Here is a 72,089-nt window from a genome sequence, read left to right as displayed (position 1 = left end):
AATCTATTGGTTATGAACTGTAGATTAAAGCTGAAGAAATTGCAAAAAAGTGGGAATTTATGGAGATGGGACTAGGATAAACTGACTAAACCAGAGGTTGTACATAGTTTCAGGGACAGCATAAGGGAACAAGTGACAGGAATGGGGGAAAGAAATACAGTAGAAGACAAATGGGTAGCTTTGAGAGATGAAGTAGTGAAGGCAGCAGCGGATCAAGTAGGTAAAAAGATGAGGGCTAGTAGAAACTGTTGGGTAACAGAAGAAATATTGAATTTAATTGATGAAAGGAGAAAATACAAAAATGCAGTAAATGAAGCAGGCAAAAAGGAATACAAACGTCTCAAAAATGAGATCGACAGGAAGTGCAAAATGGCTAAGCAGGGATGGCTAGAGGACAAATGTAAGGATGTAGAGGCTTATCTCACTAGGGGTAAGATAGATACTGCCTACAGGAAAATTAAAGAGACCTTTGGAGAAAAGAGAGCCACTTGCATGAATATCAAGAGCTCAGATGGAAACCCAGTTCTAAGCAAAGAAAGGAAAGCAGAAAGGTGGAAGGAGTATGTAGAGGGCCTATACAAGGGCGATGTACTTGAGGACAATATTATGGAAATTGAAGAGGATGAAGATGGAATGGGAGATACGATACTGCGTGAAGAGTTTGACAGAGCACTGAAAGACCTGAGTCGAAACAAGGCCCCGGGAATAGACAACATTCCATTAGAACTACTGACGGCCTTGGGAGAGCCAGTCCTGAAAAAAACTCTACCATCTGGTGAGCAAGATGTACGAGACAGGCGAAATACCCACAGACTTAAAGAAGAATAGATTAATTCTACTCCCAAAGAAAGCAGGTGTTGACAGATGTGAAAATTACCGAACTATCAGTTTAATAAGCCACAGCTGCAAAATACTAATGTGAATTATTTACAGACGAATGGAAAAACTGGTAGAAGCCGACCTCGGGGAAGATCAGTTTGGATTCTGTAGAAACGTAGGAACACGTGAAGCAATACTGACCTTACGACTTATCTTAGAAGAAAGATTAAGGAAAGGCAAACCTACGCTTCTAGCATTTGTAGACTTAGAGAAAGCTTTTGACAATGTTGACTGGAATACTCTCTTTCAAATTCTAAAGGTGGAAGGGGTAAAATACAGGGAGCGACAGGCTATTTACAATTTGTACAGAAACCAGATGGCAGTTACAAGAGTCGAGGGACATGAAAGGGAAGCAGTGGTTGGCAAGGGAATGAGACAGGGTTGTAGCCTCTCCCCGATGTTATTCAATCTGTATATTGAGCAAGCAGTAAAGGAAACAAAAGAAAAATTTGGAGTAGGTATTAAAATCCAGGGAGAAGAAATAAAAACTTTGAGGTTCGCCGATGACATTGTAATTCTCTCAGAGACAGCAAAGGACTTGGAAGAGCGGTTGAACAGAATGGACAGTGTCTTGAAAGGAGGATATAAGATGAACATCAACAAAAGTAAAACGAGGATAATGGAATCTAGTCGAATTAAGTTGGGTGGTGCTGAGGGAATTAGATTAGGAAATGAGTCACTTAAAGTAGTAAAGGAGTTTTGCTATTTGGGGAGCAAAATAACTGATGATGGTCGAAGTAGAGAGGATAAAATGTAGACTAGCAATGGCAAGGAAAGCGTTTCTGAAGAAGAGAAATCTGTTAACATCGAGTATAGATATAAGTGTGAGGAAGTCATTTCTGAGAGTATTTAAATGGAGTGAAATATGGACAATAAATAGTTTGGACAAGAAGAGAATAGAAGCTTTCGAAATGGTGTGCTACAGAAGAATGTTGGAGGTTAGATGGGTAGATCACGTAACTAATGAGGAGGTATTGAATAGGATTGGGGAGAAGAGAAGTTTGTGGCACAACTTGACTAGAAGAAGGGATCGGTTGGTAGGACATGTCCTGAGGCATCAAGGGATCACAAATTTAGCATTGGAGGGTAGCGTGGAGGGTAAAAATCGTAGAGGGACACCAAGACATGAATACACTAAGCAGATTCAGAAGGATGTAGGTTGCAGTAGGTACTGGGAGATGAAGGAGATTGCACAGGATAGATCAGCATGGAGAGCTGCATCAAACCAGTCTCAGTACTGAAGACCACAACAACACACACAAGATAACACTGAGCAAGTATTATCCGCTCTCTAATAATTATTATAAGCAAGGTGCTTCTGTGAAGCAATATTTTTGGAGAAGTAATGGCTAGAGACCACTATTCCAAATTACTATGAATGCTGCATTTCAACCATGATGTCGGTTCTACCAATGATTGTTATACAAAATACAGAACATCATCACTGATTTATTGCAAAAAAAAAATTAGTCGTTTCAGCCATTCCAAAAGCTGTGCATAGATGAAAGTTTACTTTTTTTTTTATAAAGGGTGGCTGTCTTTCAAACAATACATCCCGTCAAAAAGAAACAGATTTGGAATAAAATCTTTTTTTCTCTGTGACTGTGAGGCAGGATTTGTGCAAGATTTAATTGTTTACATGGGATCATCTGCCCTGGTGGATACCAAAAATAAGGATACTGGAAAGTCAGGAGCGATAGTTGAAGTGCTTGTAAAGCCCTATTTAGGAAAGGGCCATACCGTTCACATAGATAATTGGTATTTCAGTGCAGCTTTATTTAGAAAGCTACACAATAATTACACAAATGTGTGCGTGACCATAAGAAAGAGAAGGAAAGGAATGCCTAAAACTGGTGAACGATTAAAATGAGGACAGGCAACGTGTCAATCATGCAAAAATTTAATATTCAAAAAGTGGATGGATAAAAAAGAAGTTTATATGCTTTCTACCATGCACTCAGATGAATTTGATATAGTAAAAGTTATCCAAATACCTGTATGCATATTGAATTATAATAATTCAATGGGTGCAGTTGATAAAGCTGACACGGTTATAAGCACTGTGGAATCAACACTCAAATCTCTGCAATGGCATCGCAAACATTTCTTTCACTTGCTGGACATCTGTGTGTGAAATGCCTATTGTCTTTATAAACACGAAAGGAAAGAACTGATATCCATGGCAAAACTTCAATTGCAGTTAATTAGGGAGATACTGGAAGAGTATCATTGAAGCATAAAATATCAACACCGAACAGGCAATAATCATCCACTGAGCTTAACAGAAAGACACTTTTCTTCGGTTTACAAACAAGTAGGAAGAAACCGAAATATAAGGTTTTTTTTCTTTTTTTTTGGTGGGGCTTAAGGGCGCTCAACTACTGAGGTCATTAGCGCCCAGTGACTGTTGTTAGAGCACATGGAATCTAGTAAAACTCAAGGGGAGGGGGGGGGACACCAGAAAGACCTGACAAAGATGCAGATAAAATAAGTAAAAAGGTTAGATGTCTTTGGACAAGCCAGTCAAAGTTATAAAACGAAGAACATGAGCAGCTGCTTGAGCGTCATCAGCTAAAATATCCGGTAAAGTAGATGGCAGGGACAGGACAACACGAGATTGACTAAAGCGGGGACATGACAATAAAACATGGCGCACTGTTAATGCCTGACCACAAGGGCACTGCGGGGCTGGGTCACCGGAGAGCAGGTAGCGATGGCTAAACCAGCAATGCCCAATCCGCAACCTGGTCAGAAGGACCTCCTCTCGCCAAGATGGTCGGGAGGAGGTTGTCCAAGCAGTTGGGAGTGGTTTTACTGCCCGGAGCTTGTTTCCTTGGAGGGATGACCAAGCATCCCACCACAACGACACAATCCTCTTACAAACATCCCCACGAACGTCAGATGACGGGACACAATGGGAGGCTGGCCGAGGCAGGAGGACTGCAGCCTTGCCTGCAGCATCTGCAGCCTCATTCCCAGGCACTCCTACATGTCCGGGAACCCACAGAAAGCTGACAGGAGAACCATTATCAGTGAAAGAATGGAGGGACTGCTGTATCCGTTGAATCAAGGGATGGACCGGATAGGGAGCTCCAAGGCTCTAAAGAGCACTGAGTGAGTCAGAGCAGAGTACATACGATGAATGGCGGTGGCGGCGGGCATACTGAACGGCCTGATGGAGAGCAAAAAGCTTGGCCGTAAAGCTCGAACATTGGTCGAGGTGCCGGTATTTAAAGGTGGCGGCCCTGACGACAAAGGCACAGCCGACACCATCGTCAGTTTTGGAGCCATCGGCGTAAATAAAGGTGTGACAGGCAAGTCGAGCATGAAGTTCGACAAACCATGAGCAATACACTGCAGCCGGAGTACCCTCCTTTGGGAGTGAGCTGAGGTCGATATAAATATGAACCGGAGCCTGGAGCCAAGGTGGTGTCGGGATCTCACGCTCTCTGAAGGTGGTAGGGAGGGCAAAATCCAATTGTCAAAGCAGGCGACGGAAGCGGACTCTGGGGGGAAGCAGGGCAGACACATACAACCCGTACTGATGGTCGAGAGAATCGGCGAAGAAGGACTGGTAAGAGGGGTGGTCGGGCATAGACAACAGCCAGCAGGCATACCGACACAGCAGTACGTCGCGCCGGTAGGTCAATGGTAATTCGGTAGCTTCAGCATAAAGACTCTCGACAGGACTAGTGTAGAAGGCTCCGGTCGCAAGACGTAACCCCTGATGGTGGATAGAGTTGAGACGGCGTAAGAGGGATGGCCGAGCAGACGAGTAGACGAAGTTCCCATAATCCAGCTTCAATCGGACTATGGACCGATACAAGCGAAGCAGGACAGTGCGATCTGCTCCCCAAGATGAACCACTAAGAACTCTGAGGACATTAAGGGAACGTGTACAATGGGCCGCCAAATAAGAGACATGCGGAGACCAACACAGTTTCCTGTCCAACGTGAGCCCCAGAAACTTTGTTGTTTCCACGAATGGGAGAACAATGGGACCGAGATGTAAGGATGGCGGAAGGAACGCTTTATATCGCCAAAAGTTGATACAAACCGTCTTCTCTTCAGAGAACCGGAAGCCATTTGTCACGCTCCATGAGTATAGGCTGTCTAGACAACGCTGAAGGCAGCGCTCCAGGAGGCATGTTCTCTGGGCACTGCAGTAGATCGCAAAGTCATCGACAAAGAGAGAGCCTGAGACATTAGGTGGAATGCAATCCATAATTGGATTGATCGCGATGGCAAAAAGGGCTACGCTCAAGAGGGAGCCCTGAGGCACTCCGTTCTCCTGGAGGAAGACGTCAGACAATACAGAACCCACACGTACCCTAAACTTTCGATCCATTAAAAAGGAATCAATAAAAAGGGGCAGGCGACCGCGTAGGCCCCACCTGTGCATAGTGCGGAGGATACCTCCTCTCCAACAGGTATCATAAGCCTTCTCCAAATCGAAGAACACGGCTACCGTTTGGCGCCTTCGCAAAAAGTTGTTCATGATGAATGTCGACAAGGTCACAAGGTGGTCAACAGCGGAGAGGTGACGACGAAAGCCGCATTGGACATTGGTAAGTAGCCGTCGAGATTCAAGAATCCAGACTAACCGAGCATGAACCATGCACTCCATCACCTTACAGACACAGCTTGTAAGAGAAATGGGGCGGTAACTAGAAGGAAGGTGCCTATCCTTCCCGGGTTTGGGTATAGGAACAATGACGGCGTCACCCCAACGCATGGGGACCTGACCTTTGGTCCAGACGCGATTGTAGGTACGAAGAAGAAAGCTTTTGCCCGCCGGAGAAAGGTGTGCCAGCATCTGAACTTGAATGGCATCTGGCCCCGGAGCAGAGGACCGGGACAGTGCAAGTGCACGTTCGAGTTCCCGCATAGTAAAGGGGGCATTATAAGTTTCCAGATTCAGCAAGTGGAAGGAAGGTCGCCGAGCCTCTTCTGCCTCTTTCCTGGGAAGGAAGGCAGGGTGGTAATGGGCGGAGCTTGAAACCTCCGTGAAAAACCGGCCGAAGGCGTTGGAGACAGCCACAGGATCAACGAGGACCTCATTACCTGAGGTCAGGCCAGGTACCGAAGAGTGGGCCTTAATGCCCGACAGCCGGCGCAGGCCACCCCATACGACAGAAGAGGGAGTAAAACTGTTAAAGGAGCTGGTGAAAGAGGACCAACAAGCTTTTTTGCTGTCTTTGATGACTCTACGGAATTTCGCTCGGAGTCGTTTCTATCCAATACAATTCGCCAACGTAGGATGGCGGCGAAAGGTGCGTAAAGCACGTCGTCGAGCACGGATAGCGTCTCTACAAGCCTCGTTCCACCAGGGGACGGACACGCGACGAGAAGAAGAGGTAGTACGAGGAATGGAACGTTCGGCAGCATTGATGATAACAGCCGTGAGGTATTCGACCTGACTGTCACAACTGAGAAAATCGTGGTCCGGAAAGGTCGTCAGGGAGGAGTAAAGTCCCCAGTCAGCTTTCGGTATGTTCCAGCTCGAAGGATGTGGGGATGGGGTGTGGTGCAGGAGACGAACGACGCAGGAGAAGTGGTAGCTCGAATAGGTGTCAGAAAGGACATACCACTCGAACCGACGGGCAAGAGTGGTACAACAGATCGAGAGGTCCAAGTGGGAGTAGGTATGAGTAGAGTCGGAGAGGAAAGTCGGGGCGCCAGTATTGAGGCAGACAAGATTGAGATTGTTGAAGACATCCGCCAAGAGTGAGCCTCTTTGACAGGATGCAGGAGAGCCCCAAAGGGGATGATGGGCATTGAAGTCGCCAAACAATAAAAACGGCGGGGGAAGCTGAACGATCAGGTGCATCATGTCAGCCCGACTAACAGCAGATGACGATGGAGTGTAGATGGTACAGGCCGGCCGGAGTGGCTGTGCGGTTCTAGGCGCTGCAGTCTGGAGCCGAGCGACCGCTACGGTCGCAGGTTCGAATCCTGCCTCAGGCATGGATGTGTGTGATGTCCTTAGGTTAGTTAGGTTTAATTAGTTCTAAGTTCTAGGCGACTGATGACCTCAGAAGTTAAGTCGCATAGTGCTCAGAGCCATTTGCAGATGGTACAAACTGAAAAAGTAAAAGCAGAAAGAGTAATACGGACAGCTATCAATGAAACAACGCCATCGCTACTACTCAAAAAAGAGGGGGAACGAGATGGGGGGAAGAGCTGGTCACCTCGACGGCCGCGGAGGGCCAGGTTTCGAGGGAACAACGCTACAACCGGCGGGAGGCGGATCCTGTTCCATCGAGTCGTCGCCAGCTGCAGCCGCTGTCCCTGGTTGTGTAGGAGGGGCAGCATCATTTGCCGACGAGAGGCCAGCTGAGCGCCTGGCAGCAGAGCGTCCCGGCGAAACTGAGGACGGCAGGGAGCAGCGACTCACGGATGGAGCGTCAGACGAAACGCGCCGGGGTGGAGAGGGGGATAGAGACTTCTTCTTGGAGGCCTTCTTGGAAGTCCAAGGAGGCACAGGGATGGTGGGCTGGACCCGAAGAAGTTCCTCACGCGTGGGGTCCGTTTTGGAACGCCGGACCTCGGAAGCTGGGGTCCGGAACGTTTCCCCGATGGACGCCTGAGAAGAAGATCGCTTCTCAGGCTGTGGGGGGGAGGAGGAGGAGGAAGAGTGGCCCCTGGGGCAGAGGGGGCAGGGGCCATGGGGGAGGAGGATTTGGAAGGGAGGGATTTGGGAGGCAGAGGCAGAGACCTCGGATGGGGGGAGGAGGCAGAGGGGGGACAGGATAGGGGTGAGGATACAGCGGAAGGAGTGGACGCAACTGAGGCAAATGAAGTGGTCAACAGCATGGGATGGAGGCGGTCATACTTCTTCCTGGACTCAGAATAAGAGAGCCGATCCAAAGTTTTGAGTTCTTGTATCTTCTTCTCCTTCTGATATGCGGGGCAGTCTGAGGATCTAGGCGAGTGGATTCCAGGACAATTAACGCACCGAGCAGGTGGGGTGCATGTATGTTCCTCATGAAGAGGACGTCCACAATCACCACAAAGGGGCTCTGCCTCACACTGTGATGACATGTGCCCAAAGCGCAAACACCGAAAACAGCGCATAGGAGGCGGGACGTAAGGTCGCACATCGCACCAGTAGCACATCATCTTTACCTTCTCCGGGAGAACGTCCCCCTCATAGGCGAGGATAAAGGCCCCGGTGTCGATGCGACGGTCTTTGGGGCCGTGCTGAAAACGCCGGACGAAATGCCCGCCTCGGCGCTCCAGGTTGGCCCTTAGCTCCTCATCAGATTGCAGCAGGAGGTCCTGATGAAAAATAACCCCCTGCGTCCTATTTAGTGCCAGATGCGGGACAATGGACACTGGGATGTACCCTAGGCGGTCGCACGCCTGGAGCGCCGCCGACTGTGTGGCGGAGGTCGTCTTTATATGAATGGACCCCCAACGCATCTTACTGAGAGCCTCGATTTCCCTGAAGATGTCCTCAGTGTGCTGAACAAAGAGGTGGCGAACGTCCCCCCATCAGTTCGAGAACAGACCAAATAGCGGGGGAAGTACTTCGCCCCAAACCGGCGGGCCTGTCCCTCCTCCCAGGGAGTGGCCAAGGGGAAAGGGCAGGAGAACCAGAACTAGAAACAGTACCTTTCCTTTTGAAAGACTCGGCCGCAGAGCGACCTGATACGTGTTTATGTTTCATCTGCGTAACGTCCGCCCCGATACCACCCACTCCGACCAGGGGCTCTCCCCATGGGCGCCACGCAGCCTCAGCAAGGGCCACCTGGCAGGATGACCGTTGCCGGGAGTCCTGATGCCCCAAGGAGACGGGCATTTACTCCTTGGCCGACGTGGGGAGGGTGCAGCTCAGGTATCGGCAGTATGATCCCTGTGTTGTCAGGGGGCTACAACCTAGAGGGTACATGACGACCCCACCACAATGAGCTGACTACCGTGCTGGATTTCTGGTGCCATGGAAAGTCCATCATGATCGTAGGTGCAGATGGGGACGCACTATGGGCGTAACTTGTACAACCCATCAGGCGTTTAGGCCCAATTTGAGGAATAGTGGGTATGGTTACAACGCCGGTACAATGCTGAGTGCCAAGGTCTTAGTGCACTGAGGACCAGTGGTACACCACGTAAGGCATCCTTCCCCAAAAGGCTCGTACTTCTGTAGAATTTTGAAAAATGGAGGTCAAACCCAAAGGGGGACCATCACATGGAAGGCCGAAACGGTTGAAACTCCTTTTCGTCGCCTCTTACGACAGGCAGGAATACATCCGGCCTATTCTTACCTCGGACCCGCAGGGGGGGGGGGGGGGAATAGAAGGTGTGTTGTTTGAAGTGCAAATGACAGAAAATGAGAATCTAAGTTGTTGTGGTCTTCAGTCCTGAGACTGGTTTGATGCAGCTCTCCATGCTACTCTATCCTGTGCAAGTTTCTTCATCTCCCAGTACCTACTGCAACCTACATCCTTCTGAACCTGCTTAGTGTATTCGTCTCTTGGTCTCCCTCTACGATTTTTACCCTCCACGCTTCCCTCCAATGCTAAATTTGTGATCCCTTGATGCCTCAAAACATGTCCTACCAACCGATCCCTTCTTCTAGTCAAGTTGTGCCACAAACTTCTCTTCTCACCAATCCTATTCAATACCTCCTCATTAGTTACGTGATCTACCCACCTTATCTTCAGCATTCTTCTGTAGCACCACATTTCGAAAGCTTCTATTCTCTTCTTGTCCAAACTAGTTATCGTCCACGTTTCACTTCCATACATGGCTACACTCCATACAAATTCTTTCAGGAACGACTTCCTGACACTTAAATCTATACTCGATGTTAACAAATTTCTCTTCTTCAGAAACGATTTCCTTACCATTGCCAGTCTACATTTTATATCCTCTCTACTTCGACCATCATCAGTTATTTTACTCCCTAAATAGCAAAACTCCTTTACTACTTTAAGTGTCTCATTTCCTAATCTAATTCCCTCAGCATCACACGATTTAATTTGACTACATTCCATTATCCTTGTTTTGCTTTTGTTGATGTTCATCTTATACCCTCCTTTCAAGACACTGTTCATTCCGTTCAACTGCTCTTCCAAGTCCTTTGCTGTCTCTGACAGAATTACAATGTCATCGGCGAACCTCAAAGTTTTTACTTCTTCTCCATGAATTTTAATACCTACTTCGAATTTTTCTTTTGTTTCCTTTACTGCTTGCTCAATATACAGATTGAATAACATCGGGGAGCGGCTACAACCCTGTCTCACTCCTTTCCCAACGACTGCTTTCCTTTCATGCCCCTCGACTCTCATAACTGCCATCTGGTTTCTGTACAAATTGTAAATAGCCTTTCGCTCCCTGTATTTTACCCCTGCCACCTTCAGAATTTGAAAGAGAGTATTCCAATCAACATTATCAAAAGCTTTCTCTAAGTCTACAAATGCCAGAAACATAGGTTTGCTTTTTCTTAATCTTTCTTCTAAAATAAGTCTTAAGGTTAGTATTGCCTCACGTGTCCCAACATTTCTACGGAATCCAAAATGATCTTCCCCGAGATCGGCCTCTACCATTTTTTCCATTCGTCTGTAAAGAATTCGCGTTAGAATTTTGCAGCTGTGACTTATTAAACTGATAGTTCGGTAATTTTCACATCTGTCAACACCTGCTTTCTTTGGGATTAGAATTATTATATTCTTCTTGAAGTCTGAGGGTATTTCGCCTGTCTCATACATCTTGCTTACCAGATGGTAGAGTTTTGTCATGACTGGCTCTCCCAAGGCCATCAGCAGTTCTAATGGAATGTTGTCTACTCCCGGGGCCTTGTTTCAACTCAGGTCTTTCAGTGCTCTGTCAAACTCTTCACGCAGTATCTTATCTCCCATTTCGTCTTCATCTACATCCTCTTCCATTTCCATAATATTGTCCTCAAGTACATCGCCCTTGTATAAACCCTCTATATACTCCTTCCACCTTTCTGCCTTCCATTCTTTGCTTAGAACTGGGTTGCCATCTGAGCTCTTGATATTCGTACAAGTGGTTCTCTTCTCTCCAAAGGTCTCTTTAATTTTCCTGTAGGCAGTATCTATCTTACACCTAGTAAGACAAGCCTCTACATCCCTACATTTGTCCTCTAGCCAGCCCTGCTTAGCCATTTTGCACTTCCTGTCGATCTCATTTTTGAGATGTTTGTATTCCTTTTCGCCTGCTTCATTTACTGCATTTTTATATTTTGTCCTTTCATCAATTAAATTCAATATTTCTTCTGTTACCCAAGGATTTCTATTAGCCCTCGTCTTTTTACCCACTTGATCGTCTGCTGCCTTCACTACTTCATCCCTCAGAGCTACCCATTCTTCTTCTACTGTATTTCTTTCTCCCATTCCTGTCAATTGTTCCCTTATGCTCTCCCTCAAACTCTCTACAACCTCTGGTTCTTTCGGTTTATCCAGGTCCCATCTCCTTAAGGGGCTCCGGAACGCCCTATACTTGCAATGTTAAAATAACGCTTATAAATTACATCTTTCCTCACAAAGTATTTGAGGTAGGAAGTTGAACTTTTTACAGATTATTTATTGGAATAAGGGCTACAACTTAACACAGGGATTTTACAAAATTTTAGTTCAGTTATTAAAGATGATTTTTTTTCAATTGTAATGAAAATTCACAACATTTTTTTGCAGTTTTTTATTTATATATTCAAAAATATACAGTTTTTTGGAAAAAGGCTGTGTTAAATTATGCAGAAGGTACTGTGTAACATTTACTGAAAGTTTGAAACAAATATGTTTGGAAGATCCTTAGAAAACATGTAATTAGTATGAGAAAATAAAAGTTTTGGGAATCGAGCGACAAAGATTGGATTAACTTTTTAGTGCATTCCAGGTCCATAGGATTCATTATCTTCATCCTCTGCAAACTCCTCCTCCAGCTTCCTCTTGTTCCTCCTCCTGTTTACTCTTGCTTGTATTTCTAGACTCTTTACAGACCTGTCTGCAGCCCGAAGGCATTCCTCGCCTAAAGCAAGCATCGCTCGTTGTTGTGTTCGTAGATTTTGCTACCATTTTCTTCAGTTGCAGTTACTGCAACACTGTTCCAAAAGGTGGTCATGTATGAACACTTATCACATTTCAGTTGTATTTCACTAGCAAGTCCGATGTGCTTTATTATGGAGAGTTCCAGACCAACTTCACTACAATGAATACATCTTACACAGTTTGAAAAAATTCCTTTGAGAACAGACATATCAAATATTTCATTCACATCTGATTCGCCCATAAAACATTCATAGTTTTCACTCATTGAACCAAGCTTCTTCTGTGAAGTATTTTCTTTCCCACGTTGACTGCTATGGGCAGGTGTACTTGAGAGGTTAGGTTCACTCACTTGGTTATCATCTTTATTGTTTACAGTAATAACACATACCTTTGGCTTTCCAACATTTCTCCTTTTCTTAAAAGCCTTCAGAGGATTTCTAATAACTATACTTTTACTCATTATTATACTTCAACAAAACAGAGACTCAAGAAACAGAATTAATTACGAATATTTTCGAGATAACGACAAAGTAAATAAACATGAAACAATCGACAATCACATCAGCGATATATATTGAACCATCACAGATTAGCCACAACATTTACTTTATCTCACATCACTAAAATGTACCTGAAGAACACGGACGTTAATAATAACACCATTTGACAGCAGTTTAACAGCGCCACAGTGGGTCACGCCCATGTAGAACACATTTCAAAAAAATTTAAAAATAGTTGTAGTCTTCGGAATTGAATAAATTATATATCTATTAAAAGGTAATAGTCTGCAGATTCAGAAAACGCAAAAAAGTAAAAATTGAACTTTTCATGATTTTGAGCCTTTCCGGAGCCCCTTAAATTCCCACCTTTTTGCAGTTTCTTCAGTTTCAATCTGCAGTTCATAACCAATAAATTGTGGTCAGAATCCACATATGCCCCTGGAAATGTCTCACAATTTAAAACCTGGTTCCTAAATCTCTGTCTTACCATTATATAATCTATCTGATACCTTTTAGTATCTCCAAGATTCTTCCAGGTATACAACCTTCTTTTATGATTCTTGAACCAAGTGTTAGCTATGATTAAGTTATGCTCTGTGCAAAATTCTACAAGGTGGCTTCCTCTTTCATTTCTTCCCCCCAATCCATATTCACCTACTACGTTTCCTTCTCTCCCTTTTCCTACTGACGAATTCCAGTCACCCATGACTATTAAATTTTCGTCTCCCTTCACTACCTGAATAATTTCTTTTATCTCATCATACATTTCATCAATTTCTTCGTCATCTGCAGAGCTAGTTGGCATATAAACTTGTACTACTGTAGTAGGCATGGGCTTTGTGTCTATCTTGGCCACAATAATGCGTTCACTATGATGTTTGTAGTAGCTTACCCGCACTCCTATTTTTTATTCATTATTAAAACTACTCCTGCATTACCCCTATTTGATTTTGTATTTATAACCCTGTAATCACCTGACCAAATGTCTTGTTCCTCCTGCAACCGAACTTCACTAATTCCCACTATATCTCACTATAACCTATCCATTTTCCTTTTTAAGTTTTCTAATCTACCTGCCCAATTAAGGGATCAGACATTCCACGTTCCGATCCATAGAACGCCAGTTTTCTTTCTCCTGATAACGACCTCCTCTTGAGTAGTCCCCCCCCCGGAGATCCGAATGGGAGACTATTTTACCTCCGGAATATTTTACCCAAGAGGACGCCATCATCATTTACTCATACAGTAAAGCTGCATGTCCTCGGGAAAAATTACAGCTGTAGTTTCCCCTTGCTTTCAGCCGTTCACAGTACCAAAACAGCAAGGCTGTTTTGGTTAATGTTACAAGGCCAGATCAGTCAATCATCCAGACTGTTGCCCCTGCAACTACTGAAAAGGCTGCTGCCCCTCTTCAGGAACCACACGTTTGTCTGGCCTCTCAACAGATACCCCTCCATTGTGGTTGCACCTACGGTATGGTCATCTGTATCGCTGCGACACGCAAGCCTCCCCACCAACGGCAAGGTCCATGGTTCATGGGGGGGAACTAAGTACAAGTGTAAAAATTGTAATGTGGGTTGTGTGTTGAAACTTGTTTTCAAATTTATCATACTGAATTACATTATTAAGAATCTTTCAAATGATCCTAAATGGCTTTTCTTATAATACTTATAAAATCTCCAAATATATTGTTATGTAACACTTAAATACAGTAACCTGCACATCATCTTTCTGACGTGCAATGTGCACAATTCGCGGCACGCTGCACCGATCAGTGGCACCAGCTCAGCGAAGCAGACTGCTGTAATAAAACGGTTAATCGAACAACATGTAACAACCCAAATTATGCTATTGTGAGTTAGCACTTTCTTCCACCAGTCCCTTCAATTACAAGTGATGCTGGCCCAGACGGAACCACACTCAGTTTTTCTTATAACATGGAAATTAATGAAGCTAAAAAAAAGATCTTTGTGGTGAGTAAGCAAAATATCACTGCTCAAAGCTCAGTGAGCAACTGTAAACCACCGAATCCTTCACCTACTGATGGAGTAAAATTACATCAAATGGAAGATCAAAGAAGAATATTGCAAGCCAAATCTATCACACAAAGACTGATTTTAACAAGAGAAGAAACTTTCTAATATTGTCCATTTTAAGCACCAAAGGTAGCTATTTTTAAGGCAATCTTTATACATATTTTAGCATACAACCACTAATTTTAGGAACATAATCCACAGTAACATGTTTTTGGGGTCAAGCTGCCATCATCCGGCTTCAAAATTAATCCTACATAAAATGCACTTCAAAAACATTCAAGGTAAAAATAGAAAAACAAATAAAATCACTAAGCTACGAAGTCCTTGTCTTACTTGAAAAGTGGTAGCATCAGATTCCCTGCTTCCTTATCCATGTTAACACACATCCTTCGAAGTGCTGCTTTTAAGGCACCACTTATTTATAAACACGTGTGCAGCTCTGACGTGCACTGAGAGGCAGCTGGTGTGACTGATGTTTACTGCCTTACATAAACAATGTTTTGAATAATATGCAGATAAGGATGCAGGGAATCTAGTGCTTCCAGTTTTAAAGTAAGATGATAGTCTCCATGTCTGAATAATCTTATATTTTGACCTCCAGTGCTTCTGAAGTGCATTTTATGTAGGGTTAACTTAGACAGCCTGATGATGAGAGCTCGACTCTCGAAACACATTGCTCTCGACTTATTCCTAATATTAGTGACTGTATGCTAAAATATTTATAAACTGCGGAACCTTTTCACACCCAGCTGCATAGACAGACATTTCAGGAAAGACCTCATAAAGGCATTTGTTTGGAATGTTTCGCTGTACAGAATGAGATAAGAACACAAGCGGCAGACCGAGACTGGAATACTTTGCCTAGATCATGGACAGTAACGACTGCACCACATACCACTCTCAAGATGAAGGCCCAAGAAAGAAAAGCTTTGTGCCCTGCCGACAACCAACCTGACGATTGAAGAACTAAGAAGAAGAAGACAAACAACAGAACCACAATTTCATTGAGAAAATGAGTTGCAGTCAGGCCTTCTTACTGAGCTTATTGCAACTTGTATTCTAGTCGTAAGTACTGAAATATTATAAAACTCAGTGACTCACCAGATTTATTAGCAATGGGTGACTGCCAACTTCAAAGTCCTCCGGCGATTCATCAAGCTGGAAAAATTTACAATAGATGTCAGATTTATAATGTTTTCATGGTGTATGAAATTTACATGACGGAAATTATGTTTAAAAGGTTTAATTCTCTGTTTCCTTGTGGTACATTAGTGAATACTTTTGACACTTCACTTTTCACTTCAAGTAATCATAACAAGGGCCCACATTTTTATGACAAGTCATATTTTTTCCTGAACTTCATGGTGAATTTAATAACAATTTTTGCATAAATTCAGATGTTATAGTATAGATAAATGTACTTCTATTATGCATTCAAAGTCATATTTACATCTTTTTTTTCAGTAACAGGTTATATTTCCGCCAACGTTTGCAAAACTTTATATATTTGTTGTATCTTATATGGACACATGAATAAAAACATGAAAATGTTGCTCACATGACAATGTTTCAGATTATAATGCCACAAATAAACACAACAATTACTACAAAGCTTTATTTATCACAACTTTAGTAGACTGGTAGAAGCCGACCTTGGGGAGAATCAGTTTGGATTCTGTAGAAATGTTGGAACATGTGAGGCATACTGACCTACGACTTACGACTTATCTTAACATAGATTACCGTATTTACTCGAATCTAAGCCGCACTTTTTTTCCGGTTTTTGTAATCCAAAAAACCGCCTGCGGCTTAGAATCGAGTGCAAAGTAAACGGAAATTCTGAAAAATGTTGGTAGGTGCCGCCACAACTAACTTCTGTCGTCGAATATATGTAACGCTACGCAGGCATGCTTCGCAGGCACAAAGACAAATACTAGCACCAAAACCTCTGCGTCAGTAAATAAATAAAAAAAGAAGGTGGAAGACGAGCTTTTTTTTTCTCCGCCCCGAGTTTCGACCACTGCATTTTCATACATTATCCAACGAAGTAAATACAAATTCCGTATTGTTCCTCTTCGAACGTAGCAGCATTTCAATGTACTACGAAAATCCGACTGGCAAGACTGTTTGGGATATTTGCCAATATGGCCAGCTCTGCTTTATGAATTTTTTCCTAACTGTGAGAAGAAATGGTTACTAATAGGAACTTTTAGAATTGTGCATCACATGCAGTATTCTCTTCACCATAAGAATAATACGAATATAAACATTTTGCCATGTATTCTTTCGTGTTTGCTGCTATCTCATTTAAATCCTGTCCGCCTAATAAACTACGAAACTAGAGTGAGACAACAGCAGACGCGGAAGAATATACATACCATGTCATGTTTATATTCGTATTATTCTTATGCCTAATAGTGATACAGTCAGAAATGAAGCACGGCAATTGATTAGATTTTTAAATCTAAGATGACTCTAATTTCTGTGCATAATGTAATGTACTAAAGAGGCGTCTGCAAAGATTTTCAAACGGAAAAAATTTTCACTAAATTCTCGTTCAGAACATCTTCTATCATACGCAGTCTATTATTTGGTTCTTGTTGATCATTATCAAAGAAAGCAGCAGTGTAAGTAGCAACGAATAGCAGTCTCTTGCCATTGTTTCGCTAATGAGATGATTCCTCTCTTTGTTTTTTTTTTAATTGTAAGCGGCGGTAGCGTGCACAAAAGCAAGCCATGCCGCGAGCGGCGACAGGCCGTAAACCCTCGTTTTCAGAATGCGACAAACAATGCATGACACAGTACAGTAATACATTTTCAGCTCTGAGTGACGGAAACACCTATAACAAAGAGAACGGCACTTGTCAGATCAAAGAAAAATAAGCAATCAATTCAAACCAGATGAAGCACGTGAAAAAGGAAGGGTACCCGTATAAATACGGACTGAGCGCCTGTCGCATAACAACGGCTACCTGGTAAAGCTTAACTGGTAAGCTTACGACTTGAACCAAACTACTACAGCTGTATCGTCATTCATTTAACCTAAATTGTGTCTCATATTACAATGGACCAACTTTGTTTCGATTTGGAAGTGTGGCCTAAAACTTTTCTCTCCCCTTGAATTTCGAGTCTCAGATTTCAGGTGCGGCTTAGATTCGGGAAATTTTTTTTTCCTCGATTTCGAGTCTCATTTTTCAGGTGCGGCTTAGATTCGAGTGCGGCTTAAATTCGAGTAAATACGGTAAGGAAAGGTAAACTTATGTTTCTAGCATCTGTAGACTTAGAGAAGGCTTCTGACAATGTTGACTGGAATAGTCTCTTTCAAATTCTGTAGGTGCCAGGGGCCAAATGGCTATTTACAATTTTTACAGAAACCAGACGGCAGTTATACGAGTCAAGGAACATGAAAGAGAAGCAGTGGTTGGAAAGGGAGTGAGACAGGGTTGTAGCCTATCCTCAATGTTATTCAGTCTGTATACTGAGCAAGCAGTAAAGGAAACAAAAGAAAGATTTGGAGAAGGAATTAAAATACACAGAGAAGAAATAAAAACTTTGAGGTTTACCGATGACATACCAGTTCTGTCAGAGACAGCAAAGGACCTGGAAGAGAAGTTGAATTGAATAAACAGTGTCTTGAAAGGGGGATGTAAGATGAACATCGACAAAAGCAAAACAAGAGGATAATGGAAAGTAGTCGAATTAAATCAGGTGATGCTGAGGGAATTAGATTAGGAAATGAGACACTTAAAGTAGTAAAGGAGTTTAACTATTTGGGGATAAAAATAACTGATGATGGTCGGGGCTATAAAATGTAGACTGGAAATGGTAAGTAAAGTGTTTCTGAAGCAGAGAACTTTGTTAACATTAAGTATGAGTTTAAGGGTCAGAAAGTCTTTTCTGAAACTATTCGTATGGAGTGTAGCCACGTATGGAAGTGAAACAAGTACGATAATTAGTTTAGACAAGAAGAGAATAGAAGCTTTTGAAATGTGGTGCTACAGAAGAATGCTGAAGATCAGATGGGTAAATCATGTAACTAATGAGGAGGTACTGAGTAGAATTGAGGAGAAGAGGAATTTGTGGCACAACTTGACAAGAAGAAGGGATCGGTTGGTAGGACATGTTCTGAGGCATCAACAGATCACCAATTTAATATCGGAGGGCAGTGTGGAGGGTAAAAATCGTAGAGGGAGACCAAGAGATGAATACACTAAGCAGATTCAGAAGGATTTAAGTTGCAGTAGTTACTTGGAGATGAAGAAGCTTGCGCAGGATGGAGTAGCATGGAGGGCAGCGTCAAACCAGTCTCTGTACCGAAGATCACAACAACAGTAGACAAGTAGCATTACACACTAGTCAGTTTGCTGATGTAAGACACTGTTGGGTGGGGCAAACAAAACATTCTCAAAACTAACAAATGCACCTCCCGACATGATAAACAGCGCACACGTGGTCACACTATTCAGTCAGAATATAAACGCAAGTGGTTCAACAAAAGCCGTCCATCAGCATGGAGTTGCAAGGTTTCGTTTGTGAGTTTGATGATAAGTTCTTCAGCACTGGTGGGGAAATGTTATTTTGTTAATTAAGTGAAGTCAAAGTTAGTGCAGAACAGCACTTTAATGTGCAACAGCACTGTAATACCACCAAATACAGCAGCTGTCTGAAGAGAAATGCTGAAAATGGCAGCAGACAAATGCTGTTAGTTGAGCAGACAGGTTCATCTTCAATTGTACAAACATTTAAAGACAGGTGAAATGATGGTGTCTTGCAACATCCCATCTGAGAAGCTGAAGAATCCACATTTCAGACAGTTCTTGAGAAGTACACAAAACATCCTGTTCCAGGTTAATCTATATTGAGTAAGAACTATTTATCAGTGTGCTATGAAGAGAAGCTCAAAAAAAAAAAATAAATAAATAAAATAAAAAAAAAATTGTGTTGCTGAACTAAAGATCAACGTCCCTATACAAAGGTACCAATGTGGGTGGACATTATGTTGCAGATGTTATGGGGTGTTCTGAAAGTTGACAGGCCTGGAAAAATGTTCCTCCTAATGCGTGAAGCTCTTGAGAGAGAGTACAAACAGTTGCCATTTTGTTTCACAACTCTGTGAAGCTACTGTGACAAGATGTTGTGAGCAGAGAAAATGTTTTGCTTCTAGCAACAGATGGTGCTTCATACACGGCTAAAGCAGCTGAGGGCTTCAAATTCTCTACCGCAGTATGGTTTATGTCATTTGACTCGTGCATGCGTTACGCAGAGTCGCAGAAGAGGTGTGATCAAATTGCTCCGATGTAGGAAAATTAATTACACACACACACACCTTGTCTGGAAACTTGACATCACCAATGCCAACTTTCCAGTGGTAACAAAAGCCATCACAAGACTGGCAGCTGCAGGTATTCAACTACATTTTGGAAAATGATGTCAACAATGAAACAGGTCAGCAGTTATTGACCTCTCCTATCACCTTACTTAAAGAGGAGTTTAACAATGGTGTATTTCAGTTTCTTTGGAAAAATGTCTTGACTCAGTTGATGCATTACATATTTCCAATAATACGAGGCTTATTTTATGAGAATAAATCTTTAGTACTCTACTGGAACACCATCAAAACCAGATAAGTTTCTATTGATGAATAAGTTCAAAATGGAATGAAATTTTAATCACGAAATAACTGTTACATGATAAACATCACCGTGAAGGTTGACAAGTATCAGACTGGTGCTTCACGATATGACACTTGCTGTTTCTGTGAGTGCATTTAGTTGATTACACTGTCAGTTTTAAAAGAAAACAGCTGCAGATCCTAAGAACAAAATCTGTAACTGTGTGCTACCGGCCGTTCTGCCAAGTTGTCAGTTACATTTTATGCACAATATTTCGACATCTCACGCAGCCGTCTTCCACGGATGCTATGAGTTTTGCTGTTACTCACTTCCCAGACTCCAAACAGACTGTGTGGAGTGGAGTCCACCCAGCAAGTGCACAAAACAGTAAAACTCACAGCACCTAAAGAAGAAGGCTCGTCCAGTTGTTGAAATATTGTGCACGAGATGGAAACGACAACTCAGCAAAACACCAGAGTGTACACCTATGATCAGTCACCCTGAGATAACCAGAGAGGTCACAACAGTGCTGTTTAAAACACAAAATTGTTTGTCATGCAGCATTCCATACTCCTAGATTTCTGTAAAGCATCTGACACGGCACCACACTGCCGACTGTTAAAGAAGGTACGAGCATACGGAATAGGTCCCCAGATTTTGTGAGTGGTTCACAGACTTCTTGAGTAACAGAACCCAGTACATTGTGCCTGATGATGTGTGTTCATCAGAGACAGGAGTGCCCCGGGAAAGTGTGACAGGAAAGTTGTTGTTTTCCTACATATGTAAATGATTTGGTGGACAGTAGTCTGCGGTTGTTAGCTAATGTTGCTGTGGTGTACAGTAAGTTGCCATCGTTGAGTGACTGTAGGAGGATAGTTGATGACTCAGACAAAATTTCTAGTTGGTGTGGTGAATGGCTGCTACCTCTAAATGTAGAAAAATGTAAGTTAATGCAGATGAGTAGGAAAAACAAACCCACAGTTTACAAATAATGAGATGCTTGACACATTCATGTCAGTTAAATATCTAGGCGTAATGCAAAGCGATATGAAATTGAATGAGCATATAAGGACTGCAGTGGGGAAGGCGAATGGTCCACTTTGGTTTATTTTAGGAAAGTGAGGTTCATCTGTAAAGGAGACTACATGTAGGACACTAGTGCAACCTCTTCTCGAGCTCTGCTCGAATGTTTGGGATCCGCAATAGGTCGGACTAAACGAAGACATCGAAGGAATTCAGAAGCAGGCTGCTAGATTTGTTACTAATATGTTTCAACAATAATCAAGTATTATGGAGATGCATCAAGAACTCAAATGGAATCACCGGAGGGAAGACAGCATTCTTTTTGAGGAGCACTATCCATAAAATTTAGAGAGCCACCATTTGTGGCAGACTGCAGAGCGATTCTACTGCCGCCAATGTACAATTCTTGTAACGACCACAAAGATAAGCTCAGAGAGATTAGCGGCCACATGGAGCCATATAGACAGTTGTTTTTCCCTCGCTCTATTTGCAGCTAGAACAGGAAAGGAAATGACTAGTAGTAGTAGAGCATGCCTTCCAACATGCACCATACAGTGGCTTGCGGAATCTGGATGTAGATGTAGATTCCTATGAACATTGTTATTTGTAATGTAGCTAATATGAATTTTCAATTCTTAAATCTACAGATTCAGATAATTTTAGAAGGAATGGCCAACAAGGAATGTTTTCTATTTTCTTATCAACTGCCAAATGTTCCTGCCCAAATATCTTTGCTTTCTGTTTGTAGTATATGTTGAAATCCTTTGCATCAGAGTACGTAACTTAACTCCGAATACTAGACCCACAGGAACCTGTGCAAATCACTTTTCAGTTGAAGGAAATTTTTATTATAAGCAACAAAAATTGTTGTAACATAAATGTACCAAGAAGTGAGTGTAAGAATTTCGAGATCCGTAAAGCAGCCTCTGCAAGGGGCACCACCATCTCTCTACTTTACATAATATTCTTGCTGCTCATTTCTCCTGAATAAAAACATTATTTATTTTAACAATATTGTGAAAAGCCATACAGAGGACTAGAGGATGGACGGACAGATGGACGGACTGACTCTCTCTCTCTCTCTCTCTCTCTCTCTCTCTCTCTCTCTCTCTCTCCCTCTCTCTCTCTCTCTGCCACCTGTGGCCACTGTGGCTGAGCTGAGTCGTATATGTGCCCGACAGGAGCAGCTATCCTGTTGTGATGGTAAGGAGGCAGCATGGGGTGCAGAGTGGGGTGGGGGAAGGTGTCGTGCTGCTTGTGGGAGCTTGCAAGGGCGCATTGGGGATAGGGTAGGGCATTTAGGTTTGGGAGGTTTGTAAGTGTGGGGAGTGGGGGGGGGAGGATGGGAGGGGAGGCGATTGGGAAAGGAGGAGAGAAGAAGAGATGGGGAAAAAGACTAGTGACTAATGGGTATGTTAGTCGAATAGAAGACCGTGTATTGCTGGAGTGAGAGCAGGGAAGGGGATAGGTAAGTGGAGGACAGGGACTAATGAAGGCTGAGGCCAGGGGGGTTACGGTAATAGGATTGATTGCAGGCAGAGTTCCCACCTGTGCAGTTCAGAAAAACTGCTTCCGCAGGTAGTCCTACCTCTGATGGGGTAGAAGATGTCTGACTGGAGTATGTGGTTGGGAGAATGTACGAGATAGGTCTTACCTCCAGGTCTATTTCAGGGCACACTGAGAGGTAGTGAAAACCGTTGCTCCAGTCGTACGTGGTGCTGAGGCACGAGATGAATGCTGCTCTGTAGCCAGATGCTGAGTAAGTAGGAGGTGGTAGATGGCTGGAGAGACAAGGTATGCGAGATCTGCTTCTGTAAAAGGTTGGGACGGTAATTTCGGTCTACGAAGGTCTCGGTGGGATACTCGGTATATTTGCTCTGGCACTGCTCGTCCCTGCAGATGGGATGACCACGGGTGGTTAGTCTGTATGCAGGCCATTTCTCGGTACGGAATGGGTGGCAGCTGTCAAAGTGGAGGTACTGTCAGTGTTTGGAAGGTTTGGTATGGACAGAGGTACTGATGAAGCTATTCTTGAGGTGGAGGTTAGCATTGAGGAAGGTGTTGAGGTTTTGGGGGAATGTGGCTAGGGTGACCTCACCCTCAGTCCAGATCATGAGGGTGTCACCAATGAATCTGAAATGGTGAGCGGTTGGACTCTGGGTAGTTAGAAAATATTGCTCTAGATGGCCCATGAATAGTTTGGCATAGAATGACCCCATGTGGGTGCCCATAGCTATTTATTTTACGTGCTTTCTCCCAGAGGACAACTCCTTATGAACACTATTGGGGGGGGGGAGGGGGGTAAGCCAACATCAAACAATGTAAAATTCAGAACGAATGATATATTACAAATAAGTGTGGCTTCAGCTGCCAAAGCCCCAGTCGTGTGTGTGTGTGTGTTTCTGACAAAAGCTTATTTGTGACAGTCTTTTTGTTGTGCCTACCTTCGACTCAGCATCTCCGCTATATGGTGAGTAGCAACTATCATTTTCATAAAACAAGCCAACAGTCTGTTTTACATTTACACAGTGGAAGATGCTACAAACAGTGTTACCTTTACTGTGTGACCATTAATGTGTACTTCTGTTGCCACCATGTTTGAGTGCAGTACACATTTCCAGCATTAAGTGCGGCACTATATACCGTATGGCCTAAACACTTCTTGAAACAGTTCACACATTCTAAGCAGCCACTAATTACAGTATAGCTTGGAACATTATGGCGAACTCACTCAATTTGACCTTTCATACAAAATTGCGGTTTCAACACTGCTGTGGTCTTCAGCACAAAGACTGGTTTGAGGCAGCTCTCCGTGAAGTCTATCTTTGGCAAGCCTCTTTCCTGATCACACTATAGGTACAACAACCTGCATCCACTTCAGTTTGCTTAGTGTATTCAAACCTTGTTCTTCCTCTACAATTTTAACCCTATCCCCTCCATCACCAAACTGACAATCCCTTGATGCCCCAGCATACATCATCTTTTAGCCAAGATGTGACAAATTTCTTTTCTTTCTAATTTGATCCAGAACTACTTCACTAATTATCCACTACCACTTATCTTCAGCAGCCTTCTGTAGTATGACATTTCAAAAGCTCTTCTCCTCTTGCCTGAAATGATGACCGTCCAAATTTCTCTTCCATACAAGGCTATACTTCATATAAAGACGTTCACAAAGGACTCCCAAAGATTTAAATTAATATTCAATATTAAAAATTTCTGTTTTTCAGAAACGATTTGCTCGCAACTGTGGCAACACATTTGATATGCCAAGCTGGCGGAGACCGTTCCTAGGGCGTGCGACATCTCAGTTGCGAGTGGCAGTGGACGGCAAACTGAACGGCAGCGGCTGTGGTGAATTCGACAGTTCCTGACTGGCAATGTCACTGCCTTCTGCTACCATAGCACGAACTTAAATCTTCAGTGTGCAGAGTCTGCAGCTTTTCGACTGGCTGCTCGGCCGGGTCACAGAAGCGGAACACAGCCCCAATCGCCTAACGCCAATGCTAACAGCGTGCAGCAAGTGTCGTTTTGGTGCGGCCACTGGCAATGTCCTCTTAACACAATCTACTTGCCGACTTCTCGGTCCTGCCGTGGTTTGTGCAGCTGGCAGACACTGGGCTGCCAGCAGTCCGTGATAGGTGCGCTGCAGCAATTTGACTCTTACAGCTGCAGTCTTGTTTCTGTACAAGACATTTCTTTTCGCTCCCTGTATTTTATGCATGACAACTTAAGAATTCCAAATAGTGCATTCCGAGCAGTGGCAGCAGGAGAAAAATATAAACGTATTAAAATCCGCAGGCTTTTGGAATCAGTGTCTTCTCCTCTCTGGTGCCTAAAGCTCACCAGACCTTTTCCTTCACCCCTCTTTCCATCCCCTTCAACTCTTCTGTCAGAAGAATGAGCCACTGGCTCTGAAAGCTTGCAGATTTCAATATCTTTGTACATGTTTCCTCCTGCTGCCACTTGGTGAGTAGATTTTTTACCTATTCAATTACATTATATTTTCAAAAATTGATTAATTTTTTTGATATATTAAATAGTGTATTCCAGTCCACAGTGTCAGAGATTTAACACATCTATCTAAAATGTATGCTTCAATCTATCTTCTAAGATACATCATAGGTCATTATTGTCTCCACTTAAGCCAATTCATTACCAAATGCAAATGTCTTAATAACAAAACTTACCACATGTTCTTCTTTGAGAAGCACTGGGACAAGTGAGACCAACACAGGCTCTTCTGCCTTACAATACACCTGAAAAAAGAATTAAACCTGTATCTCTGTACACTAGATATTAAAAGTGATTAGTTAACATTAACTTTAATCCAAACAAAAGGGAGCTCAATCGCAATTAAAATAAAAAATACAAAGTTAGGCAACATACGCAACTACACATTGAGCAACACCCTCAGTCCTACCAATGAACAATTGGTACTAACTGTACACAATTTTGACAGGAGAGTGTGTGACCGTGCTGCTAAGCAGACCCCATTTGTGGTTTGGCAACCAGTCCAAGTCCACAACAGAGTCATATGAACTTACCCTACATTATGTCTTGTAGCATTACAATGGCTGTCTGTAACAGAATTACTTTCTCTGTGTCAACCAGCTCTGATTCCAGAAGGATCAGCAGTGCAGAACCCAACTTTCATTCTTCTCTTATGACATTGTGAGAGCCACAGATTGGGCCAAACAGCTGAACAGATTATTTCTAAACTTTCAAAAAGCATTTGAGTTGGTATGATGGCAATGCTTATGGACAACAGTACAACTGTATGTGATATCAAACAATATTTATGACTTCATTATCCACAATAGGCAGCACGCAAATACGGGCTGTACCTATAAGTATGACACATTCTCCTGGTGAAAAGCAAATATCGAATGTAGCCTGCATTACAAAATTTTTGGGAAAGTTCAATTAGACAGTACTTTTAGTTCTATATCTCTCTCTTCCCTTCTTCAAATCCCACATAACTAAGGGTGACCCCCCCCCCCCTGTCCCTCCCAATTTCTCTCTCTCTCTCTCTCTCTCTCTCTCTCTCTCTCTCTCTCTCTCTCTCTCTCTCTCTCTCTCTCTCTCTCACTCACACACACACACACAAACTCACTACTCACACACTTAACTGCACCTATTGATAGTTGTGTTTGATTCTAGTAATCGAGCAGTTTACAATTTACATTACATCATTTGTCAGTCCTTGAACGATGTGCAAATCATCTTCAAGACTCACTACATTTAACAATAATTTCCTAACAATATCAAATCCCTGTACACAATGGCAACATTTGCAAAGAGCTTCACAGAGCTAGCAAGCTAGCCTACTTGTACACTTATGCGCAGTAGGTTGGTTGGTTGTTTCGGGGAAGGAGACCTTTGAAAGGAACCATCCCGGCATTTGCCTGGAGTGATTTAGGGAAATCATGGAAAATGTAAATCAGGATGGCCGGACGCGGGATTGAACTGTCGTGCTCCCGAATGCGAGTCCAGTGTCTAACCACTGCACCACCGCACTCGGTTGTTGCACAGTACAATTTTGACTCAATACAATGTGTATTTTCCAATTCACTCACTATCAACTGTAGTAGATAAGAAATTGATCAACACGCTTTCTCTGCTACAGCTAAAGCACATTCAATTAATAGGTATCTCATTGGTTTAGTCAACGGGGGGGGGTGGGGGGGGGAGGGGGGGGAGGGGGGGGGAAGAAATCAGTCAATAATCTGCCAATGATTAGAAAACAGATTAGAACACCGTGGTCTAATGAAAGAAAGAGACTTCATTCTGAAAGAATGAAACAAATTTGGGCACAAAGAAAGGCCAACCATCAAACGTGACCTTGATGGATTGTACCTCGCGTGGTCCTACTGGGCCCATACGTGAATAATAATTATCTCTCATTTTATTATAACTTCATCAATATCAACTGCATGTTGCTGTGGTCTTCATTCAAAAGTCTTTTGTTTTACGCCGCACGCCAATGGTACTGAGTATGTTACACCATGAGTGGTCAAATGTCTGGTATTTTTACCACAACGCATTTATCAAGTGCTATAAAACAAGGAAACCCACCAATAAATTACAACACTCTACCTACTGACCTATACTGAAATATTTATGTCTGCCCACAGTGTAATGTACCTCAAAGCTCTTGTGCCATTAGGCGTCATCATCAATAGCAAAAGGCAACAGCAAACATGCACTGTCAAACATAAAACTCTTCCTCGAACATCTCATGTTAGTATGGTATACTCTCAAGGCACAGTTGTTAAACTAAAGCTGCCGCTGTCACCTACTAAAAATAGCACTCGACTGCAAAGCATATGTCAGAGCCCTCAACAATGTTACTTTCTACTGTAAAATTTATGAAAATCAAAAGTTCTAAAAATTCTAAAAACAATTACTACACCTGTGTTTCATTGTGTACATCCATACGGAAGACAACTGAAAACATTAAACCTAATGCCACTAATTCGAATAAATCTGTTGCTGTTCCCTGAGGAGATATCGCTAAAGTGACACTAGTGTCGTCCAATTTAACACGCAAACTGTGCCTCGAGAGTGTAACCTGCCAATATGAGATGTTCTGAGAAGAGTTTTATGTATGACAATGCACATTTGCTGCTGGATTTTACTGCTGATGATGCCTAATGGCACAGAAGCTTTATGGTATGATTAAAGGGAGATACAAATATTTTTATATGGGTCAGTATGTGTAGTATTGTGATTTCTTCACTGGTTTTTTTATTTTATAGCACTCAATAATGAGGTAACATAGTCCCAAACATGTTGCGGTAAAAGTATCACTCATCTGACAACTGGTGGCATAACATCCCCAGTACCGATTCACATGCCTGCTGTACAATGGCTTTGCAACAGATAAGCAGCTTCCCACATCGGTGTATCCCGATCAGACCTCTTCTTCACGCACAACTACCACAATCTATATCTTTTGGGACCTGCTTCCCGTAGTTACACCTAGGTTTCCCTCTACAATTCTTACCCTCCACACTTACTTACCGAGTGGAACAACACGGCACTGAAAACGGGCTACTTCTGTTCTCAGAGAGCTGGCAATGACGTACCACATTTTCCTCTGACACGGTCCACTGCGTGGAGCACTAGAACCGCCCTTCTGAGGCTCAAATCCATTCCCAGGACACAACACTAGCACACTCACTCTCCACATTAAAGGGGTAGACACAGCACTGTCCACGTCCTGGTGCAAGCCAGCCTACCTCAATGCAGGCTACCACTAGACACAGAGCTCCCGCCACATTGCAGCCCTCAATACTGCAAGTCTTCCAAAACAGTGTGGCCCTCGTGCAAACTGATGGGCCACCACACTCCCAGATGCGGCAGTCATTTAGCGGCACCACTCGACCCACCGTCATCCGGCCACGACAGAAACACACACACCGAATGAGGTGGCGCAGTGGTTAGGACACTGGACTGGCATTCGGGAGGACGACGGTTCGATCCCATGTCCGGCCGTCCCGGTTTAGGTTTTCCGTGATTTCTCTAAATCATTCCAGGCAAATGCCAGGACGGTTCCTCTGAAAGGGCACGGCCGACTTCCTTCCCTAATCCGATGAGACCGATGACTTCGCTGTTTGGTCTCCTCCCCTAAAACAACAGAAACACATTACAGAAGGAAACTGTGTTTCCATTTCGACCCAGCAGGTATTAATAGCTCAAGTCAGTAAAAACTTTTTTACTGTCTAGATCCCGTGCACTATAAAACATTAAAATGTGAAGACTAATTTCATTTGACCACACAATCATCTTCAGATCACTCATGGTGAAATATGTATCAGCAGATAACATATTAAAAACCCTGCATCATCTAGAGTATTTACATAATTATAAGACAAGGTTTCTTTCCAAATGTTCCATTCAAAAGCTACAGGGTTGTCTTAAATTGGCTGATTGAACTACTTTTCTGAGGTCACCATTATCACATTGTTTAGTAATGTGCACAGTAGTAGGATTACATTTACAGTGGTCATCATGAAGATGAAGCTTTGTGCAATTTTATTTTAAATAATTCTGAAGGGCAGGGCTCGGCAAATGATACATTCCAACAAGCTCGAGAGTTCCCGATACACCGAAGTGCTCGGTACAGTATCGACGTTACTCGAACGATCACGTGACACTGACTACTGCAAGAGATACACGAGAAATAATGAACTAGCCACAACGTCTATTGCACTGATTGACATTTGACAGTTTGGTGAAACACAGGAGGAAATAGAATTAAAGTCTATCAACTTACAAGCTCTTGTTGTATTTTAACAGGTTTCCAATAAACATTCTCATACATGTATAAATATTCTATACAAACATTAATGCAATTTTTTAAGTAAAGGTAACATTCAAATATAGAAATTTTTGTCCTTCAAAGAACATTAGTTGATTCGGAAACCAGATCAAAATTTTATTTGGTTATGAGACACTGTAATGATTTACTACGTAGATTGCAAATGAGAAATTTGACCACTGTTCATGTATTACAATACCATGTAAAAACATTACCTGATTTTACTCAGCTGTATACCACGTTGGTGAAATTCAGTTGAAACAAGAAGGAAAATTAATATAGAATGACGTGGCTAACAAAGGAAGTAGATCATATTAAACAGACTGTAATTGTCAAAGCAAAAATAAATTACAGTCGCAAGACCCGTTGTGGAGATAGTACCGACAGACGTCAGTAGATCGCGGGATGAGCAAAACTTCGAGAGTGGAACGGAATCTTAAATGCAATCTTTTATTTACATATTAGTTGGTGTTGTTACATATGACCTGCATACTAGCAGATATTGCAGTCTGTTTTTGACAGTTATTCAAGCTTGGAAGGAGAACAGTGACACCAGCTTGGCTGAGAGCTATGATGATTGCATGGAGGGAAGCACTGAGCCCACAGCAAATTTCATCATGTTGTTATGCGTGGTAGTCTATACCAACTACTTTTGCTTTCTACACTCAAGAGCCAAAGAAACTGGTACACCTGCCGAATATTACGTAGGGCCCCTACGAGCACGCAGAAGTGCCGCAACACGACGTGGCATGGACTCTACTAATGCCTGAAGTAATGCTGGAGGGAACTGACAACAGGAATCCTGAAGGCCTGTCCACAAATCCCTAAGAGTGTGAGGAGATGGAACTCTTGAGAATAGCACGTTGCAAGGCATCCCAGATATGTTCAATAACGATCGGGAGTTTGGTGGCCAGCAAAAGTGTTTAAACTCAGAATAGTGTTCCTGGAGCAACTCTGTAGCAATTCTGGGTTGGTGGGGTGTCGCATTGTCCTGCTGTAATTGCCCCGTATTGTCCTACTGGAATTGCCCAAGTCTGTCAGAATGCACAATGAACATGAATGGATGCAGGTGATCAGACAGCATGCTTACGTATGTGTCACCAGTCAGAGCCATATCTAGACTTATCAGGGGTCCCATATCACTCAAACTGCACATGCCCCACACCATTACAGAACCTCCACCAGCTTAAACAGTCAACTGATGGCATGCAGGGTGCATGGATTCATGAGGTTGTCTCCATAACTGTATATAATTTGAAACAAAACTCGTCCGACCAGGCAAATGTTTCCAGTGATCATAAGTCCAATGTTGGTGTTGACCGGACCCAGGCAAGGCCTAAAGCTTTGTGTCATGCTGTCATCAAGGGTACACGAGTGGGTTTTCGGTTCCGAAATCCTGGATCGATGATGTTTCGTTGAATTGTTCACACACTGACACTTGTTGATAACCCAGTATTGAAATCTGCAGCAATTTGCATAAGCGTTGCAGTTCTGTCACATTGAACAATTGTCTTCAGTTGTCATCGCTCTCGTTCTCGCAGGACTGTTTTCCAGCCATTGTGATGTCTCAGATTTGCTGTTTTACCAGATCCCCGATAGTCACAGTACACAGTACACTCATGAAATGGTCGTACAGCAAAATCCGCATTTCATTGCTAGCTCAGGGATGCTGTGTACCATCACTCATGCACTGGCTGTAACACCACATTCAAACTCATTTAAATCTTGGGAACCTACCATTGTAGCAGCAGTAACTGATCTAAGAACTGCCCCAGACATTTGTTGTCTTGTAAAGGCAATGCCGACCGCAGCGCCGTATTCTGCCTGTTTACAAATCTCTGTGTTATAATAAACATGCTTATACCAGTTTCTTCAGCACTTCAGTGTATGAACATCTACTGTGTTTAAACTGCAGTTTGCCCAAATGCATTTGTAGTCGGAATTGAACTGACTTTAAAATTGGACAAATACTCAACAATAGTATTCATAACTGCACAAGACAATAAAAGCCTAGATCTAGGCAAGTGATGTACTTCTGTGTTTCTTGCTGCAATGTTGTCAACACTCTCCGTGACGTATGACAAGAATGAAAGGGGGTATATCAGGTGGTTCTACACAGAGTGGGGGGAGGTGACATGTTTGGAAGTGAGATTATAACATACTCATCTCAGCATAGAGGTGAAATCTGGTATGTATACAGGAAAAAATAGCTGTGTTCTCAAATTCCAACATAACAACCACTCCAGAAATAGCCACATATTCTGAAGAAACAGCCATATGTTTGTGACAATGAAGGTATAAATTTCACGGCTGTGCCATTAGGTTGATGATGGTGATGACCCAAGATAGTGGTAGCACATACTACATGGATTGTAAGCATAAAAGGCAGAAAAGAAAACAGTACAAAAATTCATGTGAACAATTTCTTGTTGTTTATTTTATTTCTCCAAGTGTTATCAAAATTTAGACAATCAATAAATGGCAAAAGTTTAGAATAGTTATAAGGTTACCTTTTTGGCAGATACTTTATGTGTATAAAACAGTTTGTAATTCTAGTAAATCTGAATCTCTTAAAAATAAATTTCTCTCAAGGAGCCTCTCATTAAAAAAATGAATAAATAAAAAAAAATTAAAAAATTGGGCCATTTTATATTCAGGGGCATCTTACACTCAAGTAAATACAGTATGAAGCTGGCAGCATGCCAGTATGAGTAACACCTTTGCAGCTAATCAAACACTACACTTTGAGATAATAATGTTTTATTAGTCAGCACAGTAATAAGACAAGCAACTGATAACACACGTAATATCATAATCCCGCATGCTACTTTAAGTAACACACATCCATTATCTGCACACACACACTGATGCTCGCGCCATGGCAGGTAGCGAGGTACTGACTGCTGGAGCACACCATCTTTCCACTGTCGGTCGTTCGCGACATCGCTGACAGACAGGTGAAGAGTGGTGTACGAGCTGAGGTAGCTACACGTTTTTATTTGTCGTTAATCACTTCCTTAACCTCCTGATGGATCTGTTATTGTGAAAAACGGCAAGTTCCACCACAGTTTGGAGTTGACAAACTGTAGATGAATGAGTTCAAAGGTCAGAGGAGGGAAATGGTGTATGGCCTTGAGTAGGACTGTCCCTAGTAGAGCACTGTGCTGCTCAAAACCACCTTCAGGTTGATGAAAGCTTACAATTTTTTCAAAACTGCTCTAAAATGCTATTCTTGTGGGTGTGTCATCACTGGATTATATGCATCATAAAAATCTTAAAATATGCATGAAAAATGCTTAAAATGCACAAAAAGTTCAGAAATCTACAAGATTAAATAATAAAAAAACATAGGAGTTACTGCGTGCATCACATCTCAAAGTCGAACCTGTGCATATCAATTACGAGGAAGAGTGCTAGCCATGCCAAAGATCGGTACATTTAGAATGTTGATATCACTTTCTGAATAATTTCTGGTAGAGGTTAGGAAGGGGGGGGGAGGCTTTCTGGGATTATTTTCTAAAAATTTGCAAAATGGGGACTCATACTGTATTTCAAGAGTTGTTCCTTCTTCACTATTGTTGTCGGTAACAAACAGACGTGATGTGAGTTGAGTCACAACAAAACAATCGATACGTACAGGACCAACTTCGAGATATACTGCACGCAGGGGGGGCACACTCAAAAACCCAGTAATATTTTATTTAAAAAACAACACACAATCATGAAATTTTTAACATCATTAACTTTTAATTAATACTATTGGACCAAAGCATCATTTACAATTTATTTTACATTTTTCTACTATTGTAAATACATACAAACAAGTACTGTTCCAAAAGTTTGACGGTAAGATTGTGTCTTCGATCACTCAAAACATTTTTATAAGTAGAAAAGGACCGTTCTACATCAACTGAGGTGACTGGGCAGTATTTGAATTTGGGTGCTATGTTGGCACTTACCGTTTCTGGTAAAAGTTCACCCATCCCATTAATGAAACTATCAATATGGTACAAGGGTTCAAAGCCTGGGTTATTGTATAAAATGTTTTCAAACTTTTCTATAAGTTTTCTCGGGAATACCTCCGAAAATGAGCAGCTCACTAGAATAATTTCATTCATTAACTGAATAGATTCATTCAATGCCAAACCTTGAGTTTCAAGCTTTTTAATACTTGCAGGCATATGGGAAAAGTAGTGCTAATCACAGCAATGTCTTTTTTAATACTGGAATCATTAAAAGCTTCCTTGGATTGGCAAACTGCCAAAGTCTCTGCACTATTAAAGTCATTTACTACCCCTCTAATGGCCTTGAAATTATCATTGTAAAATGACACAGCTTCAACCTACGTACCCCAATGAGTTACGACTGGAATAATTCAATGATTATTAAGAATCCACCTCAATTGCAAATAGAAACCAGATGTTGACCTAGGTTTCGCCGCGGATAACCGTGCCTTCTTCGAACACACTAAAACTACAAACTGTATTAATGCTGGGCGATGCCTATTTACGCAGTTTGTAGTTTTAGTGTGTTCCGAAGAAGGCGTGGTTATCTGCACCGAAACCTAGGCGAACATCCGATTTCTATTTGCAATCGAGGCGGACTCTTTATAATCATTGCACATTTGGTAGTTTTTCTTTGTAGGTCTTGATGTGAGCAGGAGCCTTTAGAAACACTTTCTCTGTGGGTGAAATCAGTTTAATTACATTCAGCAAGGCGATGTGCTCAGTGAACAAAGCACATCACACGAATCAAATTACGATAAAATACTCCGAGGGCTTTTCCTGCTTTGATCATATAGGGAGCAGCATCTCAAATAAACACAAACACACTTGCATCTGCAGAAGATTTTGGATATATTTTTCTAATACCCTCAATCACAAATCTAGTGATCGTAGAATGATTTACTTTTTCAAGTTCTTTGCATAACACTAAATAGGAAGAAGAAGGCTCTTCTTTTAAAACACCAACAATTAAATTTGCAAAGTACAGGTCACAACTGTCTACAGTTTCATCAACTGAAATTCAGATCATGTTGCCCTCGAGTTCATTGCGTATTTCTTCCAGAACATTACGCACATTGTCGGTATGTAACTTTTACACAATGTCGATTCATCTGGTATATTTTGATTTAAGCAATATTTCTGCAGGAAGCCTTAGAGGATAGAGTTTACAGGATTGTGAGGAGGAATATTGCTTGCAATGAATGCTCTGCACAGATCCATGTTAAACAGACTTTTTTGGTTACCTCTGGACAAGTCCCTGCTACTGCAACTTGCTGTTATCAGAAATTTTTTTCATCACCTTTTCTTCTGCATTCCTGTGATAGGAATATTTGTCTCGGCATGCTGATCTACTTGAAACTTTTTTTTTTTTGCACAAAACATTTTCTTTCACAGACTTGAAAACATAAAATAATTCCGTCACACGTAAATGTTCCGGGACGATCAGCTATCCACGAAACGACCATTCTTTTTTCGGGTGGTATGGCACACGACACGTTATACACTGCACATCATTAACACGTTCAACTGTGTACGAGTAAGCAGAAAGCTAAACTGAAACAGCGGATGTGCGACTAAAAGCTCGCGTAATTTAATTTATTTGTTGCGAACGCATACGGCGGGACAGTGGGGGGGATTAACAGGGGGGCCACAGGCGCAGGAGCACTGACTCTGTACGCCTCTTCCTGTTCCTATTCTGTAATGATTTCGCCATGCAGTGGGCTTTCGGTTAGCTATTACACGCAGTTTTAGGTGCGGTGAATGTGTGAGACATAAAAACTAGATAGAGCTAGAGACTACCCGTCTCAATTTTTAAAATATTGTAAACAGAGTGAAATATGTATCGTCACCAGTTTTTATTAAAATATGCAATAACTGGTGAAAAGGAGAGAAATATGCAAATGCATATGCAGCATGCAAATGCGTATAATATGGTCCCTAGTCTTCACCAAACATCCCTCGGTTGGGATCGCGCCACAGCTTCAGCATATGGTCTATAGAGACTCGTGCATAATGCTCGAGGATGACATCGTTTTGAAATTTTCTCAACATTTAACTCGTAACAAGTATTAAGTCTGATGTCTGTACTTCCTACAAAAAGTACATAAAAATTCTCTAAGTTGACTACGATCTAGACCTCCGTAGTGCTGTTAATTGTCATTAGGGCCAGGGTTACATTTTTTCTTCATTTAGACAACATTTTCGCATTAAAATACATTTGCTACTTGAATACCAGCAAGAACAATGATTTGCACAGTGGAACTGCCAACAGGGTTGGAGCCTGCAAAACCAGCACAGGTCCCATTCGTGTATTGCTGGTGGAAGCTGTCAACTGACAACTAATTTATATACAATAATATAATGTTGTGAAAAAGTTCGCATATTACAAATATGCACCAATGAGAGGCTAAAATGACAATATAACACTCTTCTCTCCCTGCACGAGAATCGCAAATTGTGTGGGCATACGGGATGTGACTACACGATATATAGAAGTCTGGATCAGTCCTGGGGGAACATTCAGATCGCCGAAGCAGTTAAGGTGAACGTTCGTAACGTGTGGAAAATTTGAGTTCGAGTCTCGGTCCAGCACAAACGTTCGTGTGTAACAAAATGCTGACATCGATGCAGATATGAAATAAGTAGATTTATTTCATAATGTTCATCCACAGCTTTTAGGCATGCGTGTCTGAAGAGCATTATATTGTGACGATGCAGACACTGTATAAACACAGACATTTTATGATATTTCAGTGCCTGTGTTGTTAAAAGTATGATGCAATGTTCCTTTGGACATACATGCATGCCCAAAAGAACAAGCACTGTGCTGACCACAGCCCACATGGAATACACAAAACGTATTAGGAGTTTCAAATACGGACAACCATCAGCTGTATAATGGAATGAAAACAACTAAAATTTGTGCCATACTGGAACTCGAACCTAGGTTTCCTGCTTTACACAAGCGGTCACCTTAACTGTTTTGGCTATCTGTGCACAACTCTTGGCCAGGCCCAAACTTCTATATGTACCCCACGTACTGAAATTTCTCTCTCTCTCTCTCTCTCTCTCTCTCTCTCTTTTGGCATAATTTGCATCTATTTTTGTTGATTTCATATTTCTTTTAATGATTAGATGCACCTACCTCAAATGTTGTCACGTGAGTGAAAATACACAAAGCCTTATTTCTTTGAAACTGACTGCTACAGAAAGGTGCTGATTGGGAACTTTGTGACAGTAATGTTTACTTTTGCAAAAACTTCCAAAACCTTTTTCTTCCAAACTAGCCTTTGTTTTCTTCATTTGGCTATATTTAAGAATTTAAAAATGATTGTTCTGTTGAAAAGCCACAGCTTGTTCCTGACAGTGAGCTGAATGCGTCTCTAATTTAAGGTGTTTCTGGACATTATCACTCTTTTCTACACAATTCAATGATAACAAAATCTACAAACTATTAATTTCTATCTTTTGTGGGCATTCGTACATGTGCAACCCATGCTTTACAATGCTACAAACAGAACAGACAAGGCAGTTAGCATAGAAGCAGAACTGAACATATCATAACGCTATGTTAACTTTACGAGAAGAATTTTGGCACATAGTGCAGACACTACAGGCTACAGTGGCAGATGACAACAAGCATAAACAAACTAGAATTTTGACTGCCAGAGGGAAGAAGAGTGGTGTGCAGAAACAAACCCCGCCTCCCTTTCACATGGCAACAGCCAACAGTATTGTCAAAGGGATCACCCATCTCTTCTAACGTTGTAAGGTTCGTAATCGAAATCCGTAACGGATCAGGATTAGTAGCTTCACTTATTTCAAAATCAGAAAACGATAAGCAACACGTGACACAAAATATTTGGGGGAAAGCTACAGCTCAACTGCTCGCTGATGTTGGCGGACTATTGTTAACGACTCAGTGCAGGCCTAATATCTAGCAGTATTCGATACAACCACTGCTCAAAACATACTCCACCTAATTTGACACTTTAGAAATGTCCACATTAAACCATATTTTGGGCTTTTTTAACAAACAAATGTACACATTTCTTTGTTATAAAATACTTGGTCCCACAGCTGAGTACTACATTGTATTACACAGCACGTATCTTAAATAGACCATTCAACCGCCCACAACTGGCCTGGCATCAGATCATTTAGTGCACTGATATGTCGTTGCATTTGTACACTTTCATTTTGCAGAAAGGTTCTTATACACATTACCTTTACAAATTGGCCTTCACCAGAAGATGCACAATACCATTAACCAAAAACTGGTTACATTTTCAATATTTTTATGCAGGAATCAAGCTATTTCAAATTATCTCTGATAAAATAGTTCATCTGGATACAATTTACTACAAAATAGCATCTAAAACGTAATTTTGCATTTTGAAGCGGAAACGTAAATTTTTCCAATCCCTATAAATTAAGTGCAAGAGTGCAGGTTGAGGCGCACAGATGACGACATATGGAAGTGTTTCTTGTCATGACTCCTGTACGGATAGCCAAAGTGGTTATGGCGACCTAACACATAAACCGGGAGATCTGGGTTTGAGTCCCAGAGATCCGGGTTTGAGTTCCAGTCCAGCACGAATTTTCTGCCATCTGATTTCTCCTGAAACTGCTGCTATTGCTGGTTGTGTCCTTTTCCAGTAACTGAGCAACGACAGTCTTTTTATCTGTTTACACATCTACAGTACTTGACTTGCCTGTCCCTGAACCACATGCACATCATCATCAAGTCCTCCAGCATTTAACAATAATTTTCTAGTTATGTGAAATCACTGTACACAACTGTATCATTTGCAAAGAGTCCCTTAGAAATATCTACCTAATCTGTGTGTGTATACACAGTACAATTGTGGCTTATTATAATGCATATTCTCCAGTTTGACTTTCAACTATAGTATATAAGAAATTTTATGTATATGCATTTTCTACTACTGGTAAATGAAATACAATTAGGAGTTATCTTATTACTTCAGTGTGTAACTGACAGTCAGTATTTCATGAATACTTACACCTTACTCTTCTTTGATGAATATCTGGACCGGTGAGAGTGTGGCTGCTTCATCCACTTGGTCATTTATCTGCAAGTGGAAAACAAATTAGTCAATGATCTTAATAAAAAAAACAACACAAGGAACTTTTATACAAATTTTAAACGAAAAATAACCAAATACAGCCCACTGAACTTGGAAAATGAAGACAGAAATGGAAATACGTGCAAACAATTTCCAATATTTCCAAAACCATCTCAACTACGAAGAACACAGAAAAGTGGTCTTGAAGAGCTCGACAACCAGCCGTAACTTTGAACCGTCCATCACTGAGGAATTACAGTCATTTCAAATCTCAAAAACCACAAGGTCTCAGAGAGACCAAATCGAGCTGAACTTTGAGGAAAAAATGTCACAGACGCTCACCACAACTTTTTTGAAGAAATATGAATACATGAAAAACCCCTGATGAATGGAAGACGGCCCTCGTCCACCCACTCCATAAGAAAGTGTCCCAAGCTGATCACAACTATGGAGGAATCTCCCCCTAGATATAACATACAAAATACTCTCCACAGTCTTACTAAACAGAGCAAAATCCCTGTTAGACAATTAACTTGAAGTATATGAAATTGGCTTCAGGAAAGGAAGAGCCTGCCCAAAACAAACACTAAACCTCAAAAATTTCATGACATACCAAAAATGAAGAGCAAAATGATATGTTATGACTGTCATTGAGTTTTTAAAATCATGAAACTTAATACACCAGGAATCCCTTATACATACTAAAAGAATTAGCCCTAGATAACAAAAAATATAAATCCAATCAGAGAGACCCCTATCACCACATATTCCAAAGCCAAATTCATGGGAAAACACTAACCCTTTTGAAATAAAAACTGGTATAAGCTAAGGAGATGGAATCCCCCACTGCTAGTTAAGTGCTCCCAAGAAAAACTTGTTGGAGAGACTGGAACACAGAGATAGTGGAATCTGCCTAGGAGCACAAAACAAAAGGCATCAAAGCCAACTATCTATCCTTTGCAGATGATATAACCCTACTAGCTGAGACCTGGGAAATAGCCAAAGAACAGACCTTTGAACAGAAAAAGCAGGTCTCAAGGTCTCAAAACCCTCAAAAAGACCAATGTAACAACAAACACAAAAAAACCACCACAACATTTTAAAGTGGGACAACAAAAAGTAGAGATAATCAAAGAACTCAAATACCTTGCAGAATCCGTCAGCTGGAATGGGCTCGAGAAAAAGGCAATGGAAATTAGAAGTAAAGTTGATCTTGTCTTCTATCTCGCAAAAAACACATACAACAAAAGGTCCCTCTCACAGAATGCAAAAATAAGCATTGCAACAGTGTAGTAGTCAAACCAGAAGCCCTGTATGCAGCTGAAACACCATCACCAACCATGGCCTAGTTGAAAGACGGGAGTAGAAGAAACAAAGGTATTAGAAACGTTTCTTGACCCCAGATTTCACAACAATTAATCCGCACCAAAAATGAAACCCTTTACCCAACTACCGAAAAACTCTCAGACACAATTAGGACAAAAAGAATTCATTTTTATGGATACATCTTCATTCTGAACCAAAATAGATCAACTGAATAAATTATGACTACTTCTGCAGGAAAAAAATGGATTACTGAAATGGAAAAGGACTTCAGATAACTCCAAATCACAAGAGCTATGTTCAAAAATAAATCGGAGAAAAAGAGAGAGGAGGAAAAGAACACAATGGGAGGGGAGGGAGGGAAGGAGAGGGGGGGGTAGGTTCCAAAATCAAATCCTAACGAACATCCACATCTCTGAAGAAGATAGGAAAGCAAGGTCAAAAGAATGAAACAATACTGAGCTGCTAACAGAAAGGCACAAAACATTAAAAAGTGATTAATTTAACATATCGCAAAGTCGGGTGAAACAAAAATAAAAAGAAGACTCTGCCGTTATTATAATGTGTGGTTTCTAAATTTCCTCAATATTAAGTTTGTTGTTGTTGATGATGTAGCCTTCAGTCTAAAGGTTGGTTTGATGCAAATCTCCATGCTAGTCCATGCTGAGCAAGCCTCTTCATCTATGCATGATACTGCAACCTACATCCATTAGAACCTGCTAGCAGTAGCCAAACCTTGGTCATTATCTCCAATTATTAACCCCCCCCCCCAGTTACTTTCCTGTTACCAAACTGGTGATTGCTCAGTATGAGTATTATTAACCATACCCTTCTTTTAGTGAAACTGAGCCACAAAACTCTTTTTTGGCGAATCTGATTAGTTATTCTATCTACCCACCTGATCTACAGCATCATTCCACAGCACCACATTTCAAACGTTTCTATTCTCTTCTTGTCTGAATTGTTTATCAACCATGTTTTATTTCAGTACCGGTCTACACACGAGACAAATATCCTCAGAAATTACTTCCAAACACTTATACTTTTAGTTTGATGTTAACAAATTTCTCTTTTCTCAAAACACTTTTCTTGCTACTAACAGTCTGCATTTTATATTCTCCTTCACTGACCATCATCAGCATTTTGTTGCACAGATAGAAAAACACATTTCATTTCCTAATCTAACTTCCTCAACATCACGATTCATCTACCTTCCACTTACCTTGTTTTACCTTCGATGGTGTTCATCTTACAGCCTCTGTTGAAGACATTACACATCCCACGCCACACTGCTCTTCCAACTAATTTGTCGACTCTGAAGAAATTACAGTGTCTTCGGCAAACCTCAGTTTTTATTTCTTCTTCCTGAACTTTAATTTCATTTAAGAATTCCTCCTTGGTTACCTTTACTGCATGCTCTACGTGCATATTGAAACACATCGAGGATAGGCTACAACCCTGCCTCACTCCATTACCAACCACTATCTCCCTCTCACGTCGTTCAACTCTTTGTGACTGCCGTCTGATTTCTGTAATAGTTGCAGTTACCTGTTTGGTCACTATAATTTATCCCTGTTATCTACAGAATTTCTAAGAGTACATTCCAGTCAACATTGTCAAAAGCATTCCCCGAATCTGCAAATGCTATAAATCCAGGTTTCCCTTTCTTTAACTAATCTTCTAATATAAATCACAGGGTCATTTTTTCCTCACATACCGCTACATTTCTCCACAACCTGCACTTACCTTCCCTGGGATCGGTTTCTAGCAATTTTTCCATTCTTCTGTAAATTATTTGTGACAATATCATGAATTATTAACCAGAACAAATTTTCACTCTGTAGCGGAGTGTATGCCATTAGGAAACTTCCTGAGCCACAGGCTAAACAATGTCTCTGCAACACCCTTTCTTCCAGAAGTGTTAGTCCCACAGGTTTTGAATGAGAAGTTTGGAAGGTAGGAGATATACTGGCAGAGGTAAAGCGCTGAGAATGGCAAAGATCTCTGGTTTGAGCCCTGGTCCAGTGCACAGTTTTGATCTGCCAGGAAGTTTCACGAGTTATTAAACTGATAGTTTGTCTGTCTCGTATATCTTGCACAGCACATGCAATAATTATATAATGGTTGGCGCTCTCAAACATATCAGTAATACTGGACCAATGTTGTCTCAGGGTATATACGCTGGCGAGAATGGGAGGGGAGCGGGGACGGATTTTTTCCCAAATTTCCCAGTTAAAAATAAACTTTCCCTTTGTTAAGTGACAATACACTTTTTCCTTGGCGCTGCCGAACTACTGACAAATCCTTTGAATTGTAAAGGTATTGTATACAAGTGTAGAACTTCCCGATACTTCAGCAAAAAATAACTTGTATATAAAATATAAAATATTTGATGCGCAGCCATCATGTACAGCACATATTTTCAAATTACAAAAGTATAAATACAAATTCCACCAATTAAAGCACGGTATCTTTCGAAGCACCGAAAACGAGATTGCGATGAGCCATTGCAACCAATCATAGCTCAAGTTACAGTACTCCCCAGCCAATGACAGCAGATATTCAGAGCACAGGACTTGCGTTGTAGTCGGCCAATAGCCACATCACTGTTAAGTAGAGCGAATATGCAAATAGGAAAAGTTAATGGTTTAAATTAATATACATTCAGTATAGCTACATGAAAAGATAAGCTATCACCTACAATATACCAGTCATCGGAAGCTTTTTGTCATTTTTTTTTTTTTTTTTTTTTTTAAGGATACGATGGATCCTTTGACAAGCACTCCAACTTTTCCATAGAAAAGCCTATTACATGGAAAATTGCTCAAGATTTCACCTCTAACTACTTTTGAAGGATAATTTTACTCTTTGCCACTGTTATTGTATAATTCGTAATCTATGACAGAAATAAAACAGATATGAAAAACTAAGCTTGTCCTTTTTTAGTGTGTTACCTTTCAAGATATATCAAACACAAATACGCAGATTGGTTGGTTGGTTGGCTGGTTGGTTGATTATGGGGAAGGGACCAAACAGCGAGATCATCAGTCCCATCTGATAGGTGAAGGATGGGGAAGTCGGCCATGCCCTTTTATAAGGAACCATCTCAGCATCTGCCTGAAGCAATTTAGGGAAATCATGGGAAACCTAGCCAATGGCCTTGCTGCAGTAGTAACACCGGTTCCTGTCAGGTCACCGAAGTTAAGTGCTTTCGGGATTGGCTAGTACTCAGATGGGTGACCATCTGGTCTGCCAAGCCCTGTGAGCAAGCGAGGTGCACTCAGCCCTTGTGAGGCAAACTGAGGAGATACTTGATTGAGAAGTAGTGGCTTCCGTCTCGTAAACTGATATACGGCCGGGAGAGCGGTGTGCTGACCACGTGCCCCTCCATATCCGTATCCAGTGACGCCTGTGGGCTGAGGATGACACGGCGGCCGTTCGGTACCATTGAGCCTTCCGAGGCCTGTTCGGAGAGGTTTTTTTTATGGAAAACCTAAATCAGAATGGCCAGACGCAGGCCTGAACTGTCGTCCTGCCGAATGGGAGACCAGTGTGCTAACCACTGTAAGGTGTTACTCGGTCTAATATTCTGGAAATATTTAAATAATGGCATAAATGGCTGGTTTCTAGATTCAAAATTTTTCTAGACAGCTGTCCCTCAAAGTCTTAAGTTTTGAGTGACAGTCAAACGCTCTGTGATTTAAGAAATTAATCACAGATTCTCACATGCGACGTAAGTCATCTTGCATAATAGGAAATTTACTTCGTAAATTACGCTTCTCAAACCACCATCCTCAATATTTTCCCATGACCTGTTATAAAAGTAAACTGTTGTGACATCATACTAATTGAAAGCAGTTTGTTGTTACAAAATATGACACAGTCTTCATCCTAAAGCCTTCAACACATTTTGCTGTTGGCAGACACTTGTGTGTGCAGTTTGTTTTGTAGTAAATAGCGCACTTTCTTTGCAACTAAATTTTATTTTAGCGTTATTCTCTCATTTATGTTTTCTTTCTGCAATATTATCCTGCTGTAGTGGGCCAAAGTAAAATTTTTGTTACGAATATCAGTTCTTACTCGTCAAAATTACAAAAATTTAACTGGAAACTAAAACAATGAAAAATTATCAGAAATCTTAAAGATTCCTGTGTTCTCCCCAGATTTCCCAGTTAGCCTGGGGTATTACACCCTGTGTCTATCCAGCAGCCTTGTTTCAACTTCAGTCTTTCACTGTAGCAGATATGATATGAAACTGCATCCATACAGCTTCTCTGCGATAGCTATAAGGAACAGAAGTAATATTTATTCCATGAGCAAAACTTTCAATACCCAATATTCCATAAATTAGTCTTTATTGTGGACAACCGGTTTTGACAGTTCTGTCATCCTCTGGTCTTCAAAAAAAGTTTGTTATGAAACATGTTCCACTGTGAGCTTGTACCTTATGCCACACTGATTAAAATGCAGGATATTATACATAATATTGTCCAAAAATAAAACCATTTACAGTTAAAAAGCACCTTGTACATATGAGCACGTTTGCATAAGTAGTGCTCGCAGAGGCTTGTTAATTCTTGAAGCACAGCAAAATGCACATCTGTTTATGTTTGCAGAAATGTTCCACACATTGTGGATCCACACCTCAGCCGAAGTATATGGTGCAACTACAGTTTAATGTATACTGTACATTTTAAGACTTAACGAGCCTCTGTGAGTGCTATGTATGTGAACATGCTCGTGTGCACAAGCTGCTTTTTTAACTATAAATGGTTGTGTTTTTGAAAAACCTATGTGCTGGGTTTTATCCATAAGCTACAAATTCACAATGGCACATGTTTCATCACAGAAATTTTTTAAGACCAGAAAACGACAGTTCCAACTGTTGAAACCCACTGTCAACAATACAGACTAACTTCTGAGATCTTTGCTAATGAAAGCTTTTTCCCCCTCACGAAACACAGACTGTGTCAACATGACAGAATTCAGTCAATATTCACATTACTGCAGCGCATACTCGACAATCAATGTTTCAGAATACTTACAAACTGCACTTCTTTGACAAATGTCTGGACTGATGGAAGTGGTACAACTTCATCTCATTGGCCAGGTATCTGAAAGCAGAAAAAAAAGGTCACTCAATTATCTGTCCTCTTTTCTTTATTTCCTCTTTTTTTTCTTTAAATTGGTTTTATTCGTACAGCCATCTTACAAACAGTTTTGTTGTTCTTTTTTTCCCCTTTCTTAAAAAAAATCAACATTACACAATATTATAAGGGCATTTAGATATGAAGTTACAAATTCTCATACACAGTGTTCAGTGGGTACAGTGGATAAGAATGACTGTTGTTATTGTCAAAAGTATGATCATATGGTGTATAAAGTGAAACTTGAGACTGGATTGAGGACTTTTTGGTAGGGAGAACATAGCGTATGATCTCGGATGGAGAGTCATCGTCAGATGTAAAGTAACTTCGGGTATGCCCCAGGGAAGTTTGTAGGGACCCTTGCTATATGTGATGTGCATTAATGACCTTTAAGACAATATTAATATAACAATGGAAATAATCAATTATTGATAATACAATGTAATGCCACCGGCTCTGAAAGCTTGCAAAAGTCAAAGCCTTGTGTGTGTGCGTTCCCCTGCTGCCCCTTGGTGAGTAGGCAATATTAATAGTAACATCAGACTTTTTGCAGATGCTGCAGGTACCTATGTTGGCGTACTGTCTGAAAGAAGCTGCATAAATATTCAGTGACATCTTGACGAGATTTCAAAGAGGTGCAAAGATTGGAAACTTGCTTTAAAGGTTGAGAAGTGTAAAATTTTGCACTTCACAAAATGAAAAGAATGTAGAATCCTACGACTATAACATCAGTGAGTCACTGTTGTGAATCAGTCAGCTCATACAAATACCTGGGTGTAACACTTTGTACGGATATGAAATGGAATGGTCACAAAGGTTCAGTCACGGGCAAAGCAGATGGCAGGATCTTAGGGAAGTTAATCAGTCTACAAAGGAGATTGCTTGCAAATCACTCGTGCAACTGGTTCTAGAATATTGATCAAGTGTGTGGGGTCTATACCAGAAAGGACTAACGAGGGATAATGAATGTGTACAGAGAAGGGCAGCACAAATGGTCACAGATTTGTTTAATCCACGGGAGTGTGTCGCAGAGATACACAAGGAACTGAAATGGCAGACTCTTGAGGATATACATAAACTATCCCAAGAAAATCTATTAAGAATGCTTCAAGAACCAGCTTTAAATGATAACTCTAGGGATATACTACAACCCGCTATGTATTGCTCACACAGGGATCGTGAGGATAAGATTAGAATAATTACTGCATGCACAGAGGCATTCAAACAGCCATTCCTCCCATGCTACTTATGTGAATGGAACAGGAAGAAACCCTAATAACTGATACAATGGGACATGCCCTCTGTCATGCACCTCACAGTGGAATGCAGAGTGTAGATGTTGATGACAAGTACGACACCCAGTAGTCTAATTGGCAGCATTTAGCTGTTGAAATATTCTTCTTATATTGCATAGGTTTCTTCCATCTCATTTAACACTAAAAAACCTGAACTTATAGGACTGAATATTTTAGTTGCTCTGATAAAGGCACTGGCATACATAAGGCAAGGCATATCATTCTCATAACAAGCCAGCTGATTACTCACCACTGCACAGTTATGTGATTCTTGAAGTTTTCCCGGCGGACATAATGTTCCATCATCTTTCGGGCATGCACTCGGGACAGCGACAATTCTTCTTGCGATATTTCGGCTAGAAACCTCCCAGCCATCTTCAAGGCGAGTAGGAGACTGAGTTCATAGTGTTTGCGCGTGCCTATTTATACGGAGAGTTACGTGATACAGAGCTGCTGAGGATTGAAAGCGCATGCTTGGAAACCGCTTATTTCACACCTTCGTTCGGAAAGAATTTCTGCTTCTTCACTTCCGACAGATGTTACCACTTTTAAAGATTAATTATTTATTTACAAGCACTGTGGATTCGCAGCAGCACTATTTTGTTTGCACTCTGCGCTTGTATGTGTATCTTTGCTATATACATCTTATCTATAACTAGCGCAGTAGTGGCGACTTTGATATCTTTGACGCATGCGCTTTCAATCCTCAGCAGCTTTGCATCACGTGACTCTCCGCGTAAATAGGAACGCGAAAACGCTATGAACTGAGTCTCCGACTCGCCTTGAAGATGGCTGGGAGGTTTCTAGCCGAAATATCGCAAGAAGAATTGTCACTGTCCCGAGTGCACGCCCGAAAGATGATGGAACACTGCACAGTTATTTATTTATGCAAGTCCTCTATTAAACAAATTTTGAAAAGTGCCAGTACTGTCTACCAATTATAAAGCAACATATTTTACATGCTCAATGCACTGTAACATGAAACTTGACTATAAACAATATTTTTAGCTTACTCTCTGGGAGAAGAATACATAAATTTTTGGGCAAATTTAAATTTACAGAAGCAACACATTGCTGTCAGGGTCATCAATCTCGACACTGGTCTGATGGACATCTCCATGCTACTTTATCCTGTGCAAGCCTCTTCATCTCATACTAACTACTGCAGCCTACATCTTTCTGAACCTGCTTACTGTATTCCTCTCTTGGTCTCCCTCTACGATTGTTACCCACCACACTTTAGTGATCCCTTGATGTCTCAGAATAAGTCCCCTCAACTGATCCCTTCTTTCAGTCAAATTGTGCCTTTCAGTCAAGTTGTACCACAAACTTCTTTTCTCCCCAACTCTGTCCTGTACCTCATCATTAGTTACATCATTTTCACATCTAATCTTAAGCATTCACGTGTAGCACCACATTTCGAAAACTTCTATTCTTGTCTAAACTGTTAACAGTTCATTTTTCACTGCCTTACTTCTATTCTTGTCTAAACTGTTAACAGTTCATTTTTCACTGCCCTACATGGCTATACTCGAGGCAAATATTTTCAGAAAAGATTTCCTAACTCTTAAATCTGTATCCGATGTCAACAAATTTCTCTTTTTCAGAAAATTCAACAATGGAAAATACAGGATGGGATGTAACAATATTATGAAAAGCAAAGTTGCTACTCACCATATATTAGATATGCTTTATTTACTTGTGACAGTCTTTTTTTGTGCCTATTTGTGACTCAGCATCTCCACTATGTGGTGAGTAGCAACTTTCCTTTTCATAATCTTCTTCAGAAAAGCTTTTCTTGCCATTGCCAGCCAACATTTTATATCCCTTCTACTATGACAGTCTTCAGTCATTTTTCTGCCCAAATAACAAAACTTATCTACTACTTTCAGTGTCCTGTTTCCTAATCTAATTTTCTCACCATCACCTGATTTAATTTGACTACACTTAATTTCCTCACAATTGCCTGATTTAATTTGATCATATTCCACTATCCTTGTTTTGCTTTTGTTGCTGTTCATTGTATATTCTACTCATTTCGTAAGCTCCTCTTCCAAGTACTTTCCTGTTTCTGACAGAATTGCAATCTCATTGACAAAGTTCAAGGTCTTTACTTCTTCTCCTTGGACTTTCATTCCTACTCCCAATTTTTCTATGGTTTTCTTTACTGCTTGTTCAATGTACGGACTAAATAACATCAAGGGTAGGCTACAACATTGTCCCATTCCCTTCCCAACTACTCCTTCCGTTTGATACCTCTTGACTTTTATAATTGCTCTCTGTTTTTCTGTATAAGTTGTAAATAGCCCTTTGCTCCCTGTATTTTATCACCACTACCTTCAGAATTTCAAAGGAAATATTCCAGTCAACACTGTCTAAGTCTACAAATACTATAAATGTATGTCTGACTTTCCTTAACCTATCTTCTAAGATAAGTTATAGGGTCAGTATTGCCTCGTGTGTGCCTACATTTCTCCGAAATCCAAACTGATCCTCCCCAACGTTGGTTTCTACCAGTTTCCCCATTCTACTGCAAATAATTCCTGTTAGTATTTTACAACTATTACTTATTAAATGATATTTTGATAATTTTCACTCCTGTCAGTAGCTACATTCTTTGGAACTGCAATTGTTACATTCTACTTGGAGTCTGAGGTTATTTCGCCTGTTGCATACATCTTGCACTCCAGATAGAGTTTTGTCAGGTGTGGCTCCCCCAAGGCTACCAGTAGTTGGATCTCATCTACTCCCAGGACTTTGTTTCGAATTAGGTCTTTCAGTGCTCTGTCGAATTCTTCTCATAGTATGGTATCTCCCATCTCATCTGATCTACGTAATTTTCTATTTCTGTAATATTGCCTTCAAGTTCACCTCTCTTGTAGAGACCTTATACATACTGCTCCACCTTTCAGCTTTCCCTTCTTTGCTTAGGACTGGTTTTCCATCTGAGGACACACCATATAGTTTTTCAAATAAACCAGCTTCCTCACTTGATTATAGTTTCTTGTTTAACACAGACCCTGTATCAACTAGATGCAGTATAAATGTAGGTTTGCCTGTGCCTCTTTGTGTTTAGGAAGATGAACAATTTCTCAGAAAATACCACAACACAAAAAAAGAAAGATAGAGATAAGCTTCTACATTTCAACACTTCTAGAACATTCTCCATAACTGTAACTAAAAGTGCAATACATCAGCCCCAAATACTAAAAGACAATAATCAGGGTTGCCACGAATTTCCAAGATATTTCCCTGATTTCCGGACAAGTTTTAGCACTTTTCCATGACAAATTTTGAGATCTCAAAGGTACCTTAAGACGTAAGTTGACAATCTGTCTTTGCAGCTATGGTACAATAGAGCAAATGAGGAAATATTTTAAAAATCTAGCAATCAGATTGGGTTTCCTGATGTGAGCAAAAATCTTAAGTACTAACATCAAACTCTTTTGTAATGAACTGTTTTTAGATGGGGAAACCAAGCCAAATAGTATGTGTGTTTCATTCGGCCCACTGATATTATTTTACTTCAATAAAACAAAACACATATTGTGATAAAAATGCATATTTCCTTGGAGTTGCAAGACAGATTTAAAATACCTTCACTGATTTCAGAAATAACCTCAGGAGAAAGCTGGCCTTTTGAAAGAAGTGTATAAGGTGGGAAAGAATTGTGTAAAGCAACACTGCAGGGGACCCCCAATGAAATATCGATTCTACAATGTTCTTTATTGTCGGTTATTACCCACTGTGCTCTATCTATTATTTTACAGGTATTCAGGGATTTTTCTTTCGAGAAATATACAAGCACAAACCGCCACCAACTGGCATAATCTTTTTCTTCTTATTTTCCACACTTTCTAACATATACAGTACTTTTAAGTGCCAAAATTAACTATAACAAGTAAAATGTCTATAAAATGCCACACTGTACAACATACTTATGACGAGACAGTTGTAATTCCTGAAGTCCATCGCCCACGGCCTCTGGCCTGCCGGGGAACACCACAGTCCTGGGCCCACGGATAAACCGTGAAAATCTGCTGCATTACGTCACACACAAACAGACCCAGCCTGCGGGCAGGTCGGTGAGACTAGATCCGACAGGCAGGGCCTGCACCTCAGTGGGAACCAAATGGCTTTAGGTCGGCAGGCCCGATCCGTTACAGATACCCACAGGAGCAGCCTGCACTTTTGACCCACCTCGGAAATCCCGCGCACAGCCAGCACGAACAACAGACAGCTAGTTGAAGAAATGAGACCATGGTGATCAATCCATGCAACAGGTAACTTGCTCAAATACTCTGAGAATCAATAATAATGAGGATAGGTACTACGGTAACTCACCATAAAGATGATTGCTGAGGCTCAGACAGACATGTAGAAAAAACAATCACACTCTCACAACTAAATGTTCATCCTAAGTATTTGTCACAAAATGAGAGAGCGCGCGCGCACACACACACACACACACACACACACTCACTCACTCACTCTCTCTCTCTCTCTCTCTCTCTCTCCACTCAGACACAACTCAGCCACACATAACCTCTGTCTCCGGCCACTGCATCTGCAGTTTCTGAGAATCAGATCCAAATAAACTACTACTCTTGCCTCCTTGGCTCTCTTTGGCAGCTGCTAGGCTAGGGGCAAGAAGTGGTGGCAGCACTGACTGCAAGCTGAGGGGAGTGGTAGGAAGGGAAGAAGCAGTGGGAATGGGGAAGTAAGGAAGCGGCGCACACACTCGGCTGCACCCAGCCGCGATGATGCATAACACCTCAGTAAACAAACCATTTCATTTTCTGAGACAAAATCCAAATATTTCCAGTGTTTTTTTTCATATTTCCCTCATGTGTTTGAAATTCCCTGATATTCCCTGATTTCCATAATCTGTGTCAACCCTGATAATATTGGAATTTTCAAAGATGTTTACCCAGCCCCCCATTTCCGATCCTCCTTGTGGATGGTCATAGTAGCCTCTACACCCATTCACAAACTCACAGCCTGTGAGTTCCCTCCATGCTCTTAAAGCTCACTGAAAAGCGAGTGCTGTTTGTCACGTCCTTTTTAAAAACTTCAGAGAACACAGATAGCATAGGAATGGGTCTAAAATTCCCTACATTATCCTTTTCTCATAGAGCAGTTCACACAACTGGCCATTCGCAAAGCAAAAATTACAAATGTGGCTAATTACTGGGCTAACATATGTGCCACAGCATTTACAAATTCTGCTACACATCCCATTATAATCCACGGGAATCCTTAGTCTTCGACAATTTAATTAGTGACTCGATCTCCCCATTGTCAGCACCACAGTGCTGTAATTCGTGTAGCAGTCATGGAAAGCCATTTTCTAAGAGTTGAATAACTCCCTACAGAAACTAAGTTTTAATTTAATTCAATAGCTGTTTTTAGAAAGTGACTCTGTAAGTGTAACAAAATAGCAAAGCTATCATAGTTGTGGCACTGCTGTCCATTGACCCTGTGTAATGTGCGTGAATTTTACTGAGAATTTTCCGAGAAGAGAAGAGAAGAGGAAACTGATTTCGAAATTCAAGTGCCGAGACAAGTCATCCACCAAGAAACTGGAAATATTTGAATAACACAGTTTGGAAATGGTAGGAGTAAACTTAGTAAAGACTTCTAGAAATTTTTGAGAACAATTCTCATGGAGAAACATCAGACTGGCTAACAGTACTTCAAGAATGGATAAAAAACTGTCTCAAACACAATAAAACATTTATTTAAAAGTGTTACCGGTTTCAGTCAGATTGTGACCATCTTCAGACCATTTATATGACGACGGTAGGCGGTGGCGCAGTGCTGAATGGGACAGGTATTATGACTCCACAAAGTGAGTTTTTGACATTCATGGAGTAATAACAACAGCTCCATTCACTGCCACTACCTAGCATCGTGGTATAAATCTTTTGAAGATGGTCACATTGCAACCGAAACTGATAAACATTGTAAACAAATGTTTTATTGCGGTTGAAACTGTTTTTAATTCATTATTAAAGTAAGAGTTTTGTCTACTGTGTGTATTCCAGTGATGTAATGATATAAAAAAATAAGAGAGTTTTATAACAATTATGCATGAAATGAAAGGATGTTTCAATATTTGTAATTAATAATTTTCAATAGTCTATAATTTAAATGCTAAGCATAAATGACTTTTTGCAACCAAATGTGGTTGACCACAGTGGACTTCTGACTAGGGCAGTTTGCTCAGGTGACTTGCTGAGCCGAGAGCATGTGAAGTGTTTTGGGGTCTCTTGTCAGTGGATGCCAATCTGGTAATGTTGTTTAGGCAGCAAAATGGTACTCGTACATGAGTGTTGAGTAAAGAATTTTATAAGTTAATGTTTTAATGTTCAAACTGAAACATATCAGTGTTTCGTTCAGTGTTTCTGAGATATCAGTAGATGGCATCCTTTTGTGCACGACTTAAGTTTTTTTTAGATTCACATATATAGTTTATCCAAAGACTGTAAGTCATTTGGCCTATTTCATTTGTTCTTGTTATAATATTGAACAGGTTCCAGCATCTCGATATCATAAGATCTCATCTTTCATTTTATATTTGGTGTCAACGAATCCTGTGTCTAGGTGTTAGAGCTCGAAATCAGAAATATTGTGAATAAATCAAGTGTTTCAAAAGTCTTGTTTACATTGATCAGAATTGCCCTGATTCCAGCTGTTTAAATATATCACACAATGTATTTTTTAAAAATTCACTGACTGTATTTCATTGGCTACTTGTTTAAAATTAAAATGTGCACTTAAGGACATAACTGCAATGGTGGACAACCACTCCCCTCCGTAGATGAACTGTCTGCTACTCATTAGGTTGTTCAGTCACCCCTTTGGTGGGGAAGTAAAGTTGGTTCCTTTGGTATGCACATGGGGTACTTATTAGTGCATGCTGCTACTGCTTATGTTGCAACTTCAGTACTGTACATATACCTGACTTAACAGTAACAAAATCAGCAGATATGTAGATGTCACATTCGTAACATATAATCAAATTGAAGAGCAAATAGAAATGATGTTATGTAGATTCAACAGCTTTCATAAGAACAGCCATTTCACACAGAGAGAACACCAGAAAGATAACAATATAAACTTCTTTCACATGACAATAACAAATACAAAGCAGACCCTGAACATCAATGTGCACAGAAACCAACACAAACAGTCACTGTCACTGCCAATCCCCCCACCACACACACACCCCAACACATGCAAAACAATCTGCATTCACTGCTTTCTTAAACAGAATACAGAAATTCCCACTTCATGCTGGCGACAATGACCCACAAACACACACAATCAAATAGATTTCACAAAACAATGGCTATGATGAATATGAACTAGGTGCGCTATCACAACACATACCAGAAAACAAAAGCAAACAAACTGACAGGGCCATCAACCAACATACAAAAACCCAACTGTTTAACTATACCACAATTCAGAGCCATTTTATACAAAACAGCCAACCTGTTCGAAACCAAAGGTATCAGGATCACTTCTGCCAACAACAACTTAACTGGTTCATGACATCTCACAAACAACAGAAGAACTGAGCAAATTACAAACTTACAGAGCTATATGCAGTCATTGCAACTACTGTAATACTACAGTGATCAAATGGGCAGAAATTTTAAAACCCATTTTAAAGAACTTGTTGACCGTTTGAGACTTGATGAACCTAAGAAGTCAGCCACAGCAAAACACATGGACAAAACAGTCCACAGTGTTGCAACAACATAATTTCAAAAAGAGCTGGAAAATGGCCATCTCGGAGGAAACGGATGAGTCATCCACGTTAAAAGTTGAAAAACAAGATCGTAAATGAAACAGTGGAGTTTAAGAACCCACATTTCTTGACCAACTTCAATTCAATAGAACACATATACACATTAAGATCATATACAAACCTAGGTCCCAGCAACATCTTTGAAATTCTTTAAAATAAAATTTTATAGTGTCATTTCTAAAATAAAATTGTCACAGTCTCCCATTCTGTAATATATGTTGTCGAGCAATATCAGTGATGTGACAGTATAATATGTAGAATGCATCACAAGTGACTGCCAACAGACGGGTAGACATACTGATAGGTAGATCAAAACACAGTCTGTTCTGACTGCCGTGTTCCTTTGCTCCAGTCAAGTTCTTTTGCGATATCGTGTTTCGAGTTACCTTCGGGAATTTGCCAACGATGGCTAACAAATTCATAGAAATGTTCATAGAAATGGAGGTTGCTGAACACATCGTAAGAAGACAGCCACTTCAGATGAGCAAAGTGAGTTGTTATTTAAAATTTTTCTGTGTGAACAGCAGACCAACAAAGAGGCATCGCCTCTTATTAAGCTATCCTTCTGTTTCCCTGCAGGATGCCCACAGCAGCTGCCAAGACTACACACATAAACTTTAACATCTACGCACCCTTGCGCTAAATATTTTTCTACTGCCACTGCAGCTCAATGATGATGCCTAACCTCAAAGTATGTTGCTAATTAAATAATTTCAGTCGTCAACAAATTTTGTGACTGGTAGCAGTATTCCAAAAACCTTTTCATAGTTAAGAAACACACAGTAGCAAAAAGACTCGTTGCATATCATTTCCTGGCCACATACGTGTCCTTGTCGTGTTCGCCATTGTGGTTGCTACACTAGGTTTCTGGTATTCTGGCGACGGGGGCTACGGTTCCCCAGGGAGAGGGCTGAGATATCCATAACCCTTCTACATGTACAAGCAGAGTGAGGGAAAAATGACTGCCCACATGCCTCCTTAAGGGTCCTAATTTCTCTTATCTTCGTGGTCCTTACATGAAATGTACATTTGTGGCAGTAGGATCAATCTGCAGTCAGCTTCAGATGCCGGTCCTCTAAATATTCTCAACAGTCTTCCTCGAAAAGCGTGTCACCTTCCCTCCAGGGATTCCCATTTGAGTTCGAGTTCCCGAAACATCTCCATAATACTTGCAGGCTGATCGAACCTACTAGTAACAAATCTAGCAGCCCACATCTGCATTGCTCCAATGTATTCATTTAATTCTCCCTTGTGCGCATCCCTGGCACTCTAGAATAGGTTACTCAAGAACAGGTCGCACTAGTGTCCTATATGCTGTCGCCTTTACAGATGAACCACTTTCCCAAAATTCTCTCTATAAACTCGAGTCAAGCATTTGCCTTTCCTACTACAATCCTTACATGCTCATTCTATTTCAGATCACTTTGAAATGTTACATCTCGATATTTAAACAACATGACTGTCAAGCAATGCACTACTAATGCTATAATCAAACATTACAGACAATGCACTACTAATGCTATAATCAAACATTACAAACATTTTCTTGCTCATTTACATTAACTCATATATTTCTACTTTTAGAGGTAGCTGCCTTTCATCACACCAACTAGAAATATAGTCTAAGTCATACTGTATCCTCCTACAGTCACTCAGTGATGATACTATCCCATACACTACAGCATCATCTGCTAACAGCCGCAGATTGCTGCTCACCCTATCTGCCAGATCATTTTTGTATACAGAAAATAACATAGCTCCTATTACACTTCCCTGATGACACGCTCGCCATCGAGAACAACATACTGTGTTCTGTTACTTATGGGCCACTCATACATTTCAGAACCTATTCCATACGCTCGTATCTCCGTTAACCGTCTGTAGTGAGGCACTGTGTCAAATGTTTTTTTAGAAATCTAGGAATATGGAATCTACATCCTGCCCTTCATTCACAGTTCAAAGGATATCATATGGGAAAAGGAAAAGCCAAGTTTCACATGACACATGAGTGATGCTTTCTAAAACTGTGCTGACTGAAGGACAGAAGCATTTCAGTATTCAGGAAATTTATTACATTTGAATTGAAAATACATTCAGGAACTCTGTAGCAAATCAATGTTAAAGATATTAGTCTGTAATTTTGTGAATCGGTTATTCAACCTTTCTTACATACAGGAGCCACTTACGCTTTTTTCCACTCACTTTGGACTTTGAGTTGGGCAGGAGATTCATGATAAATGCAAGCTAAGTACAGGACCAATGCCATAGAGTACTCTTTGAAACCAACCTGGTGACACTTGTTTTCAGCTGTTTCCCTTGTTTCTCTATGCCAGAGGTACACTACCGCTCATTATTTTCGATACACCCTGCTATTTCATATTTACAACACAAATCGAACATTATTTCTCACAAAATATTATTATATTAACTTCCACATATATAATACTATCGCAATCATTATATTTTACTTTCATTAAAGTACCCTCCTTTGGATTTAATGAATGTCTCACAAAGTCGAAGCATGCAGTCAATCAGTTTTTGTAGGTATTGTGGATCTATATGATTCCACACATCCTTAACAATACTCCAGAGATATTCCTTGCTGGATATATTAACTTCCATGATATATCTGTACACTTCATCCCAGACAATTTCAATGGGATTACAATCAGGGCTTTGAGACGGCCATACCATATCATTCAGTACTTTCTGTTCTTCCTTTGATGCAATGTAGTTCAACAGTATGCTGACCAATGTTTTGAGTCATTAACCTGTTTTAAGGTGAACCCCTTCCCTATTAAGTGCAATCCACTTCATATTGCCCGATATTGAAGTATGTGGTGGTACTGCTTCTGATCCATACACCCCTCTATTTACACTACGTCACCAACTCTATCCACAGCAAAACATACCCAAACCATAATAGAACCTCCACCGTGTTTAACTGTAGGTAGAACACACTTCTCGGCTACCGTTTGCCCTACAAATCGGAGAACAAATGTTATCCTTGTGGTTCCAAAAATCTGTAACACCTTCATCCACTCTTCCAGTGTCCAACTACGGTGTTTTCTAGCCCATTCAAATCTCCTTAGAAGGGGTTTCCTTACTGTGACATATCCTTTCAACCCGATTTCAGTCAGCCTCCTTTTTACTATTGCAACAGATATTGTTGTCGTGTTCACTTCTACCAATTCAGCATGAATTTGAGGCGCTGTTTTGAATCTGTTTCTCTTACTGGTAATTCTGATATATTTATCTCACTTTTGGTTGTTTTACGAGTTCGTCCTGGTCATGGTATGTCCTTATTGCTACCTATTGTCTCCTGGCAGTGAAAGGTGTATTGCACTCCCCCTACAGACACACTACACTGTTTCACAATTTGGCGGATAGAGAAACCTGCTTGGCTATGTGCTACAATACCAGCCAGTTTTTCTACGGACATCTCCACTCGTGAAGTCATACTATCAGTGTGCACACTTCAATTATTTATTTAGCGTATGGCAAGTACAAATCACGTATGAAAAATCTAAAAGTACATAACACACAAAACAGTTACAATATCTAGGTTAGAAATATAATCGATTGCACTGTTAGTCGCATCCATGAAGTCCCTTGCTGGCCCAGGGTAGGCCCTCAGAGGGCATTCTACCACGATATGGTGAATTGTCTGCCTGTCAGCGCCGCAGTCGCACTGTGGTGATGGCACTATGCTCCATTTGTACAAGGAGTCCGCACAACAGCCGTGGCTCGTCCTGATCCTGTTAAGGGTAGACCAGATTTTGCGGAGCAAATCAAAGCCCCGAGGTCTGTTAGATGTTCCCAGTAAGGTGTTAACCTGAGGCGGTGTCTTTTCCTCCCATTCTTCTCTCCAGCGGTCCTCAAGAATAAAAGCGTTCTTTACCAGATCTTTGGCACTTGCGAGAGGGGGTGTCTGGATTTCAATCTATTTTGCTCAATTCCATTACTCAGGGTGTGGATAGGAAGATCTGGGCTATTTTGGATTTTTCGACACTCCCTGACAAGTGCGTGTTCTCTGCGCAAATGTGGCGGCGGGATATGGCTCAATACAGGCAGCCATTGGACAGGAGTTGACTTGATCGTTCCAGAGATAACCCTCATCGTTTGGTTCAAGACTGCATCCACCTTCTTGATGTGAGCACTATTTAACCATATTGGGGAACAGTACTCTGTTGCAGAATAGACAAGTCCTAGTGCAGAGCTACGCAGAACGGAGGCAGTGGACCCCCAACTAGTGCCACAAAGCTTTTGGACAATGTTGTTTCTAGTTCTGACTTTTTCAGCAGTGTTTACAAGGTGTTGTTTATAGCTCAATGTTCTATCGAGTGTCACGCCCAGATACTTTGGTGTTCTATTATATGGAAGGATGCCGCCATCAAAGCAGATCTTGAGCTCTTTGTTTGCTAATTTGTTATTCAGGTGGAAACAAGTGGCCTCTGTTTTGGATGGGCTGGGTTGGAGCCTCCAGTCATGGAAGTATTTTCCTAGAGTGGTCAAATCGCTGGATAGTGTGATCTCAGTTCCCTCCATCACTCGGTGTTGTGTGGCCAAGGCCCAGTCTTCCGCATATCCGAACATTTTGGATCTCGTCCTAGGCATATCGGCTATATACATGCTGAAAAGCAGTGGAGCCAGTACTGAGTCTTGGGGCAGGCCATTATTTTCATGAATTTACTTCTGTTGTTACCAATGACAACCTGGAATTGTCTATTGCAGAGCATTTCGTTGATAAGGTTAGCCGTTTTTAGACATGGCACGATGCGGAGGAGCTTATAAATCAGGCCCTGTCTCCAGACAGTGTCGAACGCCGCCGTCAGGTCAACAAATACCACTGATGTTTTTTGCTGTCTTTGGAAGCCCGCCTCGATGTAGGTTGTTAGAGCGAGGACCCGATCCGTGCAGCTTCTTTTCGGCTGGAAGCCCGCCTGTTCTACCGGTACAGCCTCCAGGATGACATCGCTCATTCTGTTGTACATAAGTCTCTCCAGTAATTTATAGATCATGCTGAGTAAGGCGATTGGGCGGTAGCTCTGAGGTTGGTCACTCAGTTTGCCCGGTTTTAATATGGCAACAATTTTAGCCTTTTTGAGAGTGTGCGGAATTTGTCCAGTTTGCAACACGTTAGAGAAGAATCACGCAAGCCATAATCTTGCAAATTTACCACAGTGGAGCAGAAATTCTGGGTGAATCCCATCAAACCCTGGGGCCTTTCTTGGTTTTATATCGTTCAGGGCCATATTTAACTCTTCGACTGAAAAGGGTTGGGAATAAGATGTATTGTTCCCTGCTGTCGATTTTAGCTCTTTAAGCTCCTTTTTAATTTTTATAGTATGGGCTCGTTCCTTTGGGGCCCTGGACGTCTTCCTGATGTGAACCGCAACTGTATTTGGGGACATAGCGCTGGTCATTCGCAGATTTTTACCTCCACCTCCAAGTCTCCGAAGCAAAGACCACACCCTTCTGCTTCAATGTCACGAAGGAACTGAAATGCAGGAACCACACGTTATGTATCTTAGCAACGCTTGTCATTCGCTGCGGACATCACATCACTACAGGGAAAATGCAGGTCCACTAAATGCGGCGTCTGTCGCCAAATAGGTAAACAAACATATCAGATAGGTACATAATATTTATGTATACAACACTGTTTGTTGTATACTGTTGTATCTCTATGACCACAAACAAAAATCATGACATCTGTACAACTGTTGTACTATTCCTTTGCTTCGTCAACCGTACCCACGGTATTAGACCTTATCTACAGAATCTAGATGTCATTTATTGGGTGTACTGAAATTAATTAGCAGTAGTGTATCTGTTGTTGTATCTTCCATATGAGGGTCCGTGCAGTGGTCAAACTATCTTCGAATGACTCTAAAACTGTCCTTGTATAGGACCAAACAACTTCACCATCACACTCTAATTAAAACTCAATAGAGAAAATATTCTTATCAATGTCTCTTCGATATACTTCCCACCAATTACTGAGCAGTACATGTTGTTAGTGGGTGTCAATAACAGGCAATGGAAATGCCTGAATTCTGTTGCTTAAGTCGATCGGGTGAAAGCAGTTTGGAATTCTTGAAATCGAGGAGTCGACCGATAGCATTTGTAGGGTTTGCAGGAGGAGGCTAGTGCTGTCTGGGGTGGAGCTGGTGTTTCAAAGTATTCACCATCAACAGTTACCTTCCAGTCCTGGAAAGACTACAACAATAGGAGGTGTATTTCTGAGTGTGGGTGTGAATTCTGTCCAGTCATTTTGCGAACACACATACACTGCATATGCGCATGCCTTATATCACATAGCAGATCCATAAATTCCAACTGCTTTCATGGAAACTGAGTGTGGTATTTTTGTGCAACTATTTCCTTTCTGACTCTAAACTGTTCACCATTTTTGTCTTTGTGTATATTTTTGACACAAGTTGGTATGAACCAGCTGGAGGTGGTGTCGTAAGTGTATGCTATGTACACAATCCAGTCCCACTGATGAATCTCGGATTTATTCCCGACTGTAGTTAGATATGGGGCTTTCTGGAGACTTCTCACATTGTTGGGAGGTGAAGGCTATTTTAAAATGAAGACTGAAAAAGCCATTATTCAACTGAGATTCGTACTGTGAAACCGTGCTTCTTGCCAAATTTTACTATTGTAAGTCAATGTAAAGCACGCTATAGGATTTGACGAGTGGGTTTGTGGGTGTCAAATATGTGAAATAAGTGGCCATACTGCACTGACTTGGAGAAGCTTAAATATTTTACACTGCCAAGGAACCATAGTAGCTGACAAAAAATTCCAACTTGGTACACTTTATACCTGTACCCATTCCTGGAAAAAAGGAGTCTCAACAGATGGATCAATGTTGGGGCCACTCGTGTTCCTTATTTATATAAATGATATGCCCTCTAGTATTACGGGTAACTGGAATCGTAAACCCTGACCTTGGTCAGACACTTAATCATTGATCAGATAATCAAACAAATATGAGGAGTCTTCTATTAAAAGAATCCACCTGTTTGGACAGTCACGTAGAGATTATCCAGGCGAAGACACCATTCGGATACGGTGGGGTGTCACGTAGAGTACAAAGGCGAGTCTGAGCACCTAGCGATGCACTGAATGAACAACAAGCAACATATTCCACATAAGAAGATGCTAAAATTAATTCTTTAAGGAAAGTTGGTAAATTGAAACATTTAACAGATGTCTTAGATCAACAGAACATAGTTATCACAGCCCTTCAAGAGTTCACCGGGACACTATCGAATCAGGGGGATATCGAATTTATAAGGGACCACCAGGAGAAAGGATAATAGAAAATCTTCCCCAATTTGGCATGGGTTTCTTGGTACACAATAGAATATTTGATTCCACTGACGATCTTTCGTCCAATTCCTCAAGAATGGCATTGTTGACAATTAATGTGGAAAACAAAAGATACACACTGATAAATATTCATGCTCCAACTAATGTTAAAAATAGAACTGACAAGGATGGAACAGAAAAATTCTGGGATGAACTTGATCAACTAGTAAGGACCATACTAGAAACTAACATTAAAATTCTGCTTGGAGACTGTAATGCGAAGACAAGACGAGAGAAGAAATTTCGAGGTGTGGTGGGGCGATGGCCAGTTCACAAACTTATTAACAGGAATGCGGAATGGTTAATTGAATTTCATTCTACAAATGGATTGGTGTTGAAGACAACAAGGTTTAAGAGAAGATCACATAAGTAAATGACATGGAAATGTCCTAACATCAAGCTAGTAGAGTTCCAGATAGATGTGGCCATGGATCAGAAATACCATAAGTAAGTCTATTTTAAGTGCTGCGTGGCGTTGATGTTTATTCAGACCACCACATTTCTAAAATTAAAATCTAACTGAAACCTAAAAGAAAATGCAAGCCTCAAAAGTTAGATACAAAGAGAACATATGATCCTACTTATAATATTAATAATCAAATATATTAAGAGAGATCAAGAATACCTTTAAGTGACAATCTAGAAGCCACTGTCAATTGATTAAAAGCCTTAGCTGAAGAAGTAGCTCTTGTATGGAAACGCGAGAAACATGCTTGGTGGAATGAGGAATGTGATGTAGTGATTCAATGTAAACGTAAGACCTGGTTAAATTACCGACAAAAGAGAACTGAAAGCTCCAGGGAGGAATTAATAAATGCTAGATGATCAACTGCCAAAGAAATCAGTTGGGTCAAAAGGCAATTTCATAAGGAATCGGTAAAAATCTATGGAGGATGCTTTCAATCACCACAAAACCAGACATTACTAACAGACATTCAAACGGTACCAGTCGAAATACACTCCACCTACTCTTATGATGAAGGATACAAACGGAAAGGCAGCACACAACAATTATGACAATTCAATGATATTGGCTAAATATTTCAAATAGTTACTAAATAGTGTGGAACCTGAACATCATTCTGAATCTGACCCCTATCCAAGAAACAAAACACACTTAGAAAGACTTATACCACCACTTCCAGATGAAGTACAAGCAGCGATTAACTCACTTCGGAATTATAAAGCAGCAGGTGAGAACCAACTAGTGGCAGAACTTTAGAAATATGCAAATGTACAAATTATCCTGAACTTAAACATCTTACTGACATTTGGAATACTGAAAAGTTGCCAGAGGAATGGAATGTTGCGATAACCCATCCACTACACAAAAAAGGAGATAGATTGGATCCAAATAATTATAGAGGTATATCCCGACTGGATATTACTTATAAAATTTCTTCCAAGGTTCTGTATTTCAGAATTCATGAACAGCTTGATGGTGAACTAGGCGAATATCAAGGAGGCTTTTGTCCAGGACGAAGCTGTCCCGATCAAATTATTAGTCTCATATGGATAATGAAACATCGAAGGGTCAGGGACAAGAAACTAGTGATCACGTTTGTCAATTTTAAAAAGGCCTACAATAGTATCCATCGTGAATCTCTACTGTCAATTCTTAAAGAATTTGGATTACGTCAGAAACGTGTCAACCTCGTTGCAGTCACCCTTCAATATACTAAAGCTAGAGTAAGGTTCAGAAATGAATTCTCTAAACCTTTTGAGATCCATACTGGCCTATGACAAGGCAATGGATTGTCTCTATTATTGTTCTATTGGGTGCTGGACAAAATCATGTGCAAATGGAACAAGATACGCCCACCACCTGTTAAGACTGGATGAAAGATTCGGCTTAACTGCCTTGCATTTGCAGATGATTTGGCGCTGTTAGCAAACAATATTAATGAAGCAAAGGTTCAGACAGAACAAATAGAACGACTAGCGGCAAAGATCGGATTGCAAATTTCGTTTGGGAAAACAGAAATGATGCCCAGCTTTCTCGCTTGACACATCCCGTATCATACTCCATAATGATCAAATAATTAAAATAAAGTTTAAATATCTTGGTGACATTATTACCTGGAATGTTAATGAAAGAGCATCAGTAGATAGTAGAACATTAGAACTTCTGTGAGCGCAAAGAACAATGTGGCCACCTACTAAAAACAATCTCTCTCAATAAATGCTAAATTTCGACATTACTCCTCCATCGTTAAACTGGAAGCAACATATGCAAGTGAAACACTATTCCGACTAAATACTCAAGCACCAACTGACAAATTGCAGAAAGTTGAGATAAGAATACTCCTAACAATTATCAGTAAGAAACATCAAGTTAATGGGCAGAGGAGACTTTTGCCAAATTCAGTAGTGTACAAACAAAGTGAATCCATTTTTGATAAAATGCAGAAAACAAGGATTGCATTTTTCAGCCACATATCTCACCTTCCAAATACTAGAATCCTGAAGCAACTTTTTGACTACTTCTGGAACAGTGAAACCAAAAACATCTGGTTTAAAGAAGTACAAAGTGATCTGGATGAACTGAACATCACCACACACCAAATTCAACAAAGTGAAGAGAAACTGCTTCTGGAGAACAAATAAACACGGCTGAGATTCTAACCATCAGAATGGAGGAAATATTTCATATCTGCAGAAGAACGAGCAGCCAGATCACTGCGAATGAAGAAGTTTTGGAAAACGAAGAAATTGCTGACTGCTAAGACCTAAATTTAATCATTGTAGACTGTTGTATTATGTTTGATTTTAGTGCTCCAATGTGGGCATAAACTATGTAAATAAATAAATAATTACGGGTAACTCTAAAATATGTCTGTTCCTGATAACACTAGCTTGGTAGTAAAGGATGTTGCGCGCAACATTGGCTCGGTTTCAAATAGTGCAGTTCACGACATAAGTTCATGGCCTGTAGAAAATAAACTAACGCTAAATCACAGTAAGACTCAGTTTTAACAGTTTCTAACACAATTCCACAAAACCTGACATTTTAATTTCACAGAATGGGCATATGATTAGTGAAACTGAACAGTTCAGATTTGTAGGTGTTCAGATAGATAGTAAACTGTCGTAGAAAGCACACACTCAGGATCTTGTTCTAAGACTTAATGCTGCCATTTTTACGATTCGAATGCAATCTGAACTGAGTGATCGCCCGACATGAAAATTAGTCTACTCTGCTTATTTTCATTCACTTATGTCATATGGTATTATGTTTTTTGGGTAACTATTCCCATTCTAAAAGGATAGTTTTGGCCCAGTAACAGGTGGTTCGAGCAATAAGTCGCGTAAGTTAACGAACCTCTTGTAGACCCCTGTTCACAGGTCTGGGTATTTCGACATTGGCCTCAATATATATATTCCTTACTGTCATTTCTTGTTAATAATATTAGCTTATTTCCAAGAACAAGCAGCTTTCACTCAGTTAATACTCGGCAGAAATCAATCCCGCATTTGGATTGGACTCCCTTAACTCTTGTGCAGAAAGGTGTGCAGTATACTGCTGCAACCATTTTCAAGAAGTTACCACTAGAATTCAAAAATCTAGCAGTAACCCATGCACTTTCAAATATAAACTAAAGAGTTTCCTCATGGGTCACTCCTCCTATTCTGTTGAGGAGTTCCTTAAAAATCAAGCTGATTCTTACGTTATATTGCTGACTGGGTTTACTGAAACTTATGGCTTGACATTTTTCAGGCTCATACACATTTTATTTTTATCTGTTATTACTTTTATGTTGTAATGTCATGTACTGACACATTCCAGGACCTTGGAGATTTGCTCCTCAATTTGGTTTTACAGAACTTGACGCGTAAATAAATAAAATAAAAATGGCCGCACGGGTAGGCAGACAGACGGACGGATAACATAGTGATCCTGTATGGGTTCCATTTTTATCAGCTGAGATACGGAACTCTAAAAATGAGGAATTGTGCAGTTTATTAATAATGTAAGGCACATAGGCCCACATTTTGCATGTATTGTTACATACTAGTACGCATATTTTGTTTGTGTTGTATTATTGTTTATTTGAGATATTCCTTGGGCGATGTGTGGCATTAGAAATTTGTCAGAAAATGCCTTTATGTCACACCAAGTACACGACAGAGCTTCCAACTTTACATGGATGTCTTAAGGAGCACCTCAGAGTAAGAGATATCTAACACTGTCAATGAAAGCTACATGCAAAAATGCTTCTGTAAAAACTTGTACAGAAAAGCTGACAGTGAGTACTAAAAATTGCTCTGATGTATATACAGAGGTAGCATATAACAAGGTACTCTGTTATCTAATTCTGTCGATAACTATTTCCCAGTATGAAGGAGTAAATAATAATGATAAATAATAGTAAAGAATGTAGTGAAAAGGAAAATACTTTAAGAGTAACCAAATTTTAATGGATTTTACATACAGCAGACTCTCTCACATGGCAGTCCTGGAGTGTAACATGAATCTGGAATGGAAGAAATTTGGTTTGACAGTTAAAATAGAAAATAATTACTAACAACTTGCTACACATATTTGTAATCAAAATTTACTATATTTTTGTCATCTCATGCCTTGGAGTTAGATATCTGAACTGTACTGAAACTTAACATGAGGAGGCTAAGTATTTGCATCAAGAAATTACTACAGGAATTTATTACCCTTTTCTGTTTGGACTTTGATCATGTAGCAAATTTATCAAGACTGAAGATTATTTTATTACACTACTGGTCATTAAAATTGCTACATCACGAAGATGACGTGCTATAGGGGCAAAAGTTAATCGACCGGAAGAAGATGCTGTGATACGCAAATGATTAGCTATTCAGAGCATTCACATAAGGTTGACGACGGTGGCGACACCTACGACGTGCTGACATGAGGGAAGTTGCCAACCGATTTCTCATACACAAACAGCAGTTGACCGGCGTTGCCTGGTAAAACATTGTCGTGATGCCTTGTGTAAGGAGGAGAAATGCGTACCATCACGTTTCCGACTTTGATAAAGGTCGGATTGTAGCCTATCGCGATTGCGGTTTATCGTATCGCGACACTGCTGCTCGTGTTGGTCGAGATCCAATGACTGTTAGCAGAATATGGAATTGGTTGGTTCAGGAGGGTAATACGGAACGCCGTGCTGGATCCCAACGGCCTCGTATCACTAGCAGTCGACATGACAGGCATCTTATCCGCATGGCTGTAGCGGATCGTGCAGCCACATCTTGATCCCCGAGTCAACAGATGGTGATGTTTGCATGACAACAACCATCTGCACAAACAGTTCGACGCAGCAGCATGGACTATCAGCTCGGAGACCACGGCTCTGGTTACCCTTGATGCTGCATCACAAGCAGGACCATCTGCGATGTACTCAATGACGAACCTGGGTGCACGAATGGCAAAATGTCATTTTTTCGGATGCATCCAGGTTCTGTTTACAGCATCATGATGGTCGCATCCGTGTTTGGCGACATCGCAGTGAACGCACATTGGAAGCGTGTATTCGTCATCGCCATACTGGCGTATCACCCGGCGTGATGGTATAGGGTGCCATTGGTTACAAGTCTCTGTCACCTCTTGTTCACACTGACAGCACTTTGAACAGTGGACGTTACATTTCAGATGTTTCACGACCCGTGGCTCTACCCTTCATTCGATCCCTGCGAAACGCTACATTTCAGCAGGAATAATGCACGACCACATGTTGCATGTCCTGTACGGGCCTTTCTGGATACAGAAAATGTTCGACTGCTGCCCTGGCCAGCACATTCTCCAGATCTCTCACCAACTGAAAACTTCTGGTCAATGTTGGCCGAGCAACTGGCTCGTCACAATGCGCCAGTCACTACTCTTAATGAATTGTGGTATCGTGTTGAAGCTGCACAGGCAGCTGTACTTGTACAAGCCATCCAAGCTCTGTTTGACTCAATGCCCAGGTGTATAAAGGCCGTTATTACGGCCAGAGGTGGTTGTTCTGGGTACTGATTTCTCAGGATCTATGCACCCAAATTGCATGAAAATGTAATCACATGACAGTTCTAGTATAATATATTTGTCCAATGAATACCCACTTATCATCTTCATTTCTTCTTGGTGTAGCAATTTTAATGGCCAGTAGTGTGCATGTGGAAGACAAATAAGGAATAAAATAACATCACTGTTTGTGGAAGCACCTTCCTACAAAGAGCAAGGGTAAGCTATTATCATGGAAAACCTGACAGTCTTATCAACTGACCAACACGTAGTTTCAAAATTCAGGGTATCTGAGTAACTACTGGCTCTTCAGACTAGGTTCAGGCACTTGGCAGATAAAACATCTGGCACTGTAATGATTTAAGATTATATTTATTTTGGAAGTTTCATAGATGATAATACATTTGTCTCATTAACTGTAAGAGTCTGCTATAAAATGAGAAGTAGTTAGATTATCACAATGGGAACAAGATGAGTAACTGGCAGAAAGTTAAGGAGAAGTATTTTAGGCATATACGAACCGACATACAAGATGTAATTGGTATAAGCTGCCAAAAAAAGATCATGTTAGTAAATCACAACCAAATGATTTAAAACATCTAGTAAAATGTTTGTCCATTTCCTACAAATGTTCCAGGAAAAAAGAGTTCGACTCGGGACAATGTTTTTGGAAAAGTTGACGCTGGACAGCGCACACAGATTAGATGTGACTTGTGGAAACATTATGCGTAGTAGACTGGAAGAATCCATTAAAGAGAATCAAAAACTAAGGGCGCCTGTCCCACACATCCTCCAACACAGGTACGCTTATGTAAGCGATCGGTTCGCATTATTTAGTGCTGCGCAGGGGCGGTGGCAAGGGGTTAGCTATGGGGCTATAGCCCCAACCCCCCCACCCCCCAATGGAGTATCATGTTACACTGGATAAAATGACTTCAGAAATCAGCAACTACATAACTTCAACAGATTCAACCACTTTTATGATAATATAGCAATGCAGGTAACAATGTATTTCAAACACATTTCAACAAATGAATAAGAGCAGCAAACAGCTTACTATCTAAACCAATAAATAGCATTTAACTTAAAAAGGGCATCTTATTATTTAATAATATACACTGGATGATTATTAATGTACGAATACCACTTACAATAACCAAGGAAGCTAAATAGGCCTATGCTGCGTATGCCTACCAACACAAACTGCTGACCCCACACAAAAAACTTCGAAATTGCCGGACATCTGGGACAAATCGTATTATTTTCACGAGCACACACATTCTGTAGACATGTTACCAAAAACTACTTTAAGCAACACCAAATTTTAACAATTTGTCGGTGGAGGACCCCAACTCTCGTTTAGTTAAGCGATATTCCATTCCCCCAAAACCCCCCTTGACTGACTTCTAGGATCACCCCTGCCCCTGCGCATAAAGATATAGCGAGAGTGAATCGGAAACAGGTAGACAACAACAGATCGCATGGTAAACAAAATACTCATCACAGATTGAACAGTGTTTGACTCACGACAGAATAACTAATTTTCATAACGTGCACACGAAGAATGAACACAATCCATGCCAAGTAGTAGCAACACATTTTCAGTACCACTTTTCTGTAAATGTACGGGCAGGTATAGTCGATGATTTCATTATTGGCCCTTACGTTTTACCTGCATGATGGATTCCTAACAATTACCGAAACTATCTAGAGGAGACATTGCTAACAACTTCATTGGAAAATGTTCCATTAGCCATACGTCACAACACATGGTTCCTCCATGGTGGTGCTCCACCCCACACTGGTCACACAGTATGGAGGTTTTGAATGGACGATTTCTAGGACAATGGATAGGATGTTTTTGTGCATATTGATGGCCAGCATGCAGTCCTGATTTAAATTCACTGGATTTTTTTTACTTTTCAGGCCCTATGAAGGGAATTACTTATGTCCAGAAAGTAATTAGTGTGGATGAACTTACACTGAGGATTTTCGATGCTGCCAATACCGTGAAGGCAAATGAGCACACGCGTGAATGAGTGCGACAAGACTGGGTTCGCCGTCATGAAGCACGTGTTGAAATGAATGGCGGGCATTTTGAACACTGGTGTAACACTAAACAAAGTAATGTGGGTTTCATTACAGTACTATTGTAGCAAAGGGAAACAACCTGAATTTAATTTTCATTGCAGTTTTATTGTAAAAAGAGAAAACAGTTGATTGTAATTAATGCACAACAAATTATAATTGATTCATTTTGTACTACGGGAAACACATTTTATTTCATGTAGCTTTTCTTTACTACCATGACCTCCTTTATGGTAATGTTGCAACAGAGAAAACATCTGGTTGTACTTAGTTCATTGATTATTTAAAATAGATTATATGTTGTCAACCAGCCAGTGACTGTTTAAACTGCTTGTTTCGGTAGTATTTTAATACCTAGACACCACGCAGCATTCTTGTACACGTCCAATGCTTACATTGCTCTGCTTCATCCATTAACTTTCTCTGACCACTGTGTCAATGTCTTTAATAGACAAGAAACGCTGTACGCCGTCAGATGACAATGTAAACAGAAGTGCATCAACTATCAAACCCACAAATATCTGCCTTTTAGGAATACAAAAATAAAGAATGTGATACAGTGATATCTCAATAGATTTTTTTTTGTCAAGCACAATGACATGTACCTGCTGTATAATTATGGCAGCTTCTATCATTTACACCCTGTATAAGTGTGACTGGATGGTGGCTTAAGGACTTTGTGCCCTGATTAGGAGGTACCATTTGTTAGGGTCTATTATGATGAACCAAATGATGTAAAAATTCATGACGAATCTTAACATTAGTATTGAGGTCAAGTAATGTTTCTTCTTCCTTCTTTTCATTAAAAAAAGAGGGAGGGGGGTGAGCACCTACATGGTGTAGATTAACGTGGCGCGAAATCTTTCTCCCCTTGCTACAAGGAAGAACCTACAAGGTTAAGTCAATTATTATACACAAAGTAGTTATAAAATTTTATTGTAATCAAACAGGAAACTTAACAAGAACATCATTTTTCGACATAGCCTCCTTGCGTTTCAACAAACTTGGTCCATCGTTGTATAAGCCTCCTGATTCCCTCATAAAAGAAGGTTCTCAGTTGAGCTGTGAACCGGGAATGCACCGCTTCTTTCACTGCTTCATCCAAGGCAATCGACGGCCCTTTAATGCCTGTTAGATTGGATCAAACAAGTGATAGTCAGAACAGGCAAGATCAGTATTATATGGAGGATGATCCAGTACTTCAAATTTGAGTTTCTGGGGCGTTTCAGCAGTGTGGGCAGCAATATTCAGAAGGGTTTTGTCGTGCAACAACACAACACCTTTTGACAGCAATCCTCAGCATTTGGGCATTTGCTTCGAACTGCAGGCTTTAGCCTGGTAGTAAACATCTCTCTATAACATACATTGTTTATTGTTGTGCCCCTTTCCCCATAATGTTCCAGTATTGGGCCTTGTGCGTAGAAAAAACAGTAAGCATCAGTTTTCCTGCGGACGGTTGTCTCTTGAACTTTTTCTTGCATGGCGAATTTGGTTGTTTCCATTCCATACTCTGCTGTTTACTTTCCAGCTTGTAATGATGGATCCATGTTTCGTCACCAATAATGATCTTGTCTAAGAAGTTGTTCCCTTCATTACAATAGCAATCCAAATATTTTCTGCAGGTGTCCAACCGCATTCATTTATGCAACTGTGTGAGTTAATTTGGGACCCATCTTGCACAAACTTTATGAAACGCAAGTCTGTTGTGGATGATTACATAGGCAGAACTGTGACTAATTTGCAGACGATGTGCTACTTCATCAATAGTTAATCGTCTATCTAAGAGAATCATTTCACATGAATGCTCAGTGGTTTCTTCATTTGTGGCGGTAAACGGTTGTTCGACTCCTTCATCGTGTGTAACACTTGTGCGACCATTTCAGAATTTTTTCAATCCATTCCTAGACACTCCATTGTGGCAAAACACTATTCCCGTACTGTACTGAAAGTCTTCGATGAATTTCGGCCCGATACGCCTTCTGACCACAAAAAATGTATCACTGAACGTTGCTCTTCTTTGGTGCAAATAGACAGCGGAGCAGCCAATGAACAAAGTATGCGTCATCAACGTAAAATGACAGTACTACCAAAATAAACAAAAATATAACTAAATTGTGGATAACAATTGACTTACCGACGTATCTAATAGTAATTAAACCCTTTTTTCTCTGCAGAGACACAATTCTTTTCCTTTTTTCCCCCTGCTACAGACACTGGCTAGTTTTTGGCTGGAATTGCCCAGAAGGGAGAGTCCTCCAGAAATGGTAATGCTAACAGTAATCAAAATGCTTGAAGAAAAGGAACATCCTCTAAGTCTTCTATGAGAGGTAAGTTATAATTTACTGATGTTGGTGCCTTAACAAGTGCAGATTAAGGTTATTATGTGAATAAATGATTAGGTCTCTCCAACAACAAATTACATACGAAGTTCTTATGTTGTATAAGTTAAAATGGGTTTTGTATATTACGTGACAAAACTGGGTTTATACTGTTTTATTCTGGGTGGCAGTAATATTAATTGGTATGGATTTTCAGGGGAGGTTAATTTAACTTACTTCATGTAGTTACA

The 72,089-nt window shown here is 40.8% G+C and overlaps 1 long non-coding RNA gene across 1 annotated transcript; it reads right to left on the bottom strand.

The window, feature by feature from the left end:
- Window positions 1-38,423: 38,423 nt before the first annotated feature.
- LOC124720500 lies at window positions 38,424-50,429 on the bottom strand. The gene is made up of 3 exons (XR_007006177.1): window positions 50,189-50,429; window positions 44,854-44,922; window positions 38,424-38,491 (listed from the first exon to the last, which is right to left on the bottom strand). It is a non-coding gene; the product is annotated as an uncharacterized LOC124720500 (long non-coding RNA).
- Between the last annotated feature and the right edge of the window lie 21,660 nt (window positions 50,430-72,089).

The sequence above is a fragment of the Schistocerca piceifrons genome, chromosome 11 (assembly GCF_021461385.2).
Source record: "Schistocerca piceifrons isolate TAMUIC-IGC-003096 chromosome 11, iqSchPice1.1, whole genome shotgun sequence".
In the NCBI taxonomy this organism is placed as follows: Eukaryota; Metazoa; Arthropoda; class Insecta; order Orthoptera; family Acrididae; genus Schistocerca; species Schistocerca piceifrons.
Note: the sequence above shows the minus strand (reverse complement) of the source record. Positions and strands in the feature narration are given on the sequence as shown.